This window comes from Carcharodon carcharias, chromosome 4 (genome assembly GCF_017639515.1).
Source record: "Carcharodon carcharias isolate sCarCar2 chromosome 4, sCarCar2.pri, whole genome shotgun sequence".
In the NCBI taxonomy this organism is placed as follows: Eukaryota; Metazoa; Chordata; class Chondrichthyes; order Lamniformes; family Lamnidae; genus Carcharodon; species Carcharodon carcharias.
Window position 1 is genome coordinate 201,746,605 of NC_054470.1, and position 62,048 is coordinate 201,808,652.

Consider the following 62,048-nt stretch of genomic DNA (forward strand, 5'->3'; position numbering starts at 1 on the left):
TGTTTTATCTATTCCCTCTCTCACACTGTTTTCTCTGCTTCCTCCTCTCGCACCAATTTCTCTGCTTCCTCCTTTCGCACTGATTTATCTGCTTCCTCCTCTCGCACTGATTTATCTGCTTCCTCCTCTCACACTGTTTTATCAGCTTCCTCCTCTCGCACTGATTAATCTGCTTCCTCCCCTTGCACTGATTTATCTGCTCACTCCTCTCTCACTGATTAATCTGCTTCCTCCCCTTGCACTGATTTATCTGCTCCCTCCTCTCGCACTGATTTATCTAATTCCTCCTCTCACAATATTTTGTCTGCACCCTCCTCTCACACTGTTTTATCTGCTCCATCCGCTCACACTTTTTTATCTGCTTCCTCCTCTTGCACTGATTTATCTGCTCCCTCTTCCTGCGCTGTTTCATCTGCTCCCTCCTCTCGTGCTGTTTCATCTGCTTCCTCCTCTCACACTGTTTCATCTGTTCTCTCATCTCGCACTGTTTTATCTGCTCCCTCCTCTCGCACTGATTTATCTGCTCCCTCCTCCTGCGCTGTTTCTTCTGCTCACTCCTCTCGCACTCTTTCATCTGCTCTCTCCTCTCGCGCTGTTTCATCTGCTTTCTCCTCTTGCACTGTTTCCTCTGCTCCCTCCTCTCGCACTGTTTTATCTGCTCCCTCCTCTCGCGCTGATTTATCTGCTCCCTCCTCTTGCATTGTTTTATCCGGTCCTTCATCTCGGGCTGTTTTATCTGCTCCCTCCTCTCGCACTGATTTATCCGGTCCTTCATCTCAGGCTGTTTTATCTGCTTCCTCCCCTTGCGCTGATTTATCTGCTCCAACCACTCGCACTGATTTATCTAATTCCTCCTCTCACAATATTTTGTCTGCACCCTCCTCTCACACTGTTTTAGCTGCTCCATCCGCTCGCGCTGTTTCATCTGCTCCCTCCTCTCGTGCTGTTTCATCTGCTTCCTCCTCTCACACTGTTTCATCTGCTCCCTCCTCTCGCACTGATTAATCTGCTTCCTCCCCTTGCACTGATTTATCTGCTCCCTCCTCTCGCACTGTTTTATCTGCTCCCTCCTCTCGCACTGATTTATCTGCTCCCTCCTCTCGCGCTGATTTATCTGCTTCCTCCTCTCACACTGTTTTATCTGCTAACTCCTCTCACACTGTTTCATCTGCTTCCTCCTTCACACTGCTTTATCTGCTTTCTCCTCTCGCCCTGTTTTATCTGGTCCCTGCACGTGCGCTGTTTTTTCTGCTTTCTCCTCTCGCGCTGTTGAATCTGCTCCCTCTCTCGCACTGTTCTATCTATTCCCTCTCTAACACTGTTTTCTCTGCTTCCTCCTCTCGCACCAATTTCCCTGCTTCCTCCTCTTGCACTGTTTTATCTGCTCCCTCCTCCTGCATTGTTTTACCTTCACCTTCCTCTCGCGTTGTTTTATCTACACCCTCCTCTAACGCAGATTTTTCTGCTCCTTCCTCCTGCACTGTTTTATCTGCTCCCTCCTCTCATGCTGTTTTATCTACTTCATCCTCTCGCACTGATTTATCTGCTTCCACCTCTCACGCTGTTTTATCTGCTTCCACTTCTCACACTGTTTAATCTGCTTCCACCACTCACGCTGTTTTATCGGCTTCCTCCTCTTGCATTGCTAAATCTGCTGCAACGCTCTTGCACAGTTTCATCTGCTCCCTCCTCTTGTGCTGTTTTATCTGCTCCCTCCTCTCGCCCTGTTTTATCTGCTCCCTCCTCTCACGCTGTTTTATCTGCTTCTTCCTCTCACAATGTTTTATCTGCTTCCTCCTCTCACACTGTTCAATCTGCTCCCTCCTCCTGCACTGTTTTACCTTCTCCTTCCTCTCGCACTGTTTTATCTGCTCCCACCTCCCACGCTGTTTTATCTGCTTCCTCCTCTTGCATTGTTTAATCTGCTGCACTGCTCTTGCACTGTTTTATCTGCTCCCGCCTTTCACAATATTTTGTTTTATCTGCTTCCTCCTCTCAAACTGTTTTATCTGCATCCGCCTCTCACACTGTTTTATCTGCCCCGTCCTCTCGCGCTGTTTTATCTCCTTCCTCCTCTCGCACTGTTTTATCTGCTCCCTCCTCTCGCACTGATTCATCTGCTCCCTCCTCTCACGCTGATTTATCTGCTTCCTCCTCTCACAATGTTTTATCTGCTAACTCCTCTCACACTGTTTCATCTGCTTCCTCCTTCACACTGCTTTATCTGCTTTCTCCTCTCGCCCTGTTTTATCTGGTCCCTGCTCCTGCGCTGTTTTTTCTGCTTTCTCCTCTCGCGCTGTTTAATCTGCTCCCTCTCTCGCACTGTTTTATCTATTCCCTCTCTCACACTGTTTTCTCTGCTTCCTCCTCTCGCACCAATTTCTCTGCTTCCTCCTTTCGCACTGATTTATCTGCTTCCTCCTCTCGCACTGATTTATCTGCTTCCTCCTCTCACACTGTTTTATCAGCTTCCTCCTCTCGCACTGATTAATCTGCTTCCTCCCCTTGCACTGATTTATCTGCTCACTCCTCTCTCACTGATTAATCTGCTTCCTCCCCTTGCACTGATTTATCTGCTCCCTCCTCTCGCACTGATTTATCTAATTCCTCCTCTCACAATATTTTGTCTGCACCCTCCTCTCACACTGTTTTATCTGCTCCATCCGCTCACACTTTTTTATCTGCTTCCTCCTCTTGCACTGATTTATCTGCTCCCTCTTCCTGCGCTGTTTCATCTGCTCCCTCCTCTCGTGCTGTTTCATCTGCTTCCTCCTCTCACACTGTTTCATCTGTTCTCTCATCTCGCACTGTTTTATCTGCTCCCTCCTCTCGCGCTGATTTATCTGCTCCCTCCTCCTGCGCTGTTTCTTCTGCTCACTCCTCTCGCACTCTTTCATCTGCTCTCTCCTCTCGCGCTGTTTCATCTGCTTTCTCCTCTTGCACTGTTTCCTCTGCTCCCTCCTCTCGCACTGTTTTATCTGCTCCCTCCTCTCGCGCTGATTTATCTGCTCCCTCCTCTTGCATTGTTTTATCCGGTCCTTCATCTCGGGCTGTTTTATCTGCTCCCTCCTCTCGCACTGATTTATCCAGTCCTTCATCTCAGGCTGTTTTATCTGCTTCCTCCCCTTGCGCTGATTTATCTGCTCCAACCACTCGCACTGATTTATCTAATTCCTCCTCTCACAATATTTTGTCTGCACCCTCCTCTCACACTGTTTTAGCTGCTCCATCCGCTCGCGCTGTTTCATCTGCTCCCTCCTCTCGTGCTGTTTCATCTGCTTCCTCCTCTCACACTGTTTCATCTGCTCCCTCCTCTCGCACTGATTAATCTGCTTCCTCCCCTTGCACTGATTTATCTGCTCCCTCCTCTCGCACTGTTTTATCTGCTCCCTCCTCTCGCACTGATTTATCTGCTCCCTCCTCTCGCGCTGATTTATCTGCTTCCTCCTCTCACACTGTTTTATCTGCTAACTCCTCTCACACTGTTTCATCTGCTTCCTCCTTCACACTGCTTTATCTGCTTTCTCCTCTCGCCCTGTTTTATCTGGTCCCTGCTCCTGCGCTGTTTTTTCTGCTTTCTCCTCTCGCGCTGTTGAATCTGCTCCCTCTCTCGCACTGTTCTATCTATTCCCTCTCTAACACTGTTTTCTCTGCTTCCTCCTCTCGCACCAATTTCCCTGCTTCCTCCTTTTGCACTGATTTATCTGCTTCCTCCTCTCACACTGTTTTATCTGCTTCCTCCTCTCGTGCTGTTTTATCTGCTTCCTCCTCCTGCGCTGTTTTAACTGCTCCCTCCTCTCGCATTGTTTTATCTGCTTCCTCCTTTCACAATGTTTTATCTGGTTCCTCCTCTTGCGCTGTTTTATCTGCTTTCTGCTCTTGCACTGTTTTATCTGCTCCCTCTTCCTGCGCTGTTGCATCTGCTCCCTCCTCTCGCACTGTTTTATCTGCTCCCTCCTCTCACACTGTTTTATCTGCTCCCTCCTCCTGCATTGTTTTACCTTCACCTTCCTCTCGCGTTGTTTTATCTACTCCCTCCTCTAACGCAGATTTTTCTGCTCCTTCCTCCTGCACTGTTTTATCTGCTCCCTCCTCTCATGCTGTTTTATCTACTTCATCCTCTCGCACTGATTTATCTGCTTCCACCTCTCACGCTGTTTTATCTGCTTCCACTTCTCACACTGTTTAATCTGCTTCCACCACTCACGCTGTTTTATCGGCTTCCTCCTCTTGCATTGCTAAATCTGCTGCAACGCTCTTGCACAGTTTCATCTGCTCCCTCCTCTTGTGCTGTTTTATCTGCTCCCTCCTCTTGTGCTGTTTTATCTGCTCCCTCCTCTCACGCTGTTTTATCTGCTTCTTCCTCTCACAATGTTTTATCTGCTTCCTCCTCTCACACTGTTCAATCTGCTCCCTCCTCCTGCACTGTTTTACCTTCTCCTTCCTCTCGCACTGTTTTATCTGCTCCCACCTCCCACGCTGTTTTATCTGCTTCCTCCTCTTGCATTGTTTAATCTGCTGCACTGCTCTTGCACTGTTTTATCTGCTCCCACCTTTCACAATGTTTTGTTTTATCTGCTTCCTCCTCTCAAACTGTTTTATCTGCATCCGCCTCTCACACTGTTTTATCTGCCCCGTCCTCTCGCGCTGTTTTATCTCCTTCCTCCTCTCGCACTGTTTTATCTGCTCCCTCCTCTCGCACTGATTCATCTGCTCCCTCCTCTCACGCTGATTTATCTGCTTCCTCCTCTCACAATGTTTTATCTGCTAACTCCTCTCACACTGTTTCATCTGCTTCCTCCTTCACACTGCTTTATCTGCTTTCTCCTCTCGCCCTGTTTTATTTGGACCCTGCTCCTGCGCTGTTTTTTCTGCTTTCTCCTCTCGCGCTGTTTAATCTGCTCCCTCTCTCGCACTGTTTTATCTATTCCCTCTCTCACACTGTTTTCTCTGCTTCCTCCTCTCGCACCAATTTCTCTGCTTCCTCCTTTCGCACTGATTTATCTGCTTCCTCCTCTCGCACTGATTTATCTGCTTCCTCCTCTCACACTGTTTTATCAGCTTCCTCCTCTCGCACTGATTAATCTGCTTCCTCCCCTTGCACTGATTTATCTGCTCACTCCTCTCGCACTGATTAATCTGCTTCCTCCCCTTGCACTGATTTATCTGCTCCCTCCTCTCGCACTGATTTATCTAATTCCTCCTCTCACAATATTTTGTCTGCACCCTCCTCTCACACTGTTTTATCTGCTCCATCCGCTCACACTTTTTTATCTGCTTCCTCCTCTTGCACTGATTTATCTGCTCCCTCTTCCTGCGCTGTTTCATCTGCTCCCTCCTCTCGTGCTGTTTCATCTGCTTCCTCCTCTCACACTGTTTCATCTGTTCTCTCATCTCGCACTGTTTTATCTGCTCCCTCCTCTCGCGCTGATTTATCTGCTCCCTCCTCCTGCGCTGTTTCTTCTGCTCACTCCTCTCGCACTCTTTCATCTGCTCTCTCCTCTCGCGCTGTTTCATCTGCTTTCTCCTCTTGCACTGTTTCCTCTGCTCCCTCCTCTCGCACTGTTTTATCTGCTCCCTCCTCTCGCGCTGATTTATCTGCTCCCTCCTCTTGCATTGTTTTATCCGGTCCTTCATCTCGGGCTGTTTTATCTGCTCCCTCCTCTCGCACTGATTTATCCAGTCCTTCATCTCAGGCTGTTTTATCTGCTTCCTCCCCTTGCGCTGATTTATCTGCTCCAACCACTCGCACTGATTTATCTAATTCCTCCTCTCACAATATTTTGTCTGCACCCGCCTCTCACACTGTTTTAGCTGCTCCATCCGCTCGCGCTGTTTCATCTGCTCCCTCCTCTCGTGCTGTTTCATCTGCTTCCTCCTCTCACACTGTTTCATCTGCTCCCTCCTCTCGCACTGATTAATCTGCTTCCTCCCCTTGCACTGATTTATCTGCTCCCTCCTCTCGCACTGTTTTATCTGCTCCCTCCTCTCGCACTGATTTATCTGCTCCCTCCTCTCGCGCTGATTTATCTGCTTCCTCCTCTCACACTGTTTTATCTGCTAACTCCTCTCACACTGTTTCATCTGCTTCCTCCTTCACACTGCTTTATCTGCTTTCTCCTCTCGCCCTGTTTTATCTGGTCCCTGCTCCTGCGCTGTTTTTTCTGCTTTCTCCTCTCGCGCTGTTGAATCTGCTCCCTCTCTCGCACTGTTCTATCTATTCCCTCTCTAACACTGTTTTCTCTGCTTCCTCCTCTCGCACCAATTTCCCTGCTTCCTCCTTTTGCACTGATTTATCTGCTTCCTCCTCTCACACTGTTTTATCTGCTTCCTCCTCTCGTGCTGTTTTATCTGCTTCCTCCTCCTGCGCTGTTTTAACTGCTCCCTCCTCTCGCATTGTTTTATCTGCTTCCTCCTTTCACAATGTTTTATCTGCTTCCTCCTCTTGCGCTGTTTTATCTGCTTTCTGCTCTTGCACTGTTTTATCTGCTCCCTCTTCCTGCGCTGTTTTATCTGCTCCCTCCTCTCGCGCTGTTTTATCTGCTCCCTCCTCTTGCACTGTTTTATCTGCTCCCTCCTCCTGCATTGTTTTACCTTCACCTTCCTCTCGCGTTGTTTTATCTACTCCCTCCTCTAACGCAGATTTTTCTGCTCCTTCCTCCTGCACTGTTTTATCTGCTCCCTCCTCTCATGCTGTTTTATCTACTTCATCCTCTCGCACTGATTTATCTGCTTCCACCTCTCACGCTGTTTTATCTGCTTCCACTTCTCACACTGTTTAATCTGCTTCCACCACTCACGCTGTTTTATCGGCTTCCTCCTCTTGCATTGCCATATCTGCTGCAACGCTCTTGCACAGTTTCATCTGCTCCCTCCTCTTGTGCTGTTTTATCTGCTCCCTCCTCTTGTGCTGTTTTATCTGCTCCCTCCTCTCACGCAGTTTTATCTGCTTCTTCCTCTCACAATGTTTTATCTGCTTCCTCCTCTCACACTGTTCAATCTGCTCCCTCCTCCTGCACTGTTTTACCTTCTCCTTCCTCTCGCACTGTTTTATCTGCTCCCACCTCCCACGCTGTTTTATCTGCTTCCTCCTCTTGCATTGTTTAATCTGCTGCACTGCTCTTGCACTGTTTTATCTGCTCCCACCTTTCACAATGTTTTGTTTTATCTGCTTCCTCCTCTCAAACTGTTTTATCTGCATCCGCCTCTCACACTGTTTTATCTGCCCCGTCCTCTCGCGCTGTTTTATCTCCTTCCTCCTCTCGCACTGTTTTATCTGCTCCCTCCTCTCGCACTGATTCATCTGCTCCCTCCTCTCACGCTGATTTATCTGCTTCCTCCTCTCACAATGTTTTATCTGCTAACTCCTCTCACACTGTTTCATCTGCTTCCTCCTTCACACTGCTTTATCTGCTTTCTCCTCTCGCCCTGTTTTATTTGGACCCTGCTCCTGCGCTGTTTTTTCTGCTTTCTCCTCTCGCGCTGTTTAATCTGCTCCCTCTCTCGCACTGTTTTATCTATTCCCTCTCTCACACTGTTTTCTCTGCTTCCTCCTCTCGCACCAATTTCTCTGCTTCCTCCTTTCGCACTGATTTATCTGCTTCCTCCTCTCGCACTGATTTATCTGCTCCCTCCTCTCGCACTGTTTTATCAGCTTCCTCCCCTTGCACTGATTTATCTGCTCCCTCCTCTCACACTGATTTATCTAATTCCTCCTCTCACAATATTTTGTCTGCACCCTCCTCTCACACTGTTTTATCTGCTCCATCCGCTCACACTTTTTTATCTGCTTCCTTCTCTTGCACTGATTTATCTGCTCCCTCTTCCTGCGCTGTTTCATCTGCTCCCTCCTCTCGTGCTGTTTCATCTGCTTCCTCCTCTCACACTGTGTCATCTGTTCTCTCATCTCGCACTGTTTTATCTGCTCCCTCCTCTCGCGCTGATTTATCTGCTCCCTCCTCCTGCGCTGTTTCTTCTGCTCACTCCTCTCGCACTCTTTCATCTGCTCTCTCCTCTCGCGCTGTTTCATCTGCTTTCTCCTCTCGCACTGTTTCCTCTGCTCCCTCCTCTCGCACTGTTTTATCTGCTCCCTCCTCTCGCGCTGATTTATCTGCTCCCTCCTCTTGCATTGTTTTATCCGGTCCTTCATCTCGCGCTGTTTTATCTGCTCCCTCCTCTCGCGCTGATTTATCTGCTCCCTCCTCCTGCATTGTTTTATCCGGTCCTTCATCTCGGGCTGTTTTATCTGCTCCCTCCTCTCGCACTGATTTATCCGGTCCTTCATCTCAGGCTGTTTTATCTGCTTCCTCCCCTTGCTCTGATTTATCTGCTCCAACCACTCGCACTGATTTATCTAATTCCTCCTCTCACAATATTTTGTCTGCACCCTCCTCTCACACTGTTTTAGCTGCTCCATCCGCTCGCGCTGTTTCATCTGCTCCCTCCTCTCGTGCTGTTTCATCTGCTTCCTCCTCTCACACTGTTTCATCTGCTCCCTCCTCTCGCACTGATTAATCTGCTTCCTCCCCTTGCACTGATTTATCTGCTCCCTCCTCTCGCACTGTTTTATCTGCTCCCTCCTCTCGCACTGATTTATCTGCTCCCTCCTCTCGCGCTGATTTATCTGCTTCCTCCTCTCACACTGTTTTATCTGCTAACTCCTCTCACACTGTTTCATCTGCTTCCTCCTTCACACTGCTTTATCTGCTTTCTCCTCTCGCCCTGTTTTATCTGGTCCCTGCTCCTGCGCTGTTTTTTCTGCTTTCTCCTCTCGCGCTGTTTAATCTGCTCCCTCTCTCACACTGTTTTATCTATTCCCTCTCTCACACTGTTTTCTCTGCTTCCTCCTCTCGCACCAATTTCTCTGCTTCCTCCTTTTGCACTGATTTATCTGCTTCCTCCTCTCAAACTGTTTTATCAGCTTCCTCCTCTCGCACTGATTAATCTGCTTCCTCCTCCTGCGGTGTTTCATCTGCTCCCTCCTCTCGCACTGATTAATCTGCTTCCTCCCCTTGCACTGATTTATCTGCTCACTCCTCTCGCACCGATTAATCTGCTTCCTCCCCTTGCACTGATTTATCTGCTCCCTCCTCTCGCACTGATTTATCTAATTCCTCCTCTCAAAATATTTTGTCTGCACCCTCCTCTCACACTGTTTTATCTGCTCCATCCGCTCACACTGTTTTATCTGCTTCCTCCTCTTGCACTGATTTATTTGCTCCCTCTTCCTGAGCTGTTTCATCTGCTCCCTCCTCTCGTGCTGTTTCATCTGCTTCCTCCTCTCACACTGTTTCATCTGTTCTCTCATCTCGCACTGTTTTATCTGCTCCCTCCTCTCGCGCTGATTTATCTGCTTCCTCCTCCTGCGCTGTTTCTTCTGCTCACCCCTCTCGCACTCTTTTATCTGCTCTCTCCTCTCGCGCTGTTTCATCTGCTTTCTCCTCTCGCACTGTTTCATCTGCTCCCTCCTCTCGCACTAATTTATCTGCTCCCTCCTCTCGCGCTGATTTATCTGCTCCCTCCTCTTGCATTGTTTTATCCGGTCCTTCATCTCGGGCTGTTTTATCTGCTCCCTCCTCTCGCACTGATTTATCCGGTCCTTCATCTCGGGCTGTTTTATCTGCTTCCTCCCCTTGCACTGATTTATCTGCTCCAACCTCTCGCACTGATTTATCTAATTCCTCCTCTCACAATATTTTGTCTGCACCCTCCTCTCACACTGTTTTATCTGCTAGATCCGCTCGCGCTGTTTCATCTGCTCCCTCCTCTCGTGCTGTTTCATCTGCTTCCTCCTCTCGCACTGTTACATCTGTTCTCTCATCTCGCACTGATTTATCTGCTCCCTCCTCTTGCGCTGTTTTATCTGCTCCCTCCTCTCGCACTGTTTTATCTGCTTCCTCCTCTCACACTGTTTTATCTGCTCACTCCTCTCGCGCTGTTTTATCTGCTTCCTGCTCTCGCGCTGTTTTATCTGCTCCCTCCTCTCACACTGTTTTATCTGCTTCCTCCTCTCGCATTGTTTTATCTGCTTCCTCCTCTCGCATTGTTTTATCTGCTCCCTCCTCCTGCGTTGTTTTATCTGCTTTCTGCTCTTGCGCTGTTTTATCTGCTCCCTCCTCTCGTGCTGTTTCATCTGCTTCCTCCTCTCACACTGTTTCATCTGTTCCTCTATCTCGCACTGATCTATCTGCTCCCTCCTCTTGCGCTGTTTTATTTGCTCGCCCCTCTCGTGCTGTTTTATCTGCTCCCTCCTCTCGCGCTGATTTATCTGCTCCCTCCTCCTGTGCTGTTTCTTCTGCTTTCTCCTCTCGCACTGTTTCATGTGCTCCTTCCTCTCGCACTGTTTCATCTGCTCCCTCCTCTCGCATTGTTTTATCTGCTCCCTCCTCTCGTGCTGTTTTATCTGCACCCTCCTCTCGCGCTGTTTCATCTGCTCCCTCCACTCGCGCAGATTTATCTGCTCCTTCCTCTCGTGCTGATTTATCTGCTCCATCCTCTCGCACTGATTTATCTGCTCCCTCCTCCTGCGCTGTTTCATCTCCTCCCTCCTCTCGCCCTGTTTCATCTGCTTCCTTCATCTCACGCTGTTTTATCTGCGCCCTCCTCTCGTGCTGATTTATCTGCTTCCTCCTCTCACACTGTTTTATTAGCTTCCTCCTCTCACACTGTTTTATCTGCTCCCTCCTCTCACACTGTTTTATCTGCTTCTTCCTCTCGCACTGTTTTATCTGCTCCATCCTCTCGCGCCGATTATCTGCTCCCTGGTCTTGCGCTGTTTTATCTGCTTCCTCCTCTCGCGCTGATTTATCTTCTCCCTCCACCTGCGCTGTTTCATCTGCTCCCTCCTGTCGCACTCTTTCATCTGCTCGCTCCTCATGCGGTTTTATCTGCTCCCTCCTCTCGTGCTGTTTTATCTGCTCCCTCCTCTCGTGCTGTTTTATCAGCTCCCTCCTCTCGTGCTGTTTTATCTGCTTCCTCCTCCTGCGCTGTTTTATCTGCTCCCTCTCTCGCAATGTTTTTTCTGCTCCCTCCTCTCGCGCTGTTTTATCTGCTTCCTCCTCTTGCGCTGTTTTATCTGCTCCCTCCACTCACACTGTTTAATCTGCTTCCACCACTCACGCTGTTTCATCTGCTCCCTCCTCTCACGTTGTTTTATCTGCTTCCTCCTCCTGCGCTGTTTTATCTGCTCCCGCCTCCTGCGCTCTTTTATCTGTCCCCTCCTCTCGCGCAGTTTTATCTGCTCCCTCCTCTCGCACTGTCTTATCTGCTTCCACCTCTTGCACTGATTTATCTGCTCCCTCTTCCTGCACTGTTTTATCTGCTCCCTCCTCTCACACTGTTTTATCTGCTTCCTCCTCTCGTGCTGTTTTATCTGCTTCCTCCTCCTGCGCTGTTTTATCTGCTCCCTCTTTCGCACTGTTTCATCTGCTTCCTCCTCCTGCGCTGTTTTATCTGCTCCCTCCTCTTGCACTGTTTTATCTGCTTCCTCCTTTCACAATGTTTTATCTGCTTCCTCCTCTTGCGCTGTTTTATCTGCTTTCTGCTCTTGCACTGTTTTATCTGCTCCCTCTTCCTGCGCTGTTTTATCTGCTCCCTCCTCTCGCGCTGTTTTATCTGCTCCCTCCTACTGCGCTGTTATATCTGCTCCCTCCTCTTGCACTATTTTATCTGCTCCCTCCTCCTGCATTGTTTTACCTTCACCTTCCTCTCGCGTTGTTTTATCTGCTCCCTCCTCTAACGCAGATTTTTCTGCTCCCTCCTCCTGCACTGTTTTATCTGCTCCCTCCTCTCATGCTGTTTTATCTACTTCATCCTCTCGCACTGATTTATCTGCTTCCACCTCTCATGATGTTTTATCTACTTCATCCTCTCGCACTGATTTATCTGCTTCCACCTCTCACGCTGTTTTATCTGCTTCCACTTCTCACACTGTTTAATCTGCTTCCACCACTCACGCTGTTTTATCGGCTTCCTCCTCTTGCATTGCTAAATCTGCTGCACTGCTCTTGCACAGTTTCATCTGCTCCCTCCTCTTGTGCTGTTTTATCTGCTCCCTCCTCCTGCGCTGTTGTATCTGCTCCCTCCTCTTGCACTGATTTATCTGCTCCCTCCTCTCACGCTGTTTTATCTGCTTCCTCCTCTCACAATGTTTTATTTGCTTCCTCCTCTCACACTGTTCAGTCTGCTCCCTCCTCCTACACTGTTTTACCTTCTCCTTCCTCTCACGCTGTTTTATCTGCTCCCTCCTCTCACACTGTTTTATCTACTTCATCCTTTCGCACTGTTTTATCTGCTTCCACCTCTCACGCTGTTTTATCTGCTTCCTCCACTTGCACTGTTTTATCTGCTCCCACCTTTCACAATATTTTGTCTGCTCCCTCCTCTCACACTGTTTTATCTGCTCCCTCGTCTTGTGCTGATTTATCTGCTCCGTCCTCCTGCGCTGTTTCATCTGCTGCCTCCTCTCATGCTGTTTTATCTGCTCCCTCCTCTTGCACTGTTTCATCCGCTTCCTCCTCTTGCACTGATTTATCTGCTCCCTATTCCTGCGCTGTTGCATCTGCTCCCTCCTCTCGCCCTGTTTTATCTGGTCCCTCCTCTCACACTGTTTTATCTGCTCCCTCTCTCGCACTGTTTTATCTGCTCCCTCTCTCGCACTGTTTTCTCTGCTTCCTCCTCTCGCACTAATTTCTCTGCTTCCTCCTCTCACACTGATTTATCTGCTTCCTCCTCTCACACTGATATATCTGCTTACTTCTCTTGCACTGTTTTATCTGCTTCCTCTTCTCACACTGTTTCATCTGCTTCCTCCTCTCGCACTGATTTATCTGCTTCCTCCTCTCACACTGATTTATCTGCTTCCTCCTCTCACAATGATTTATCTGCTCCGTCCCTTAGCTGATTTGTCTGCTCCCTCCTCCTGCGCTGTTTCGTCTGCTCCCTCCTCTTGCGCTGTTTTATCTGCTTCCTCCTCTCACACAGTTTCATCTGCTCCCTCCTCTCGCCCTGTTTTATCTGGTCCCTCCTACTTCGCTGATTTATCTGCTTTCTCCTCTCGCACTGTTTTATCTGCTTCCTCCTCTCGCCCTGTTTTATCTGGTCCCTCCTCTCGCGCTGTTTTATCTGCTCCCTCTCTCGCACTGTTTTATCTGCTCCCTCTCTCGCACTGTTTTCTCTGCCTACTTCTCTCGCACTAATTTCTCTGCTTCCCCCTCTCACACTGATTTATCTGCTTCCTTCTCTTGAACTGTTTTATTTGCTTCCTCCTCTCCCACAGTTTTATCTGCTTCCTCCTCTTGTGCTGATTAATCAGCTTCCTCCTCTCGCACTGATTTATCTGCTTCCACGTCTCACACTGATTTATCTGCTTCTGCCTCTCACACTGATTTATCTGCTCCCGCCCCTCGCTGATTTGTCTGCTCCCTCCTCCTGCATTTTTTCATCTGCTCACTCCTCTCGCACTGTTTCATCTGCTCCCTGCTCTCGCGCTGTTTCATCTGCTCTCTCATCTTGCACTGTTTTATCTGCTCCCTCATCTTGCGCTGTTTTATCTGCTTCCACCTCTTGCACTGACTTATCAGCTTCCTCCTCTCACACTGTTTAATCTGCTTCCACCACTCACTCTGTTTTATCTGCTTCCTCCTCTCGCACTGTTTCATCTGCTTCCTCCTCTCGCACAGTTTCATCTGCTCCCTCCTCTCGCGCTGTTTTATCTGGTCCCTCCTCCTGCGCTGATTTATCTGCTTTCTCCTCTCGCACTGTTTTATCTGGTCCCTCCTCTCGCACTGTTTTATCTGCTTTCTCCTCTCGTCCTGTTTTATCTGGTCCCTCCTCTGGTGCTGTTTTATCTGCTCCCTCTCTTGCACTGTTTTATCTGCTTCCTCCTCTCACACTGTTTTATCTCCTCCTCTCGTGCTGATTAATCTGCTTGCTCCTCTCGCACTGATTTATCTGCTTCCTCCTCTCACACTGATTTATCTGCTCCCTCCTCCTGCGTTGTTTCAACTGCTCACTCCTCTCACACTGTTTCATCTGCTTCTTCCTCTCACGCTGACTTAACTGCTCCCTCCTCTCGCGCTGTTTTATCTGCACCATCCTCTCGCGCTGATTTATCTGCTCCCTCCTCTTGCGTTGTTTTATTTGCTCGGCTCTCTCGCACTGTTTTATCTGCTCCCTCCTCTCACGCTGTTTTATCTGCTCCCTCCTCTCAGACTGTTTTATCTGCTCCCTCCTCTCACACTGATTTATCTGGTCCTTCCTCTCGCGCTGATTTATCTGCTCCGTACTCCTGCGCTGTTTTATCTGCTCGCTCCTCTTGCGCTGTTTTATCTGCTTCCTCCTCTCGTGCTATTTTATCTGCTTTCTCCTCTTGCACTGATTTATCTGTTCCCTGTTCCTGCACTGTTTTATCTGCTCCCCCCTCTTACACTGTTTTATCTGCTTCCTCCTCTCGCACTGATTTTTCTGCTCCCTCTTCTTGCACTGTTTCATCTGCTTCCTCCTCTCGCACTATTTCATTTGCTCTCTCATCTTGCACTGTTTTATCTGCTCCCTCTTCTTGCACTGTTTTATCTGCTCCCTCCTCTCGTGCTGTTTCATCTGCTTCCTCCTCTCGCACTGTTTCATCTGCTCTCTCATCTCGCACTGTTTTATCTGCTCCCTCCTCTCGCGCTGATTTATCTGCTCCGTCCTCCTGTGCTGTTTTATCTGCTCCATCCTCTTGCGCTGTTTTATCTCCTTCCTCTTCTCGTGCTATTTTATCTGCTTTCTCCTCTTGCACTGATTTATCTGCTCCCTCTTCCTGCGCTGTTGCATCTGCTTCCTCCTCTCGCACTGTTTCATCTGCTCTCTCATCTTGCACTGTTTCATCTGCTCTCTCATCTCGCACTGTTTTATCTGCTCCCTCCTCTTGCGCTGTTTTATTTGCTCGCCCCTCTCACGCTGATTTATCTTCTCCATCCTCTCGCACTGTTTTATCTGCTTCCTCCTCTCGCACTGTTTTATCTGCTTCCTCCTCTCGCACTGATTTATCTGCTTCCTCCTCTCACACTGATTTATCTGCTTCCTCCTGTTGTGCTGTTTTATCTGCTTCCTCCTCTCGCACTGATTTATCTGCTTCCTCCTCTTGCGCTGTTTTGGCTGCATCCTTCTGTCGCACTGCTTTATCTGCTTCCTCCTCTCACACTGATTAACTGCTCCCTCCTCTCAGGCATTGTTTAATCTGCTGCACCGCTCTTGTACTGTTTTTTCTGCTCCCACCTTTAACAATATTTTGTCTGCTTCCTCCTCTCACACTGTTTTATCTGCTCCCACATCTCACACTGTTTTATCTGCTCCCACCTCTCACACTCTTTTATCTGCTCCCTCCTCTCACACTGTTTTATCTGCTCCCTCCTCTCGCACTGATTTATCTTCTCCGTCCTACTGCACTGTTTTACCTGCTCCCTCCTCTTGCGCTGTTTTATCTGCTTCCTCCTCTCGTGCTGTTTTATCTGCTTTCTCCTCTCACACTGTTTTATCTGCTTCCTCTCCCTGTGCAGTTTCATCTGCTCCCTCGTCTCCTGCTGTTTCATCTGCTTCCTCCTCTCACACTGTTTCATCTGCTCTCCCATCTCGCACTGTTTTATCTGCTCCCTCCTCTTGCACTGTGTGATCTGCTGCACCGCTCTTGCACTGTTTTATCTGCTCCCACCTTTCACAATATTTTGTCTGCTCCCTCCTCTCACACTGATTTATCTGCTCTGTCCTCCTGCGCTGATTTATCTGCTCCCTCGTCTTGCGCTGTTTTATCTGCTCCCTCATCTCGCGCTGTTTTATCTGCTCACTCCTCTCGCGCTGATTTATCTGCTCACTCCTCTCGCGCTGATTTATCTGCTCACTCCTCTCACGCTGATTTATCTGCTCACTCCTCTCGCGCTGATTTATCTGCTCACTCCTCTCGCGCTGATTTATCTGCTCCCTCCTCCTGCGCTGTTTCATCTGCTCCCTCCTCTCGCCCTGTTTCATCTGCTCCATCCTCTCGCATTGTTTAATCTGCTGCACCGCTCTTGCACTGTTTTATCTGCTCCCACCTTTCACAATATTTTGTCTGCTCCCTCCTCTCATACTGTTTTATCTGCTCCGTCCTCCTGCGCTGATTTATCTGCTTCCTCCTCTCGCACTGTTTTATCTGCTTCCTCCTCTCATACTGTTTTATCTGCTCCGTCCTCCTGCGCTGATTTATCTGCTTCCTCCTCTCGCACTGTTTTATCTGCTTCCTCCTCTCATACTGTTTTATCTGCTCCGTCCTCCTGCGCTGATTTATCTGCTTCCTCCTCTCACACTGTTTTATCTGCTTCCTCCTCTCATACTGTTTTATATGCTCTGCAGCCCTTGGCCACAACTCCTGCCTTTGTGTTCCTTCCTATGTTCCTGTGATCTGAGCAGGGTGGTCATTATTCTGCAGGGTGGCTTTGCTGAGACTTAATTCAGCATCAAACCTACACGTTGAGTACATGGCTCGGGCCCTATTTACCAGGTTGCCAATAGGGCCACTATTATAGCGCTTGCAATTGTAGGAATCCCAATGCAGATATTGAGCAATGGAGTTGGGCTTGCTATAGAAACTAGTAGAAACCCCATTGGCAGATTTCTCAACTAGTGTGTTGAGGAAAGGGAGCACATTTGACTGCTCCATTTCAAAGGTGAATTTGAGCGTAGGAAGGAGCTATTAAGGTGTGTAAGGATTCTCTTACATGCAGCTGTGGACCCAGATATGGTGGGGTGCTGTTGTAGGGGCAGGGCAGCTGTACGGGTTGATGCTCTGGGAAGCCTTGTTCCCAGACAGTGCCTTTATTGATCAGAGGTAATCTTCAACTTTTTGGAAGTTTGTACACTTTTCTTAGACTTCACTCACCTTGATCCATATTTCCATTTCTCTGCTGTCCACCTCCACTGGGACATGGGAGCAGCTTATGCAGCTCCAGCTTACCTCAGGTGTGGGACAAGAGGAGCAGCAACACCGACAACACCAAGAGTAGCAGAAGGGACACCAGCAATCATGCTGTTACGAGCTCAAAGACTAGTGTTTTTAGTCTGGTGTCTTTAATAAACTGAATGTATCATGGTTGCCTGCAGAGTCGCTCATGGTAGATGTCACATGACTATGGTAAGCCAGGTAGGACATGTATTAGTGATTGCATTTCAAAACCCAAACATCCCCCTTTTCATAATGAACAAAAGATAACTTTGCATGCACTAACATGTGTAATTGTGAGTTATCTGAGTTACCCACTGTTGCTGTGAATTAACAAACTGTTCGTTGTTCTCCGTAGCTGCTGCATACATACTTGTTAAATGGTGCAGATCTCTTCACAGTCCGTGTGTGCGTTGTCCTTCTCGTGATGCTCCTTCTCCAGGGGGTGTCATTCTCCTGGTACTTGTTATTGTTGTGGTAACTGTTTGTTGTTCCATTTCCGTTGTTGGGGACTTGTGGATCCCTGGGAATGATTATCATCCTAAACAAAAACAGGATTACCTGGAAAAACTCAACAGGTCTGGCAGCATCGGCGGAGAACAAAAGAGTTGACGTTTTGAGTCCTCATGACCCTTCGACAGAACTTGAGTGAATCCAAGAAAGGGGTGAAATATAAGTTGGTTTAAGGTGTGTGTGGGGGGGGGGCGTTTTGTGTGGGGGGAGAGAGAGAGAAGTGGAGAGGGTGGTGTGGTTGTGGGGACAAACAAGCAGTGATAGGAGCAGATCATCAAAAGATGTCACAGACAACAGAACAAAAGAACACAGAGGTGAAGTTGGTGATATTATCTAAACGAATGCTAATTAAGAATGGATGGTAGGGCACTCAAGGTATAGCTCTAGTGGGGGTGGGGGGAGCATAAAAGATTTAAAAATATTTTAAAATAATGGAAATAGGTGGGAAAAAGAAAAACCTATATAATTTATTGGAAAAAAACAAAAGGAAGGGGGAAACAGAAAGTGGGTGGGGATGGGGGAGGGAGCTCACGACCTAAAGTTGTTGAATTCAATATTCAGTCCGGAAGGTTGTAAAGTGCCTAGTCGGAAGATGAGGTGCTGTTCCTCCAGTTTGCGTTGGGCTTCACTGGAACAATGCAGCAAGCCAAGGACGGACATGTGGGCAAGAGAGCAGGGTGGAGTGTTAAAATGGCAAGCGACAGGGAGGTTTTGGTCATTCTTGCGGACAGACCGCAGGTGTTCTGCAAAGCGGTCGCCCAGTTTACGTTTGGTCTCTCCAATGTAGAGGAGACCGCATTGGGAGCAACGAATGCAGTAGACTAAGTTGGGGGAAATGCAAGTGAAATGCTGCTTCACTTGAGTGTTTGGGCCCTTGGACAGTGAGGAGAGAGGAAGTGAAGGGGCAGGTGGGCATGGGGAGGTGCCATAGGTGGGGGTTGAGGAGTAGGGGGTGATGGAGGAATGGACCAGGGTGTCCCAGAGGGAGCGATCCCTACGGAATGCCGATAGGGGGGGTGAAGGGAAGATGTGTTTGGTGGTGGCATCATGCTGCAGTTGGTGGAAATGGAGGAGGATGATCCTTTGAATGCGGAGGCTGATGGGGTGATAAGTGAGGACAAGGGGGACCCTATCATGTTTCTGGGAGGGAGGAGAAGGCGTGAGGGCGGATGCGCGGGAGATGGGCCGGACACGGTTGAGAGCCCTGTCAACGATTGATTATCATCCTATTCTCTGTGCTACTGCTGAGATCCCATCTTCCTCATTGGCCGCCTGCAGTGAAGGAACAGTTTCACTACTTGTTCTTATAAAGCCTGTGGTTGTGCTGCTATATTTAGTCATTCAGGCCCACCATGTACAATCGAGGTGGCCACTGCTCTGTGCATGTCCCCAGTTGCCACTGGGGCTGATTCCTACTGAGATAGTTGAAGGTTTGCATCCTGACTGGCTCTCCAATGCTCAACTCTGGCAAAGGTTTGGCAGTTTTGTCAAAATGAAGATTGACTTTCTGTTGTTTCATCTTCTGGTTTCAGTAGCTTTTTTGCTATTGAAAGAGTAGTTTGGATGCGATGTCACATTAATGTTTGGACTGCAGTACTTTCCATCCCTTCAGTCGGACCGTTTCTCCATTTGAGGATTGCCTTGTTTTCACCTGTGCTAGATTTGCTCGATTTCTGAAAGATTCCTTTGGCGATTTTCACAGCCCCCTCAGCTAGCCTTTCCATCTGCCTGGGGATTGTGCAGAGATGATGTGCAGTGCTAGATTTCCCAATCCTTTGTGAAGTGGCTGAATTCTTCACTCGTGAACTGAGGCCCATTGTCAGTCAGCATGATGTCTGGAATGCCGTACCGACTGAAGTGTCAGCTGGTCTCAATCCCAATAGTGGTCTACAGTGGCAAGATAATCAGATCCTGCCAAAGTGAAAGGGTCTACTCCCAGCTTCATCATGGTCTGTCTGGATGTCATGCGTCATCAACAGCTCTCTAGCTTGTTTAGCTTGGTGTGCATTACAAGCACCGCACTGGCCTATATGGCCTTTAATTCCATTGCTCTTGTTCGGTCAGTAAAGCACACTGCCTTTCTCAGAGTCAATTCAATTCCTCAATGGTTTGTGTGGATGCCCTCAGCATCTCTCCTCTCGACTGCTTAGGGATGACAACTCTATTTCCTTTATACAAGATGCCATCTTGGGCTGTCAATTTACCTGGGTATGCCCAGCAACCATCCCCCCCCCACCACCCCCCCGCCCCCACTTCTCTACCCCCATCCAACCCCCACGCACCCCCCCCCACCCACCTTAAACCAGCTTATATTTCACCCGTCTCCTTAGATTCACTCAGTTCTGTTAAAGGGTCATGAGGACTCGAAACGTCAACTCTTTTCTTCTCCGCCGATGCTGCCAGACCTGCTGAGTCTTTCCAGGTAATTCTGTTTTTGTTTTGGATTTCCAGCATCCGCAGTTTTTTGTTTTTATTACAGGTGTATCCCTGATGCTCTCAGGCCTTTTCATCACCACTTCTTGCAGCACTTGGAGAGTTGCATCTTGCTGGGTAGTTCACTCGAGCTGAGCAAGATGCTTGTCCGTCAGATTCAATGTCTCTGCTGGGTTGAAGACTTCCAGAGCCTGACTCGCTGCTGTTTCATGTTGAAGCATACTCTGTTGTAGTATACTCAATTTCCTTCAAAGGGAATTCTGTGCTCGACAGCACGTCTACAATGTACTTCAGTATTCCTCACTTGAATGTCACATCCAGATGATATCTTTGTAAGTAACATACTTTACAGACATGTTGGAGCAGATAGTAGTGCTTTGATAAAAATGCTTTGAAGTGGCTTGTGGTTTAACTCCACTGTTACTTTGTCTCTCTCAAGCAGGTATTGAAAAAATGCTCACAAACAAAAACAATAGCCAGGCACTCTTTCTCAATCTAAGCGTAGCATTGTTCAGTTTGCATTAATGCCCTGGATGTCCTTGCTGCATTAAGGTTGCTCCAAGGCCTATCTCGCTGGGGTCACACCGAAAGGTGACTTAATCATTGATATGATAATACTTCAGCACTGGCGTTGTCACCAATAGTTGTTTAATTCTCGTGATCACTGATTCTTGTTCTGTTCCCCAATACCACTGCACCTCCTTGGTAGTGAGGTTGCATCATGGTTCACACTCTGCTGACAAATTACGCAAATATTTTGCTAAATTGTTCTCAAATTTGGCCGAGTGTGGCATCAAGGAGTCCGAGCAAAACTGGAGTCAATGGGAATTGGGGAAAACTCTCCACTGGTTGGAGTCATACCTAGCACAAAGGAAGATGGTTGTGGTTGTTGGAGGTCAGTCATCTCAGCTCCAGTACATCACTGCAGGAGTTCCTCAGGGTAGTGTCCTAGGCCCAACCATCTTCAGCTGCTTCATCAATGACCTTCTTTCCACCATAAGGTCAGAAGGGGGGATGTTCGCTGATGATTGCACAATGTTCAGCACCATTCGCGACACCTCAGATACTGAAGCGGTCCATGTCCAACTGCAGCAAGACCTGGACAATATCCAGGCTTGGGCTGACAAGTGACAAGTAACATTCACACCACACAAGTGTCAGGAAATGACCATCTCCAACAAGCCAGAATCCAACCATCACCCCTTGATGTTCAATGGCATTTCATCACTGCATCCCCCACTGTCAACATCCTGGGGTTTACCATTAACCAGGAACTGATCTAGACTAGCCATATAAATACTGTGGTTACAAGAGCAGGTCAAAGGCCAGAAATCCTGTGATGAGTAACTCACCTCCTGATTCCCCAAACCCAGTCCACCATCTACAAGGCACAAGTCAGGAGTGTGATGGAATACTCCCCACTTGCCTGGATGAGTGCAGCTCCCACAACACTCAAGAAGCTTGACACCATCCAGGACAAGACAGCCCACTTGATTGGCACTTCATCTACAAACATTCACTCCCTCCACCACCGACCCACAGTAGCAGCAGTGTGTGTACCATCTACAAGATGCACTGCAGGAATTCACCAAGGCTCCTTAGACAGCACCTTCCAAACCCACAACTGCTACCATCTAGAAGGACAAGGACAGCAGATAGATGGGAACACCACCACCTGGAAGTTCCCCTCCAAGTCACTCACCATCCTGTGTGGCATTCCTTCACTGTCACTGGGTCAAAATCCTGGAACTCCCTCCCTAACAGCACAGTGGATGTACCTACACCTCATGGGCTGCAGCAGTTCAAGAAACATAGAAACATAGAAACTAGGAGCAGGAGTAGGCCATTCAGCCCTTCGAGCCTGCTCCGCCATTCATTATGATCATGGCTTATCATCCAACTCAATAGCCTGCTCCTGCTTTCTCCCCAAATCCTTTGATCCCTTTCGCCCCAAGAGCTATATCTAGCTCCTTCTTGAAAACATGCAATGCTTTGGCAGCTCACCACCACCTTCTCAAGGGCAACTAGGGATGGGCAATAAACGCTGGTCCAGCCAGTGGCGCCCACACCCCATGAATGATTAAAAAATTCAACAAATCGTTGCACTGCTCTCATATCTCTTGGTCGCTGCATCGCTGCTACAGCTCTCACCTTGTCAGAATCCGCATAAAGAATTTTTGCTGTTAGTACATGACCTATGTATTTGACTTCAGGTATCTCCAGTTGCAATTTTTTCTTGTTCATCTGACGAGCCCTCTCCAGTAGTTACATTAAATTCTGGACAGGTCAATCCTGACAAATGCAGCCTCCTGAACCTTCTTCCATATGGACCATGTGAGCACACATTGCTTGTTGGACATCAAGGTGGCAATCACTGGAGGCTACCATCCCCTGAGTTCTGAGGGAGGGAGGACAGGGAAGGGGATTGGGGAGAGAAGATGGGAAGAGGGGATGAGAGATGAGGAAAGGGGAGGAGCGGGAAGAGGGGGCATGAAGGAGTAGGAGGAGGTAGGAGGAGGAGGAAGGAAGGAGGAGGAAGGGAGGAAGAGAGGATGAGGTAGGCCGAGGAAAGGGAAGGAAGGAGCAGGAGAGGAGGAGGAGAGGAAGAGAGGCGGTAGGAGAGGAGGTTAGGAGGAGGAGGAGAAGGGGAGGGGTTTTGGAGGAGGAGGGGAAGGGGAGGAGAGGGAAGAGAGGGAGGCGAGGGGAAGGGGAGGAAGGGAGGGGACAGAGAGAGAGGCAGTGAGCAGAGAAAGAGAGGGAGGGGAGGGGGCAGAGGGGGGAAGGGAGGGGCAGAGAGGGGAAGGGAGGGGAGGAGGAAAAAGGGACAGAGGGGGCAGAGAAGGGGTGAGGTGAGGGCAGGGGGTGGGGGAATGGAGGGGGCAGAGAGAGAGAGTGAGAGGGGGAGGAGGGAGAGTGGGAGGGGGCGGAGGGAGAGATTGGGAGGGGGCGGAGGGAGAGTGGGAGGGGACGGAGGGAGAGTGAGAGGGGGCGGAGGGAGAGTGGGAGAGGGAGGAGGGAGAGTGGGAGGGGGCGGAGGGAGAGTGGGAGGGGGCGGAGGGAGAGTGGGAGAGGGAGGAGGGAGAGTGGGAGGGGGCAGAGGGAGAGTGAGAGGGGGAGGAGGGAGAGTGGGAGGGGGCGGAGGGAGAGTGGGAGGGGGCGGAGGGAGAGTGAGAGGGGGCGGAGGGAGAGTGAGAGGGGGCGGAGGGAGAGAGTGGGAGGGGGAGGTGGGAGAGTGGGAGGGGGCGGAGGGAGAGTGGGAGGGGGAGGAGGGAGAGTGAGAGGGGGCGGAGGGAGAGTGGGAGAGGGAGGAGGGAGAGTGGGAGGGGGCGGAGGGAGAGTGGGAGGGGGGGGCGGAGGGAGAGTGGGAGGGGGTGGAGGGAGAGTGGGAGGGGGAGGAGGGAGAGTGGGAGGGGGAGGAGGGAGAGTGGGAGGGGGCGGAGGGAGAGTGAGAGGGGGTGGAGGGAGAGTGGGAGGGGGAGGAGGGAGAGAGTGGGAGGGGGCGGAAGGAGAGTGGGAGGGGGCGGAGGGAGAGTGGGAGGGGGAGGAGGGAGAGTGGGAGAGGGAGGAGGGAGAGTGGGAGGGGGCGGAGGGAGAGTGGGAGGGGGCGGAGGGAGAGTGAGAGGGGGCGGAGGGAGAGTGAGAGGGGGCGGAGGGAGAGAGTGGGAGGGGGAGGTGGGAGAGTGGGAGGGGGCGGAGGGAGAGTGGGAGGGGGAGGAGGGAGAGTGGGAGGGGGCGGAGGGAGAGTGAGAGGGGGTGGAGGGAGAGTGGGAGGGGGAGGAGGGAGAGAGGGGGAGGGGGCGGAAGGAGAGTGGGAGGGGGCGGAGGGAGAGTGGGAGGGGGAGGAGGGAGAGTGGGAGGGGGCGGAGGGAGAGTGAGAGGGGGTGGAGGGAGAGTGGGAGGGGGAGGAGGGAGAGAGTGGGAGGGGGCGGAAGGAGAGTGGGAGGGGGCGGAGGGAGAGTGGGAGGGGGAGGAGGGAGAGTGGGAGAGGGAGGAGGGAGAGAGTGGGAGGGGGCGGAAGGAGAGTGGGAGGGGGCGGAGGGAGAGTGGGAGGGGGAGGAGGGAGAGTGGGAGAGGGAGGAGGGAGAGAGTGGGAGGGGGCGGAAGGAGAGTGGGAGGGGGCGGAGGGAGAGTGAGAGGGGGCGGAGGGAGAGTGGGAGGGGGAGGAGGGAGAGAGTGGGAGGGGGCGGAGGGAGAGTGGGAGGGGGCGGAGGGAGAGTGGGAGGGGGAGGAGGGAGAGTGGGAGAGGGAGGAGGGAGAGTGGGAGGGGGCGGAGGGAGAGTGGGAGGGGGAGCAGAGGGAGGGAGGGGAGGTGAAGAGTTTGACGGGAGGTGGAGCAGAGCTGATTGTGAATTTAAAGCCATTAACTCACTAATTGAGCAGTTTGAAGCCGCGATGGATGAAACCGGGACACGGGGGATTCGAACTCTCCACAACCAAATCAGCAGCTGGTGCCCGGCCCCGCCCCCGGTCCCTTAGGACTCGCCCCTGGTCCCTGAGGTCCCGCCCCCTGCCCCGCCCCCTGCCCCGCCCCCTGCCCCGCGCCGCCCCGCACCTCCCCCGGGTCCCTCAGGCCCCGCCCCGTCCCGTTACCAGGGGAACCCTCAGCGTCAGTCCGACAAGGGGGCGTGAGAAGGCGGGAAGGGAGGGGCGGGCGTGCTCTGACCGACACCCGATAGTCCAATGAGCAGCGGGACCACACTGACGGACGTTGGGCCCTGACCAATCGGCGTGAAGAGAGGGGGGCGGGACTATAACCCGGAGGGAGAGACTGAGGAGGAAGAGGTGAGTGTGGAAAAGGAGAAAGGGAAAAGAGAACAAAGGAGAGAGGGAGAGGGGAACGGAAACGGGAAGAGGGAGGGAAAAGGAGGGAGAGTGAGAGGGAGAGGGAGGGGAGAGAGGAGGAGGGATGAGGGGGGAGTGAAAGAGGGAGGGAGGGAGGGAGGGAGGGAGGGAGAGAGAAGGAGGGATGAGGGGGGAGTGAAAGAGGGAGGGAGGGAGGGAGGGAGGGAGAGAGAAGGAGGGGGGAGGGGGACAGACAGTGGGGGAGGGAAAGAGGGAGGAAACCAGGTGGGAGGGAAAGAGGGGGAGGGAGGGAGGGAAAGAGGGGGAGGGAGGGAGGGAAAGAGGGGGAGGGAGGGAAAGAGGGAAAGAGGGGGAGGGAGGGAAAGAGGGGGAGGGAGGGAGGGAAAGAAAGAGGGGGAGGGAGGGAGGGAAAGAGGGGGAGGGAGGGAAAGAGGGGGAGGGAGGGAGGGAAAGAGGGGGAGGGATGGAAAGAGGGAAAGAGGGGGAGGGAGGGAGGGAAAGAGGGGGAGGGAGGGAAAGAGGGAGGAAACCAGTTGGGAGGGAAAGAGGGAGAGGGAGGGAGGGAGGGAGGGAGGGAAAGAGGGAGAGGGAGGGAGGGAGGGAAAGAGGGAGAGGGAGGGAAAGAGGGGGAGGGAGGGAGGGAAAGAGGGGGGGAGGGAGGGAAAGAGGGGGAGGGAGGGAAAGAGGGGGAGGGAGGGAGGGAAAGAGGGGGAGGGAGGGAGGGAAAGGGGGAGGCAAAGAGGAAGGGAGGCGGAAGGAAAAGTGGAGGAGAAGGAGGGCAGGGAAAGAGGAGGGAGGGAGGAAGAGGGAAAGAGGGAGGGGGACGGACAATGGAAGGGGAGGTAGAGAGAGAGGGGAGGGAAAGAGGAAGGGAATGAAAGGCAGGAGCGAGGGGGATGGAAGGAGGGGGCAGGGAAAGAGGGAGATGGGGAGAGAAAGCAAAAGGGAGGGAGGGAGGGAGCCGAAAGGGGGGAGGGGACAAGGGTGGGAGGGAAGGGCAGAGGGAAGAGGGGAGGGAAAGAGGGACATGGGGGGGAAAGAGGAAGGGACCAGGAGAAAGGGAAAGATGTAGGGAGAGTGAGGGAGGGAAAGAGGGAAGGACGGAGAAGGGGAGGGAAAGTGGGTGGGAGGGAAGGAGGGTCAGAGCAGAAAGAGAGAGGGAGGGAGGGAAGAGGAGGGAAAGAGGGGGCAAGCAGGAGAGAGGGAAAGAGGGAGGGAGGGAAAGAGGGGGCAAGCAGGAGAGAGGGAAAAAAGGAGGGAGTGAGGGAAAGGGGGCCCTGGAAAAGATGGAAGGGGTGGGAAAGGGGTAGGGCAGGAAAGAGGGAGGGGGAGGGAAAGTGGGATGGAGGGAAGGACGGAGAGGAAGGGAAAGAAGGGGAGTGAGGGAAAGAGGGAGTGTGGGAAAGAGGGTGTTCGAGCGAAAGGGGAGTGTGGGGGGAGGGAAAGAGGAAGAGTGAGGGAAAGGGGGAGTGAGGGAAAGAGTGAGAGAAGAGGAGGGAAAGCGGGAGGGAGAGGAGGAGGGGGCAGGCAGGAGGGAGTGCGAGGGAGGGATGGAAGGGAGAGAGATTGAAAGAGGGAGGGAGGGAGAGAAAGAGGGAGGGTGAAGGATGGAGGCAGAAAGGAAGGGTAGGAGAGGACGAGGAGGGAGACAAATAAAGAACAAACAGGGCTGAATATTTTGCTGGGAGCGCCCAACATGCTCGAGTGTGAAATAGGGCGCGATATTTTGGACAGTGGACGTGCACGAGAGGTGGCAGCGTGACCATTGACTATTAAGAGGCCTATTAATGCCATTAAAGTAATAATTAACTGAGATGTTATGTTGCCTGCCCAACAGTAATGTTGGCAGGCGGACAAATCGGCCAGGCAGCTTTTGCATTTTTCGAGAAACCTCATCCCCAAGCGGGACATCTACAGGCTGGATGAGGTTTCCGGAATTAATTTTACAAAGTAAAAATGTTTGGACAGAAGTTTGATCACCCATCTGTTCCGGTGACTGATCCTGATGCGTGGGCATTTTTTCCCAGTTTTTAAAATCTTTATTTTTTGCATTTTAATTCTTCAGCTCTCTGCCTTCAGGGAGATTTCATTCTGTACTCCCCTGCGCCCAGGCTGACTTCAGCACCTGCCCTCCTCCCACCCCCAACCTGGCAGCACTGAGTATTTCAGCGTCCCTTTCACGCTGGCTGGTCATTAATTGGCCAGCCACTATGAAATCGTGGTCGGGGGCCGATCGCAGTCGGGGGTCTGTCCCTGGCCGTTCGTGGGCCCGCCAAACTAAAAATCCTGCCCATGGAGTCTCCCTGGAGAGATGGGTTTTGGTGGATGAGTGTCATACAATAAAGGGTAAAGTCCACAGGCTCTCGATGCTATCGACCTGGAGTTTCTCACATGTTGGTGCAGACTTGATGGGCCGAAGGGCCTCTTCTGCACTGAGTGATTCTGTGATTCTCAATTCTCTCGTGTGCAGGTGGGCCCTTGGTCCCACTAGATACCTGGAAGTTTTCACCATTGGTCTCAGCTTTACAGGTCCAAATGCAGACTGGTTACACTCAGGTGAGGGTTGTCTGGCTACAGGTTAATAGTTACACACAATTTTAGGCAAGGTAGAGAGAGGGAGGGTAAGAGGGAGGGATCCAGTCAAGGCAGCCTTCCTTTCTTAGCTTGGTCTTCAACAAAACTGCCTTCAAAACAAGCAGGTTCACAACTCAAGTTTTCATTCTCTCCCATGTGCTTGCCTTTTTGTCTCCCTGCTTTTCATTAATTAAAGAGCTTTGTAGTTCAACACAAACGAACAAGCAACTCCTTCTCAAGTACCCTATAGGGCAGGTGATTTCTTGGAAGAAGCCTGCAGAATGGTTTTGTCCCGTGTGAGATTCTGATCTTTAAAAAGAAAGATCCCAGGTTAGCACCCAGATGTCTAGACCATGCCAGGTCCTTTCATTGTGTAACAGAAAAATTGAGCCTCGAGTGATATGATCCAACATGCCTCTGCCCTTAAGAGATGAAACCCAATTCCCAAATCTGTTTCATCGCATAGTGCACAGAAAAAGATAGATATAACATATAACAGAATCCAAACATGCACCGATCAGCCATTCGCTCCTTGTACAGAATCTGTTCAATTTTCTGACTTTCTTGCTTTCCAGATGGTTATAAAAAATTTACATTCTTGATAATGTATCATCGATTATATAATCTTTTCCAGCAATATGAAAAATCTTCAAGTTATAAAGTTATGTTAGCAAACTCCATCGGAACAGTCTCTCATTCTGAGCCTTAAATGTTTCTCCAAAGGCCAAAGGGTTATGGTCAGTATATACTAATGTTTCTTTACAGCCACGAAGGATATATACCTCAAAATGCTTAAGAGTCAGTAACAAACCCAGGGTCCTTTTCTATTGTGGAATATCTGTTTTGATGCTGATTTAATTTTTTAGGGAAGTACCCACTGGCTGCTCTATTCCCCATTCATCTTCTTGCAATAAGACCACACCCATCCCCAAGTCACCAACATCGATTGTCAGCTTGAAGAGTTTAGTGAAATTAGGGGCAGCTAATACTGGTTCATTATTTAGAATAACTTTCAGCTTCTCAAAGGCAGTCTGGCATGCTCTTGACCAGACCACTTTTGCTTTCTTTTGCAATAAATCCATTAGTGGAGCCGCTATTGTACTGAAGTTTGGCACAAATTTACAATAGAAAGCGCACATCCCTAAAAATCGTTTTTTTAAATTCATTCATGGGATGTGGGTGTCGCTGGCTGGGCCAGCATTTATTGCCCATCCCTAGTTGCCCTTGAGAAGGTGGTGGTGAGTTGCCTCCTTGAACCGCTGCAGTCCATGTGGTGTAGGTACACCCACAGTGCTGTTAGGGAGGGAGCTCCAGGATTTTGACCCAGCGACAGTGAAGAAACGGTGATATATTTCCAAGTCAGGATAGTGAGTGACATGGAGGGGAACTTCCAGGTGGTGGTGTTTCCATCTTCTTCTGCCCTTGTCCTTCTAGATGGTAGTGGTCGTGGGTTTGGAAGGTGCTTTCGAAGGAGCCTTGGTGAATTCCTGCAGTGCATCTTGTAGATGGTACACACACTGCTGCTACTGTGGGTCGGTGGTGGAGAGAGTGAATGTTTGTGTATGTGGTGCCAATCAAGCGGGCTGCTTTGTCCTGGATGGTGTCAAGCTTCTTGAGTGTTGTGGGAGCTGCACTCATCCAGGCAAGTGGGGAGTATTCCATCACACTCCTGACTTGTGCCTTGTAGAAGGTGGACAGGCTTTGGGGAGTCAGGAGGTGAATTACTCTCCCCATAATTCCTAGCCCCTGACCTGCTCTTGTAGCCACAGTATTTATATGGATAGTCCAGTTCAGTTTCTGGTCAATGGTAACCCCCAGGGGGATTTAGTGATGGTAATGCCATTGAACATTAAGGGACGATAGTTGGATTCTTTCTTATTGGAGACGGTCATTGCCTGACACTTGTGTGTCATGAATGTTACTTGCCACTTGTCAGTCCAAGCCTGGATATTGTCCAGATCTTGCTGCATTTGGATATGGGCTGCTTCAGTATCTGAGGAGTTGCAAATGGTGGTGAACATTGTGCAATCATCAGTGAACATAGAAACTAGGAGCAGGAGAAGGCCATTTGGCCCTTCGAGCCTGCTCTGCCATTCATCACAATCATGGCTGATCATCCAACTCAATAGCTCCCGCTTTCTCCCCATATCCTTTGATCCCTTTCGCCCCAAGAGCTATATCTAATTCCTTCTTGAAAACATACAATGTTTTGGTCTCAACTACTTTCTGTGGTAGTGAATTCCACAGGCTCACCATTCTCTGGGTGAAGAAATTTCTCCTCATCTCAGTCCTAAATGGTCTACCCCATATCCTCAGACTGTGACCCCTGGTTCTGGACTCCCTCACCATCGGGAACATCCTTCCTGCATCTACCCTGTCTAGTCCTGTTAGAATTTTATAGGTTTCTATGAGATCCCCCCTCATTCTTCTGAACTCCAGCAAACATAATCCTAACTGACTCAATCTCTCCTCATATGTCAGTCCCGCCATCCCAGGAATCAGTCAGGTAAACCTTCGCTGCACTCCCTCTATAGCAAGTACATCCTTCCTCAGATAAGGAGATCAAAACTGCACACAATATTCCAGGTATCGTCTCACCAAGGCCCTGTATAATTGCAGCAAGACATCCCTGCTCCTGTACTCGAATCCACTCGCTATGAAGGCCAACATACCATTTGTCTTCTTTACCGCCTGCTGCACCTACATGCTTACCTTCAGCGACTGGTGTACAAGGACACCCAGGTCTCGTTGCACATTTCCCACTCTCAATTTATAGCCATTCAGATAATAATCTGCCTTCCTGTTTTTGCTACCAAAGTGGATAACCTCACATTGATCCACATTATATTGCATCTGCCATGCATTTGCCCACTCACTCAGCTTGTCCAAATCACACTGAAGCATCTCTGCATCCTCCTCACAGCTCACCCTCCCACCCAGCTTTGTGTCATCTGCAAATTTGGAGATATTACATTTAGTTCCCTCATCTAAATCATTAATATATATTGTGATTAGCTGGGGTCCCAGCACCGATCCCTGCGGTTCCCCACGAGTCACTGTATGCCATTCGAAAAAACACCCGTTTATTCCTACTCTTTGTTTCCTGTCTGCCAACCAGTTTTCTATCCATCTCAATACACTAGCCCCAATCCCATGTGCTTTAATTTTATATGGGACTTTGTCGAAAGCCTTCTGAAAGTCCAAATAAACCACATTCACTGGCTGCCCTTCATCAACTCCGCTACTTACATCCTCAAAAAATTCCAGTAGATTTGTCAAGCATGATTTCCCTTTCATAAATCCATGCTGACTCTGTCCGATTCTGCCACTGTTTCCCAAATGTTCAGCTATTAAATCTTTTATAATGGACTCTAGAATTTTCCCCACTATTGACATCAGGCTGACTTGTCTATAATTCCCTGTTTTTTCTCTGCCTCTCTTTTTTAATAGTGGGGTTACATTAGCTACCCTCCAATCTGTAGGAACTGTTCCAGAGTCAAGAGAATCTCGGAAGATGACCACCAATGCATCCACTATTTCTAGGGCCACTTCCTTAAATACTCTGGGATGTATATTATCTGGCCCCGGGGATTTATCAGCCTTCAATCCCATCAATTTTCCCAACACTATTTCCCTATTAATACTGATTTCTTTCAGTTCCTCCCTCTCACTAAACCCTGTGTTCCCCAACATTTCTGGTATGTTATTTGTGTCCTCCTTTGTGAAGACAGAACCAAAGTATGTATTTAGTTGTTCAGCCATTTCTTTGTTCCCCATTATAAATTCCCCTGTTTCTGACTGTAAGGGACCTACATTTGTCTTCACCAATCTTTTTCTCTTCACATACAAGGACTGTGCGGTGGTCACTCCTACTGTCATGGACAGAGGCATCTGCAGCAGGCAGGTTGGTGAGGATGTGGTCAAGAATGTTTTTCCCTCTTGTTGGTTCCCTCACCACCTGCCACAGACTCAGTTTAGCAGTAATGTCCTTTTGGACTTGGCCAGCTCGGTCAGCAGTGGTGCTACTGAATCACTTGGTGATGGACATTGAAGTCCTCCACCCAGAGTACATTCTGTGCCCTCAGTGTTTCCTCCATGTGGTGTTCAACATGAATGAGCACTGACTCATCAGTAGAGGGAGAGAGGAACATGACAATCTGCAGGAGGTTCCCTTGCCCATATTTGACCTGATGCCATGAGACGTCATGGGGTCCGGAGTTGATGTTGAGGACTCCCAGGGTAACTCCCTCCCGACTGTATACCACTGTGTCACCACCTCTGCTGGGTCTGTCCTGCTGATGGGACAGGACATACCCAGGGATGGTGCTGGTGGTGTCTGGGACATTATCTGTAAGGTATGATTCCATGAGGATGACTATGTCAGGCTGTTGCTTGACTAGTCTGTGAAACAGCTCTCCCAATTTTGGCACTAGCCCCCAGATGTTAGTAAGGAGGATTTTGCAGGGCTGACAGGGCTGAGATTGTCGTTACCCAGGTCGATGTCAGGTGGTCTGTCCAGCTTCATTCATTTTTTGTGTCTTTGTCACAACTTAGCAATTATCTTGCTAAGCCATTTCAGAGGGAATTTCAGAGTCAAACACTTTGCTGTGGATCCGGGGTCACATGTAGGCCAGACAACCAGGTAAGGACAATAAATTTCCTTTCCTGAAGGACATTAGTGAACCAGATGGGTTTTTACAACAATCGACAATGGTTTCATGGTCATCATTAGACTTTTAATTCCAGATTTTTATTGAATTCAAATTCCACCACCTCCCCTGGCTGGATTCGAACCAGGGTCCCCAGAGCATTACCCTGGGTCTCTGCATCACTAATCTAGTGACAGTACTACTACACCATCGCCTCCCCTAGAATCACTACCACTCTTATGATTTCCCAGTTAGTTTTAGGGACAGGGAATTCCATCAAAGCCTGTACCTTCGCTGTTCTTGGCAAGACTTGTCCCTACCCCACGATAAACCCTAAATAAGTTACTCCGAGTTTTTGCAAACTCACTCTTTGTAAGGTTTATTACTAGATCTAACTGTAAATGTCTGAATAAGGCTTCCAGTTGTTTGAAATGGTTTTTCGTGTGTTTCTGTAAACAAGTATATCAGCCAAGTAAAACCACACAGTTAGCAACGTTAGTGATCACCTGATTGATTTGTCTTTGGAAAGTGACTGGAGCAGTTTTTAGTCCAAACAGCATCACTCGGCGTTGGTATAACCCATTTGGTTGTGAGAAAGGTTGATATCTCCTTAAGTCACAATGTTAGTATCCTTTCAACAAATCTATCTTAGTAAGGAACAAGGCACTGCCAACTCTGTCAATATAATCCTCTAGACGAGGGATTGTGTAGGAATCCGTTTTTGTTCCCGCATTAACCTTTCTATAATCTGTGCAGAATCTGGTTGATGCATCAGGGTTTTGGCACTAACACGAATGAGGAACACCAGCTGCTTCGACTGGGCTCAGTTAGGTGATTTTCCAACATAAACTGAATTTCTGCTGTCACTTCTGCTTGTTTCTCTGGACTTAACCAATAAGGATGTTGATTTATAGGAGAAAATTCCTCTACATCCACATCATGTGTGGCTAAAGTTGTGACCCTCGTTTATCCCTACAAATCCCTTTAAATTCTCTAAGTAGCCTCATTAGATCCTTTTGTCCCATCTCTAAGTATGAAAATATGGTATCTCACTGTCCTAATATTTCAGTGTTAGCTAACCAGATAGGAGGAGGTTCAGTCTGAATTGTCTAAGTCTCCTTCTACCTCACTGGCACTCTCTCTTTCGTGCTCCTCTATGTTTACAACCTGCTCTTTCCTAGCTCCCTCCCTACGATGGGATCATTTTAACTGATTGATACGACACAGCCGATTCTTTTTCCTATGATCTGATGTATTTATCAGATAATATACTTCACTAACCCTCTTAATTACCTTGTATGGACCACTGAAGTGTGCTTTCAGAGGGTCCCCTATAAAGGGAATAATACCAACACTTCATCCCCTGGTTGTAATGTTTGGGTCACAGCTTGCTTATCTGCCCAGTCTTTCATCTTTGTTTGAGAATCTTTAAGATGTTCCTGAGCCACTTTGCAGGTTCCACTGAGAAGTTCCTGGAACACGGACACATAGCCTAACATAGAGGATTCATCCTTCTCTCCGAAAAATGTTTCTTGCATTACTTTCAGAGGATCTCTTACCTCATGTCCGTAAATTAATTTAAAAAGGCTAAAACCAATAGATTCATTTGGTGAATCTCGGGTAGTAAATAAGAGAAAATCCAGTCCTTTGTCCCAATCATGGAGAGTTCATGACAATATGCTTAAGTCATTGTTTTGAGAGTTTGATGGTGCCTCTCTCAAGCTCTCTGTGTTTTTGGATGATATACTGTGGACTTTAACTGTTTTATACCCAAACTACTCATTATGTTCTGAAAATTTTAAAGATAAAATTGGAACCTTGATCCCGTTGGATCTCTACCCGTAATCCATATCGAGCAAAAAAATTGGGTTAATTTCTCTACCACTACTCTAGCCGTAATGGTCCTTAAAGGGATGGTCTCTGGAAATCGAGTTATCTTATCCATAGTAGTAAGGATATGCTGGTGTCCTGCACAGTCCACTAACACCCTACTGAATGGTTCCTCAAAACCTGGTATAGGAACTAAGGATGCGGTTTGACTGCATGTTGTGGTTTTCCTATCATCTGGCATGTTTTACAAAAACGCACCATGTCCTTATGAAGACCTGGCCAGTAAAACTGCTGGTTTCTCCGCATAGGAGTTTTCCATATCCCTATATTTCCTGCCATAGGAATTTCATGTGCTACCCGTAATATCTCTTTACGATATTTGGATGATTTTAATGAACAAGCGTCCACTCCTCACTGCGTGTCTGTGAGGAGGTCTCCACTTCCTCATTAGTATCCCATTTTTAATATAATAACATTCTGGAACTGCCTTGGCCTCAGCTTCAGTTTGGGCTGATTCTGCTGTCTTACTTAACTCTGGATCAGCTTGTTGAGCATCAACTAGAGAAGGCTTGTTAAACATCTCTTTCGGATTATCTAAGTCTGTAAAGAAAGTTCCAGCTAGCCAGATATCTGTCTGTGGTATCGCTTTGACCCTTGATGATGGAATTTGCTGATCCATTGCTTGGGTCATCCTAATAACGAAAAAATCCCTGGATCCTTTTCCTGTAACTGCTCTGTCTCTTCAGCCTCTCTGTAATCATGAGAGAAGCTACTACCTTCGCTCCAGCAAAATCATTTCCTAGGAGTAAGTCAACTCCATCCATGGGTAACTGCTGAACAACCCGTATCGTCACTGCCCCAGACAATAGGTCACACTCCAGGTGCACCCGGTACAAAGATAAGGGGATATACTCCCCACTAATACCATTGACTAAAAGTTTGGTTTTTAACGCGCTGTCTGATGGAAAAGTTATGCCTTTGCTCAGCAAAAGTGTTTTGGTGGTTCCTGTATCCGTTAATATAATTATAGGTTCAGTTGTCTCATTTGATGCTAAGAGATTACTTTTCCCCTTGACAAAAATTCTTTATAACTCTCATGTATCTTATTCACCTCCCCTGAACTCACAGCAGTGTTCACACTCGGTTTCACAGCTGTAGTTAATGCTACAACTTGATCTGTTGTTCTTTCAGTCAGGGCTCCTTTTCTTGAATCACCTTACGCACCCCAATAAGCCCCATGGCTTTCCCACATAACTTCCAGCAATCAGCACAAACATGTCCCACCTTGTTACAATGGGAACACTTAAGCCTTCAAATATCACTTTCACCTTCAGCACCTTCCTTTCTGGCCTGAGGAAGAGTTTCCAGGGCATTCTCAGCTGCCCTTCTCTTCCCTGGCTACTTGCCTTCCTTTCACCTTCCCACCTTCTATCCTTCTTAGGTTTGTGGGGATGATGGAAAAAGGGTTTAGATTTATGGACTAGTTCATAATTGTCAGCCACCTCTGCTGCCTGTTTAGCTGTTTTAACCCTCTGGTCTTCAACATGGGTTCTACCTACTGAAGGAAGTAAATCTTTAAATTTGTCCAAGAGAATTATTTCTCTAAGAGCTTCACGCATTGTCTCTACCTTTAATGCCCATATCCAACAGCCAAAATTGCTTTGCTTTACCCTCTCAAACTCAATAAAGGACTGTCCAGGCTGTTTCCTTATGTTATGAAATTTCTGCCTGTATTCCTCAGGGACCAACTCACATCCACTAAGAATAGCCTTTTTTACTGCATCATAATCCACAGAAATCTCTTCTGACAGCAATGCATATACCTCAAGAACTCTATCTACCAACCTACGCTGTAAGAGCAACGTTCAGATTTCTTTTGGCCACTTCATTTGCTTAGCCACCTTTTCGGTTGAAGTAAAGAATGTCTACATCCCTTTCCTCAAACCTTGGCAGAGCTTTCACAAACTTAAACATCTCCCCACTAGATTTTGGGTTGAAGGTTTTTCCAACATCAGAACATTCCTCAGCCTCTCTTTTAAGGTCCAGCCTTTTAAGCTGGTATTCCATTTCTCGTCCCTTCTCTCTCCTCCCTTGCCTGAAATTCCAGCCCCAGCTCCTGAAATGCTCTTCCTCTTTCCTTTATCTTTTTGCCTCCAGCCTTTTCAATTCCAATTCTCTTTTTCTTTTTCTGCCCTTTCTCTTTTCTTTTCTTCCGATTCAAGTTTTTCTCAGTTCCTTTTCACGTTCAAGTTGTTTCATTCGCAACTGGATCTTAGCCAACTCAGTTGACTCAGTCAGTTACGGCCAACTAGTGTGAAGTGTGCTCAGCGCTGCTGGGGTGGAGGCGGGAGGAGTGAGCGGGGGAGCGCACACTGACAGCTCCCTGAAGGCAGGGAACTGCCTCGGGGAGCTGAAGATCTTTAAAACCCAGAATAAAGTGTTTGAAAATCGGGAGAAAATGCCCCCACTTAGGACTCGCTCACATAAACGTAAAAATTTTGTCAAAACATTTTTTTCAATTAATGTCAGAAACCTCATCCTGCCCGTGGATGAGGTTTCCTAAAAAATCCAAAGGCCGCCTGGCTGATTCGCCCATTAGGTTGGATGGGCTGTGAAAAATGACAGCTAATTGAAACTTCAATGAGCTTAATAGCCCCATTAATTGTTGGCGGGTGATTCTTGCGTGTACCCACTGACTGAAATATCGAGCGAGTGCGTGATGACAACGGGACACTCGGGTCAGGCACACACACACCCGTGGGACATAAAATCCTGCCCCTGGTTTCTGTCCTTTTATCCCTTACCAATTATTATTCCACATCCAATCACCCACTGTCTGTGTTTCAAAATCCCGCAAGAGCCTCCAATTCATGTTACAACCGGATGGGAAGAATGTCTGAATTATCAGCCCCACTGCTCCACAGACCGTACTGTTAATTTAAATGTTTAATTTTCTCACCGAAATGGCCAGTTGTTTACCTATATCTCTAGTACCCAGAAGAAAAGAGACTCTGACCAGCCTTCTTTCAAAAACTCAAAATGATTCATTTCTTTTAAAACAAAACTTCTTTTTAACAAGTTGCAAGAACTGGTTATCACACAATTGTAATCAGTAAGTATAACTATGTCTGTCTTCCTGAAGAAATCCCCCAGCGCACACACACAGACAAACAGAGGACAAACAAATAGAGTCTCTCTGTAAAGATGGGCTTTGGAGGATGGGTGTTATACAATAAAGGATAAAGTCCACAGGGCCCTGACTCTGTCAACCTGGAGTTCTCTCGTGTACAGACAGGCTCCTGGTCCCGTTAGATACCTGAAACTTGTCACCAACTGGTCCCGCTTTACAGATCCAAATGCAGACTAGTTACACTCGATGAGGTTTCTCTGGCTACAGGTTGATAGCCACACACAATTTCAGGCAAAGCAGAGAGAGGGAGAGAAAGAGAGGGAGCCAGTCAAGGCAGCCTTCTTTCCTCAGCTTATTCTTCAACAAGGCTGCTTTCAAAACAAGCAGGTTCACAGCTTAAGCTTTCATTCTCTCCCATGTGCTTGCCTTTTTGTCTCCTAGATTTTCATTAATTAAAGGATTTGTAGTTCAACACAAACAAACAAACAACTCCTTCTCAAGTACCCTATAGGGCAGGGCATCTCTTGGAAGAAGCCTGCTCGTTAACAGTTCCAAGGTGAACTTAAAACCTTTTTAAGAATATCCCAGGTTGGCATCCAGATGTCCAGATCATGCCAGGTCCTTCCATTTTGTAAAAGAAAACCTCAGTCTTGAGAGATATGATTCTATTACATGATCTTATTGAATGGTGGAGCAGGCGGCCTACTCCTGCTCCTAGTTCATATGTTCGTATATTCTATCTTTGTGACTTCAGCCAATTTAGCAATGATACATTCCAACTGTCATCCAAGTCATTAATATAAATTGTATATCCCTGGTTCTTAATCCTTCCACCAATGGGAACAGTTTCTCCTTATCTACTCTGTCCAGATCCCTCATGATTTTGAGCACCTCTATCAAATCTCCTCTCAACCTTCTCTTCTCCAAGGAAAACAGTCCCAACTTCTCCAATCTAACTTCATAACTGAAGTTCCTCATCCCTGGAACCATCCTCATGAATCTTTTCTGCCCTCTCTCTAATGCCTTCATATCCTTCCTAAAGTGCTAAAGTGTGGTGCCCAGAACTGGATACAATACTCCAGCTGAGGCTGAACCAGTGACTTATACAGGTTTAATATAACCTCCTTACATTTATACTCTGTACCCCTACTAATAAAGCCCAAGATCCCTGTATACCTTTTCAATAATTTTCTCAATTTGTCCTGCCACCTTCAATGATTTATGCACACATACACCCAGCTTCCTCTGCTCCTGCCCCCACTGTAGAGTTGTACCTTTATTGTATATTGTATCACCTTGTTCTTCATGCCAAAATTAATCATTTCACACTTCTCTGTTTTGTTATCTCATAGGCCTTCAGTAATTTATCTCTGCTTGCTCTCCGACTTGACTCTGTATTCCTTTCGTTGGATTTATCTGCTTGGTCGTTGGGGTAATTTATGAATCTTTGATTGTTATTTGCACTAATAAGAGTCTTTTCAGCACTGTGGCAGAGGCTGAAACCTGACCGCTCGGATTAAACCAGAGGTTCCGGGAAAGATGGGCACGGATTTGGGAAGCGATAATAATTTTAAGGGCTTTGGAGAGAAATGGGAGGTTGGAGATGCAAAAGTTGTTTGAAAGGGTCAAAGGGTCAGAGGCTTTTTTGAGGGTGAGGGGTGATTGCTGCAGATTTAGTAAAGTAACTGAGGAAAGCGAGCAGTTTGAGGTACTCGCTGTGTATTGGTGAAGGGTAATGTGGATGTTTTTTCACCCTCTATTGCCCTGTTTGGAGTGAGCCAGCCCTACAGCTTCAGTCTCTGATGCTCCTGCTTTGATTCAGAGCAGCTGCCGGTCTGTAGTGGATGTTTCATGACCCCACTGGGGAAAGAACGGATCGAACTCACTAACTTTTGGTTTCAGGTTACTCGAGGAGATGGCAGGGACAGCGAGACACGATCGAGAAATGGCAATGAAAGCCAAGAAGCAGCTTCAACAGTGCTCGGACCCGGTTGAGAAGCTGCGACTTCAGTGTCTGTCCCGGGGCTCTGCAGGAATCAAGGGCCTCAGCAGGTAGAGAGAGCCAGGTTTCCTCAGCTACCATCCATCACCAGGTGGTGGCTGTACCCCTCTCATTGTCTCTCACTGTGGTACAAGTTACAGGGACCAGAAACCTTGGCAACTCACCCTGATCAGCCTGTTCAGTTAGTCCTGGCTGGCTATTTGACTGCATAGGTTCTCAGAGCTGATACCATTTGCCACCCCTCAAATTCGAGGGTGTTTAGCCCTTCAGTGTGGGTTGGGGGCTCCTCTTTTGACCCTGGGTGCTGTAGCTCGCCCCTCAGCTCTGGGAGCTAAAACAGCCTGCTGTGCAGTGATCCCTGACACCATTGAATTGGTTTCAACCTCCAGGTTGCCAGGGCCAATAACACACTAGGTAAAGCTCATAACAAGTGCTTATAGACTGTCAGCACGGCATCCCTGATAGCTGTGTGGTTTAACCTGCCTTCTGTTCTTACGACATGGCCTTCAGGGTCACACTGTGTAAATTGGTGATGCATGGGTCCTGTGGATCTGCAAATAACGTGGTCATAATGACTAACAGAAGCAGTAATGTTTGATTTTTTCCAACACTCAGTTACTATGGAATTGCTTCAAGCATCAGACTGCAGGTATCTCCCTGTGCTGCTCAGCGTCTCTCACACAGCCTAGATATCAGAATTCACTTTGTAGCCGCTCTTGATTGATTCCCAGTATAAAGGCAGTAGCCACAATCCATGGGAGTGTTGTTTAACAGCCATCCTCCTCCCTCACACACTCACATCATAGCACAGCCTCAAGAAGCTGAACTTTAACACTGTCACCTCGAGCCTCCCCTCTCCTGGTGAGTCCTGCACTACATGGAATCAAAGACAGTCGAGAATAAAGAAATTGAAGCTGTGACACCATCCATCAGCTTCAATAGAGTGACGATGAAGAACCATCGCAGAGTCATAGAAGAGAGGAGTCCATTCAGCCCATCATGCCTGTGCTGGCCCTTTGGGAGAACTATTCACTTAACCTGACTCCCCTGCTTTTTTTTCCCAATAAGCCCCTAACTTTTTCCCTTTTAATAATTTGTCCAATTCCCTTTTGAAAGTTACTATTGAATATGTTTCTACTAAGCCTTTCACGCAGAACATTCCCAATCACAATTCTCAGCTTCAAAAAAGTTGCCTCATGTCACCTCTCGTTCTTTTCCCAACCTTAAAACTTGTTATCAACCCTCCTGCCAGTGGAAACAGTTCATCTTTATTTACTCATCAAAAACCTTTTTTTTAATTCTTTCATGAGATGTGGGCGGCACTCGCTAGGCCAGCATTTATTGTCCATTCCTAGTTGCCCTTGAGAAGGTGGTGGTGAGCTGCCTTCTTGATCCACTGCAGTCCATGTGGTGTAGGTACATCCACAGTGCTGTTAGGGAGGGAGTTCCAGGATTTTGACCCAGTGACAGTGAAGGAACAGCGATATATTTCCAAGTCAGGATGGTGAGTGACTTGGAGGGGAACTTCCAGGTGGTGGTGTTCCCATCTATCTGCTGCCCTTGTCCTTCTAGATGGTAGTGCTTGTGGGTTTGGAGGGTGCTGTCTAAGGAGCCTTGGTGAATTCCTGCAGTGCATCTTGTAGATGGTACACACTGCTGCTACTGTGTGTCGGTGGTGGAGGGAGTGAATGTTTGTGGATGTGGTGCCAATCAAGCAGCTGCTTTGTCCTGGATGGTGTCAAGCTTCTTCAGTGTTGAAGGAGCTGCACTCATCCAGGCAAGTGGGGAGTATTCCATCACACTCCTGACTTGTGCCTTGTAGATGGTGGACAGGCTTTGCGGAGTCAGGAGGTGAGTTACTCACCACAGGATTCCCAGCCTCTAACCTGCTCTTGTAGCCACAGTATTTATATGGCTAGTCCAGTTTAGTTTCTGGTCATTGGTAACCCCCAGGATGTTGATAGTGGGGGATTCAGTGATGGTAATGCCATTGAACATCAAGGGGCGATGGTTAGATTCTCTCTTGTTGGAGATGGTCAGTGCCTGGCACTTGTATGGTGCGAATGTAATTTTTGAACACCTCTGTGAAAACCTGCCAACCTTTTTGCTCTGAGAACAGCCCTGCTTCTCCAGTCTATCCAAATGGCTGAATTCCCACAGCCTTGGTACCATTCTAATACTTCTTAGAAATTTTCTAAGGCCTTGACACAACAGATGCAAAATGCTGTGTTGTTCAAATCCCAGAGGGAAACTTGAAACAACTGTCACAACTAATTTTCAGTTTGTATGTTTTGAGATGCGGGCTTTGAATTCAGTAATAAGAAGAGCACCTAGTCTTAAGAGTTTTTCATAAAACTAAATTAAACATTTATTAATAAACAATAAGATTGCAAGCAAATACATATGCCTACAAATTACTGCTACAATAACTTTTAAATCCCCTGGTTAATCTGATTCCCAGTTACACCTTCGCAAAGGCAACATAAAACACATTGGCTCCGTGCAGCCATTTTACGCGGGCGGGTCAATTAAGGCCCACCCAGCGTAAGACACGAGCTGTAGTGCTCAGCACTACCTGGGCGGAGGGAGGAGAGAGAGTCGGAGCCAGTGCTGTTTCACACATGTGCACGAAAGAGTGCAGAAATCTCTAAATAGCGAATAAAAGGTTTAAAATTTTATTTAAACATGTTCCCTCATGTGACTGTATCACATGAGATGGGACATGTTTTTATATTTATGAAAATGTTAAAATTTAATTAATAAAAGCTTTAGGAAACCTCATCCCTCATCCCGCTCGTGGGTGAGTTTTCCTAAAAGATGCGAAGGTCGCTTGGCCTTTTCGCCTGTCCGCTAACCTTAAGGTTGGACGGGCAGTGTTAACAATTATCTTAATCAGTTCTTTAACAGGCCGTTTACATATCGGCGGACGCACAGCTGGCTCTGGCACGTGCCCGATGAACGAAACATTGCGATGAGGTCGGGACGCACGCCCAGCGCCATCGTGCGTGATTTTACACGTCGGCGTGTGGGGCCCACCCCCGCAGGCTGACTGAAAAATCCTGCCCTATATTTTAAAAGACTCGGGCAAAGTAAACAATGCCCTGAACAGTCAAATTCAAAGTGAGTTCTCTTAACTTCAGTCCCTGGAGGCAGCAGTTTGGTCCATACAGGCTGAAGGCATTTCTCACTTGTTGAATCTTAGACTGCTTTCCCTTACAAATAGCCTTCCTCCTTTATACATATTTGGTCCTTTGACTGCAAATTCCCATTTGTTTCACCATGTCTTTGGACTTTACCCTTCTATTAATAAAAATCTCTCATAGTACCAAGTTTACCAGTAAGCTTTGGGAAAAATAAACATACTGTTTCTTAACTTCACCTGGCTAGGTGATACATTTCTCTCCTTCTTTTAAAACATTTAAAAATGCAAATGTCCTTTTACCCCTGTGTCTATCTACTTACCCTTTCAAACCTAGTTCAGCTCCTGAAACATCAAAGCCTTTAGACCAGCTGCCTTTAATCCAATTAACTCACACATGCAAATACACTTACACACCACTGTTTCACAATAAATTGCAATAACATTATGAGGATTATTATATCTTCCTGTCACATCCTTCCTAAAGTGCGTCACCTGGAACTGAATACAATATTCCAGCTGAGGTCTAATTAGTATTTCATAAAGGTTCAGTGTAGCCTGCTTACTCTTTTTATTTCCAATTCAGAATACCAAGTTTCCCATATGCTGTTTTAAGAGCTTTAACTGCCCAGCCAGTTTTCTCTGTTATGCAGGGTGTTCCGTATCATGGATGATGACAACAATCGAACACTTGACTTCAAAGAGTTTGTGAAAGGCCTGAATGATTACGGTGTGCTGATGGAGAAGGAGGATGTGGAAGCATGTTTCAAACATTTTGACAAGGATTCCAGTGGAACCATTGACTTTGATGAGTTTCTTGTGACACTGCGGGTAAGAGGCGAGCCTCCGCTGCTGCTCTCCCGGAGCAGCCTTGTAATTTTTGAGACTTGCAGGAACCTGAACGCCGTCAGACTTTTCAAAATACCGAGTCACTTTTACCCGTTGTAAAGAAGCAGTGTCAGCACTTGCACTTCTGTAACACATTTAATACGGTAAAACAGGACGGCTTTAAGGAGGCAATTGGAAGAGATTTTCCGTGTCCCGTCCACTTTTACAGTTGTGGACAGGCCAATCGGCCAGGCAGCCTTTACATTTTTGCTCAAACTTCTGTCTAGGGCCGGATGAAATCTCAGGGAAATAAAACAAAAAGAGATATGTGGGGATTGTTTTTGTTTATGAAGTGTGCTTCCTGGTGCTTGATTGTGCTGAATGGACATATTTTGCAGCATTTTTATTGTTTTGTTCATTCTGTGGAAGCCTGCAACTCCTTGAGGCAGCTGTCAGCCTTCACCAGCACCCAAGGTGACGTTGGCACCTGCCCTCTTCCTGCTCCCACCGGCAGTGCTGAGCCTTTCTCAGCACATGTTTCACGCTGGCTGGCGGTCAATTGGCCAACCAGCGTGAAAGTGTGGCCAGGGGCCCACTTCCCGTCCACCCACTCCCGGGCCCACTGATCGCGTGCACACGGACGAGCGAGAAGCTCAGGCCCTTGTGTTTACATAACCACCTGCAGGGTAATGAATTGTTCCACAGGTGTGTTAGCAATTAAATTTGGTACTGAGCCTCATAAGGAGATATTAGGGCAGGATATTGACCAGAGGCTTGGTCAAAGAGGTCAGTCTTAAAGGGCGTCTTAAAGGAGAAGAGGGAGGTTCAGAGGTTTAAGGAGAGAATTCTTGAGCTTAAGTCTCGGGCACCAAAGGTGGAGCGATTAATATTGGGGATGCTCGAGAGGAGAGAATTAAAACAATACGGGTATAGAACCATGGAATGGTTACCTAGGAGCAGGAGTAAGCCACTACAATGAATTATTGATTATTATTAATTATATTATAGCACTGAAGGAGATTATTCGACCAAGTGTGTCTATGCCAGCTCTGTAAGAGAAGCTCACTAAGACCATAGCCCTGCAAGAACTTTTCTCTTCAGATAATTATCCAGTTTCCTCTTGACTATCTCGTTAGGATCTGTCTCCACCACACTCTCAGGCACTGCATTCCAGACTCTAACAAATTACTGCGATAAAACGTTTTCCCTCTTGTCGCTATTGCTTCTTTTGCCAATCACTTTAAATAGGAGTCCTTTAGTTCTCAGCCCTCCTGCCAGTGGGAACTGATTCTCTTTAACTGCTGTCTTCATGACTTTGAACACCTCTATCAAACTTCTTCTCAACTTGCTATCTAAGGAGAACAACCCCAGCTTCTCCAATTTATCCTCATTAATTACTTGAAGTTGCTCATTCCTGGAACTATTTTTGTGAATCTTTTCTGCACCCTCTCTAACGCTTTCCTTCCTAAAGCAGGGTGCCTAGAATTGGATAGAATACCTCAGTTGAGGCCAGACCAGTGTTTTAGAAAGGTCTATTGTAACCTCCTTGCAATTGCACTTATAAAGCCCAAAATCCCATATACCTTATTAACCATTTTCTCAACCTGCCTTGCCACCTTCAATGATTTGTGTACATATACCCCACTATCCTACCCCCATCTCCCTGTTCCTGCACGCCCATTAGAGTTACTAAGCTCGGTGAAAAGGTAAGCTCTGGGCAGGACACAAAGAGGCTGCAAAGAGATATAGACAGGTAAAGTGAGTGGGCAACAGGATGTTAGATGGAGTATACTGTAGGAAAATGGGAAATTATTCACTTTGGTTGTAAGAATTGAGAAGCAGAATATCCTTTAAAGGTGTGAAACTTGTAAGCGTTGATCTTCTAGGAGACTCAGGTGTGCTGCTACAAGGAACATAACGTTAGATGCAGGTACAGCAAGCAATTAGGAAGGCAAATGGCATGTTGGCCTTTATTTCAAAGGGATTGGAGTACAGGAAGGAAGAAATCTTGCTACAATTGTACAGTAGACCATTTAACATCTCAAATCTGTTCCGCCATTGAATACGATCATGGTTGATTTACAACCTACTCCACATACCCGCTTTGTTCCGTATCTCTTACTATCTCGAATAACAAAAATCTATCCATCTCAGATTTCAAATTTATGTTATGAACAGGAGAGGGTTTAATTTAAACAGCCCTGATTTCTCCTCTCACCACCTGTCCGTAAACAGAAAGGTGTTTTTTTTTTGATTTTCCTCCTTTATAAATGGTGACATATTTTCCCCAACCCCTCAGTTTTGGGTACTTAATGACTTCATAAGTACTCTAATCCTCTATTAATAACCCCACAGCAAACTCGAGATAAAGTAAAATCAGATTGTTAGTTTATTTTGCACACACTCAAACGCAGAGAGGGAGTGTTGCTATGTAACCTGTTTTACATTCATTCAATAAAAGAGAGGTAAGGGAAAGTGAGAGATACAGGGCAAGGACCACAGAGAAGATAAGAATTATTGTTTCACGTGAGTCCAGAGACCAGAATCAGAGTCCAATGATGTTTTCTTTCACAGAGTCAGCAGGTTGAAGACTGATGCTGGATAATTCACTTTTTCAGTAGAAATGACTTCCATGATTAGTTGGGCCAAAAGGGAGGAATTAGCCTTGTGGGCAGTGGTACAGAAGTTCTCATAGAAACAGTGTAGATGAAGGCCAGGCAATTTAAACCTGGACAGAGCTCTGGTTCTGCTGCTACTTGGTTGATGGATGATGGCAAACTGCCTTTGTTCAGCTCCACAAGGCAATATTACAGGTTCTAGCTGCTTGGAGAGGGGTGGAGGAGGGGCGGGGTCTTATGACATAAGTCCCACTTCTTCCTCTTGGTTTGGACCAAGGATGTATATTCCTGGTCTGGATCTTGAGGTGGTTAATGTTTTATCTGTTAATAAGTTTAACAGAGGTTTCAGGGCCCTTTGTCCTCACAGACCGATCATCTCCATTGGCCAGAGTCTGGACCCTGAAATGTAAATGGTCTTTGTACAACTCATTGGGATTTGATCTTGCAGTCACAAGGGGCGTTAGAGCCTCTTACAGTATGCCTCTGGGACCAACTAGTAGGCACTTAGGATGGCAGCCCTGGTCTGCTCATAATTCACGGACACCTCAGAAGGCAGTGTGGAGTAGACCTCTTGGGCTCCCCCTGACAGCTGCCTTTGAATTAAAAATGTCCGAATCTCTGAGGGTCATTTTAGCTGCCCTGTTCCTTTCTCAAAGATGGTGAAAAAAAATAACTCCACATCACTCTCTTCAAATTTGGGAAGGAATCTCATTCTTGAGGGCCTCCGAGAGTGGGTCTGGGTTAGGGGGATAGAGAGAGGTTTTCCCTTGCTGCAGCTAGCTGTCTGCTCTCGCTCTCTCCCTTTGAGCTGCTCACTCCGTTACCAGTTTTCGGAGCTGGAATCCTCTTTCCCTTTCCTGAAATTCTAGCTGTAACCTGAGCTGCTTCAGCTTGAAATTGGCTAGGGGAGGGGATTCAGAGGCATGATTGAGGCCTACATCTAACTGCTCTACTGGTAACATGAGATCTAAATCTTCCACCAATGACTGGGTCAGTTCACTTTTTTTGATTTTGCTGGGTAATATTAACTGTATTTCCTTAGCTACAGCTTCCAATTGTTCTGTGCTAAGGGCTGCCAAAATTTCGCCATGTAAATCCCTTGCTGAACAACTATCTGGGCATCAAATATTGGCATTTCCTTAGTGTTAGGGAAAAGGAATTTGCTGTGGTAGTTAATTAGTTGTGTTTTAAAATTTGTTCCAGCCACCGGGTTTTCCTCTTGAGTTCCAGTTGGTCCTTTTATATCAGACTTGGCTCACCTTTTAACTTGGACTCTGGTCCAATTCAAATTGAGTTTTCCCAATTTGGGTTATCCTGTAACGGACAGGAGGGGGATTCATTTAAACAGCCCTGATTTCCCTTCTCACCATCCGTCCGTAAACAAAGAGGTGTTTTTTTTTATTTTCCTCCTTTATAAATGGTGGCATATTTTCCCCAACCCCTCAGTTTTGGAGTGATCTAATCCTCTATTAATAAGCCCACAGCAAACTCTGAGATAGAGTAAATCAGAGTGTTGGTTTATTTCGCACAGAATCAGAGTCCAATGGTGTATTTTTTCACAGAGTCAGCAGGCTGAAGACTGATGCTGGATAACTCACTTTTCCAGTCGAGATGGCTTCAACAATGACCTGGGCCAAAAGGGAGGAATTAGCCTCGTGGGCAGTGGTACAGAAGTTCTCGTAGAAACAGTGTAGATGAAGGCCAGGCAATTTAAACCTGGACCGAGTTCTGGTTTATGATGCTATTTTGTTGATGGATGATGGTAAACTGTCTCTTTCAGCTTCACAAGGCTAATTACAGATCCTAGCAGCTTGTGGTGGGGGGGTGTCATGTGACTTAACTCTCATTTTTCCATCTTAGTTTGGAGAAAGGATGTATATTCCTGGTCTGGATCTTGAGGTGTTTTATCTGTTAATAAGTTTAACAGAGGTTTCAGGACCCTTTGTCCTCACAGGCGGATCATCTCCATTGGCCAGAGCCTGGACCCTGAAATGTAAATGGTCTTTGTACAACTCATTGGGATATGATCACGGCATTATCACCTCTTTAGAGATATTGAGGTTACTGCTATTTCTGAAGGCCAGAAATTCCTTTTGCGAGAGTCATAGCCAGTCCTGGCTTCAGTCGTTTTAAAGCCTTTGTCCAATTTTTAAAACATTTTTAAAAAATCATTTTATAGAATAGTCAGGACATTTTTATAACAATATAGAGTGAGAGCTTGGCCCTCTGACATTTACAATTGATCAGTTACCATTTGCAGAAGGGAGTTTAAACTTCAACCATCCATTTAGAATTGTTTCCTTAGGATCCCCCCTCTCCGCCAGGTTAGGACCCCCCTCTCCGCCGGGTTAGGACCCCCCTCTCCGCCGGGTTAGACCCCCCCTCTCCGCCAGGTTAGGACCCCCCTCTCCGCCGGGTGGGGCCACCCCCACTCCGCCAGGTTAGGACCCCCCCCCCTCCGCCAGGTGGGGACACCCTCTCCTCCCGCTGCCTTGGACCCACCCTCTCCTCGGCCACCTTGCCCCCAGCCTTGGACCTGCCCTCTCCTGCTCCCCCCTACCTCCTACCCACCCCCCCGAGGTGGAGTACGTCATCAAGGTGGTGCTGATATGTGGGCAGACACAATGGGAAGGTGCAAAAACAAAAAACGTTGGAAATACTCAGCAGGCCTGACAACATCTGTGGAGAGAAAGACAGAGTTAACGTTTCGAGTCCGTATGACTCTTCTTCAGAATTAAAGGGAAGTAGAAATGTGGTGAAATATAAACTGCTTAAGGGGGGGTGGGACAGGTGAAGCTGGATAGAAGGTCAGAGATAGGTGGAGGCAAAGGAGAGATTGCAAAAGGTGTCATAAACAGAAGGTCAAAGGGGTGTTGATGGTGGTGATACTGGCTAAAGGAGGTGCTAATGGTGACATTAAGATTAGAAGAGTAGAAAGCAGAATGAACATTCTCTCAGTTCCTTCGCCTCCATCGCATCTGTTCCATTGATGCCACTTTCCAAAACAGTTCCTCTGACATGTCCTCCTTTCTTCCTTAACCGAGGTTTTCCACCCACGGTCGTTGACAGGGCCCTCAACTGTGTCCGGCCCATCTCCCGCGCATCCTTTCTCACGCCTTTTCCTCCCTCCCAGAAACATGATAGGGTCCCCCTTGTCCTCATTTATCACCCCACCAGCCTCCGCATTCAAAGGATCATCCTCCGCCATTTCCGCCAACTCCAGCATGATGCCACCACCAAACACATCTTCCCTTCATCTGCCCGGTGGCATTCCGCAGGGATCGTTCCCTCCGGGACACCCTGGTCCACTCCTCCATCACCCCCTACACCTCAACCCCCTCCCATGGCACCTTCCCATGTAACCACAGAAGATGCAACACCTGCCCCTTTGCTGCCCCTCTCCTCACCGTCCAAGGGCCCAAACATTCCTTTCAAGTGAAGCAGCATTTCACTTGCACTTCCCTCAATTTAGTCTACTGTATTCGTTGCTCCCAATACAGTTTCCTGTACATTGGAGAGACCAAACACAGACTGGGTGACCGCTTTGTGGAACACCTTCGGTCTGTCCGCAAGCATTACCCAGTCCTCCCTGTCACTTGCCATTTTAACACTCCACCCTGCTCTCTTGCCCACATGTCTGTCCTTGACCTGCTGCAATGTTCCAGTGAAGCTCAACGCAAACTGGAGGAACAGCACCTCATCTTCCGACTAGGCACTTTACAACCTTCCGGACTGAATATTGAATTCAACAACTTCAGATCATGAACTCTCTCCTCCATCCCCACCCCTTTTTGATCCCCTTTTTTCAATATTTATTTTTTTAATTTTTATGTATATATATTTTCCCCTCACCTATTTCTATTATTATTATTTTATTGTTTTATCCCCACCTTTTAGTCTATTTCGATCTTTCTCCCCACACCGTCCCCTCCCTCCACCCCACCCCCACTAGGGCCATCAGTCACTGGCTCATCCTGCTTTCTACTCTGAATGTCACCATTAGTCCTCCTATAGCCAGTATCACCACCATCAACACCCCTTCCACCTTTTGTTTATGACATCTTTCATAACCTCTCCTTTGCCTCCACCTATCTCTGGCCTTCTATCCAGCTTCCCCTGTCCCACCGCCACCCCCCCCTTAAACAGTTTATATTTCACCACATTTCTACTTCCCTTTAATTCTGAAGAAGAGTCATACGGACTCGAAACGTTAACTCTGTCTTTCTCGCCACAGATGCTGTCAGACCTGCTGAGTATTTCCAGCAATTTTTGTTTTTGTTTCAGATTTCCAGCATCCTTTTTTATTACATGAGAAGGTACTTGAATGTGCTGGTCTAGGGATTTGGAGATCACTTGCATGTGTATCCTGCTCGGTTTCTTGGTATCAGAGCAGATGCAGGATTCACTCTGTGCCTGAATAAGTAATACAGATTCACATGTCTTCCCTCTCTCCCTCTTTATCTCTCTGCCTGCTCAGCCTCCCATGTCCAATGCAAGGAAAGAGATCATACAACAGGCCTTTCGTAAACTGGACAAGACAGGAGATGGTGTGATAACCATTGAGGATTTGCAAGGAGTTTACAATGCCCGACATCACCCAAAGTATCAGAATGGGGAGTGGACAGAGGAGCAGGTCTTCAGGATTTTCTTGGATAGCTTTGACTCACCCTACAATAAGGATGGAATTGTGAGTGAGAGAGGGGCTAGCCCCTCAATAGCTGGAGCCCTCTGTTTGGGGATTACAGGCTGTGACATCTTACTGTGATTTGTTTGTAGTTACTGTGCATGGTCTAAGAACATGGTTCTGTTTCCCTGCTTGTGACAGCTGCATTCTGACCCTTGACTGGAAGGCAGCACTACAAGCCTAATAATGGTGGTGGACTTGCCCCCTCACCACCCCCACCTCCTTATTAACCACAGGGTGGGGGGTCAGACACGTAGCCCTGTCTAATTGAGCCAGTGGTGGCAGTGGTCATTCCAACAGCCTGCCATTAATATTTACATTGAGAGTCACTTGGCAATACAGAACCTGAGTATGGCTGAAAAAAGAGACATGCTGCCAAAGTTTTTCATCTTGGACAGATATGCAAGAATACCAAATCTCAAAGGAAACAACAATTTATACTGCAACCAGTCTTCTCATGCAGTATAAATTGTTGTTCCCCTTTGAGCTTTGGCATTCTTGCGTATCTGAGGAACAAAGGGACCTTGGCGTGTGTGTCCATAGATCTCTGAAGGTGGAGGGGCATGTTAGTGGGGTGGTGAAAAAGGCATATGGGATACTTGCCTTTATCAATCGAGGCATAGATTACAAAAGTAGGGAGGTCATGTTGGAGTTGTATAGAACCTTGGTGAGGCCACAGCTGGAGTACTGTGCGCAGTTCTGGTCGCCACATTATAGGAAGGATGTGATTGCACTGGAGAGGGTGCAGAGGAGATTCACCAGGATGTTGCCTGGGATGAAACATTTAAGTTATGAAGAGAGGTTGGTTAGACTTGGGTTGTTTTGGTTGGAGCAGAGAAGACTGAGGGGCGACCTGATCGAGGTGTACAAGATTATGAGGGGCATGGACAGGGTGGATAGGGAGCAGCTGTTCCCCTTAGTTGAAGGGTCAGTCACAAGGGGACATAAGTTCAAGGTGAGGGGCAGGAGGTTTAGGGGGATGTGAGGAAAAACTTTTTTACCCAGAGGGCGATGACAGTCTGGAATGCGCTGCCTGGGAGGGTGGTGGAGACGGATTGACTCACATCCTTTAAAAAGTACCTGGATGAGCACTTGGCACCTCATAACATTCAAGGCTATGGGCCAAGTGCTGGTAATTGGGATTAAGTAGGTAGGTCAGGTGTTTCTCACGTGTCGGTGCAGACTCGATGGGCTGAAGGGCCTCTTCTGCACTGTGTGATTCTGTGTGATCTGTCCTGATGAGTGCAAGACGAAAAGCTTTGACAACATGGGTTTTTTTTTAACAGTACTTTAAAATGGGTGTGACCTAACAAATCCTGCTTTAACAGTGACATTAACCTGTTTAACTGTTAAATTTTATTTAGAAATTCAGCTGTACGATATTAGCAAAGCTTCAGCTAACATTGCAAAATTACAAAGCGGCTGCTTCCAATGGAGGAGAGTGTGTATGTGTAGATTTGTCACAGCATTGCTCAGAATGAACTGTGAAACCCGAGGAGTGACAAAGTACAGGCTATACACAAGACTGCAAGTATCTTACTGTTAGCGTTGGGCACGGGAGTCAGACAAGCGAGTGTCATCATTATCAGCTGAAGTGGGGGATAATTGGCAATCACGATATACAGTGCCCCTACTGATGGAAAAGTGCAATTACAATGCGAAACGTTTACATAGGAAGTTTCCATTATAAACTAACACAGGGATTTCTAATGGAAGCATTAAAAATGATTATAACACAGGGGTCTGAATGGGGAGTAACAGTGGCTCTGGATACCATGCTGGATTGGTCGTTTCTGGGCTCTGACCACGGGGATTGTTCTGAGAGGGGTTGTTTCCATCAGATTGAGGATTATTAGATGCAATCTGACTGGCTATTTTAAACCCATTGTAGTAGCAGAGTGCCCCAGAATGCCTGGTAGGTAGGCATTCATTCCAATGACAGTCATCATGTTAGGGGTTTAGGGTTATATACCATCCACTCTAGTTTGAGTCTTGATCCACGGGGATTATAATCCTGAGGTTGCTGTTGTACAAGGGCATGGATGGTACCTCAAGCCCTGCAGCAGTTACATTGTGTGGAGGAGACACATTTCCGTAATTGTGGGAGCTGTGTGCAATTTCTACTGCTACTGGGTAGGTTGGGATTGAGGGTTATGGGGAGAAGATGGGTAGGTGGGGATTGAGGGTTATGGGGAGAAGATGGGTAGTTTGGATAGAGGGTTATGGGGAGAAGATGGGTAGGTTGGGATTGAGGGTTATGGGGAGAAGATGGGTAGGTGGGGATTGAGGGTTATGGGGAGAAGATGGGTAGGTGGGGATTGAGGGTTATGGGGAGAAGATGGGTAGGTGGGGATTGAGGGTTATGGGGAGAAGATGGGTAGTTTGGATAGAGGGATATGGAGAGAAGGTGGGTAGGTTGGGATTGAGGGATATGGAGAGAAGGTGGATAGGTGGGGATTGAGGGTTATGGGGAGAAGGTGGGTAGGTGGGGATTGAGGGTTATGGGGAGAAGATGGGTAGGTGGGGATTGAGGGATATGGGGAGAAGGTGGGTAGTTTGGATAGAGGGATATGGGGAGAAGATGGGTAGGTGGGGATTGAGGGATATGGAGAGAAGGTGGGTAGGTGGGATTGAGGGATATGGGGAGAAGGTGGGTAGGTGGGATTGAGGGATATGGTGAGAAGGTGGGTGGGTGGGATTGAGGAATAGGGAGTGAAGGTGGGTAGGTTGGGAGTAATGGATATGGAGTGCAGGTGGGATTAAATAGCTTGTTAAGGGTTTGATTGAAGTTTTAGTGTGAGGCACCCCCAGCTCGGTATCTGGGAGTGTGTGTGATATCGATCAGTCTTATTCAGTATGAGGTTCCACACTGCTCATCTGATTAAACCAGCACGAAGCCATAGCAGAGCTGAAGGTTTGGTTCACTCTGTGATAAGACACCTGCTATGGGCTGGGTGATGGCAGGGACTACTTCAGTGGTGTTGCTCCTGCTGGCTGCACAGTGTGTAGCTTCTCACTGTTTGGTCAGTACATGATGAATAGTCCCTTGGCTGAGATACTGGAGGAACCTGGTATCCATGTAAGACTTTCCCAGCAAAAGTGAGCCCCTTCAGGAAAGGGAGCAATCTTGGCAGAAAGCATGTTAGAGTGGGCTCTGACCCATCTCTCTCACTGCAGCAACAGTGGAGCCCCTGCTGCTCAGAAACTGGGTCAATGTATGTTTCTCCAGAGCAGAGAGGGAGCTTCAGGGCTGATTGAGACTCCAGCCTCTGGGCTTGGAAGTGCACTGTGCTAGTTATTGTGATGTAGGCAGATGTGATAAACCATGTTTGGTGTGACTATAGGTGACGATGGAGGAGTTTATAAATTACTATGCGGGTGTCAGTGCCTCCATAGACACCGATGTCTACTTCATTATCATGATGAAAAACGCTTGGAAACTGTGATGAGCGTTCGTCTGCCTGGTGGTAAACTGCGGCTCTCTCTCTCACACACACGCAAGATGTGCTCACTCTGATCATAATACATTCTGAGAAGAATAACTGGCTCCAAATATAACAACACCCTTCAGACAGACAGCGAGATGGAGGATCAGAGTCGCAGACAGACAGCGAGACAGAGAATCAGTCGCAGACAGACAGCGAGACAGAGAATCAGTCGCAGACAGACAGCGAGACAGAGAATCAGTCACAGACAGACAGTGAGATGGAGGATCAGAGTCGCAGACAGACAGCGAGACAGAGAATCAGTCACAGACAGACAGTGAGATGGAGGATCAGAGTCGCGGACAGACAGCGAGACAGAGAATCAGAGTCACAGACAGGCAGCGAGACAGAGAATCAGTCACAGACAGACAGTGAGACAGAGGATCAGAGTCACAGACAGACAGTGAGACAGAGAATCATAGTCGCAAACAGACAGTGAGACGGAGAATCATAGTCGCAGACAGATAGTGAGACGGAGAATCAGAGTCGCAGACAGACAATGAGACAGAGAATCATAGTCACAGACAGACAGTGAGATGGAGAATCATAGTCACAGACAGACAGTGAGATGGAGAATCAGAGTCGCAGACAGACAGTTAGACGGAGAATCAGTCACAGACAGACAGTGAGACGGAGAATCAGAGTCGCGGACAGACAGTGAGACGGAGAATCAGAGTTTGCAGACAGACAGTGAGACAGAGAATCAGAGTCGCAGACAGACAGTGAGACGGAGGAGGGTGAATCATCCCAGACAGATGGTGTATTAACTCTTTGCTCATCTGTTGATGTCCCTCAGGTCCCCGCAAACAGCTCCTCTGAATCGACTCACTGTCAGGTTATTTTTTCCAGAATGCAGCTTACATTACATCTCCTGTAACTGCTCCTGAATCTGCTGTTCTCTGCTCTGTATATTTATCTGTATTTAGGTTGTCTGTGTATTTGTATGAAACAGGTAAGTCTCTGAGAAATGGTGTCATTGGTTGAATCCTATTCTCCCATCAGTGTCCCTGTCATAAATTGTTCACTACATGAAACAGCCAGAGGAGGAGGGACAATTACCGAGTCTTAATGTGCCACAGGCAACCCAGAGAACACTGCATCACGGCTCCCCACCCCCTTAACCCTCAGCCCCCCTCACACCACAACAGCCGCCTCATGCATCAACACCCCCCCCTTGCCCCTCCACCCCCTCAGCAATCGACCCACCCCTCACCCTCAACTTGCCCTGCACCTTCCACACCCACCTTTGCCTCTCCACGCCCCTTCACCCCTCAACACCTTCCCTCACACCTCAGCACTCTCCCTCGCACCACCTCTCCTCCCTCGCCGCCGAGCACCCCCTCAACCCTTCCTCGCCCTCAACTATCCCTCACCGCTCAACCCTCCCTCACCCCCCATTGCCTCTCAACAACCCTCGCTCCCCAGCCCCACCCCTCAAGCCCCTGCCCTCAGCCCCTCATTCCACCTCCCCTTGTCCTTCACCCCTCACCCCTCACAGGCTCCTCCTTACACCCTTGGCCCCCATAACCTCTTTCTTTCATCCTCACAGCCCCTCCAGTGAGTCCTATCCCTCCGTCTCCCCTCCCCTTTCTTCCACCCCCCCCAACCACCCCACATTTGTCCCCACCCTGGTGTTCTGTAGTTGTCGCTGTGTTCCTGAATGAGAGCTCCCTGTCTTTCTCTGCCTCTCCCCTTCTGCTCTGTCATTTCCACTAACTGATGGTTTAACAGAATCCCACAGCAAATAATTCCTTGCACAGTGTGTGATATGTTAAAGGGGGTTTGCCAGCACTCTGACTCCACTGAGGTTTGGATCTAAAGCTGATCTCTCTGGCCCTGTCACAGTAATTAGCTGTGTATTTAATTAAAATGGTTATTAACGGCAGGCTGCCATCCTACATCTGGATTAGGCACTCGAACCCTACATCGGGATTAGGCACTCGAACCCTACATCGGGATTAGGCACTCGAACCCTACAACTGGATTAGGCACTCGAACCCTACATCTGGATTAGGCACTCGAACCCTACATCTGGATTAGGCACTCGAACCCTACAACTGGATTAGGCACTCGAACCCTACATCGGGATTAGGCACTCGAACCCTACATCTGGATTAGGCACTCGAACCCTACAACCGGATTAGGCACTCGAACCCTACATCTGGATTAGGCACTCGAACCCTACAACTGGATTAGGCACTCGAACCCTACATCTGGATTAGGCACTCGAACCCTACATCTGGATTAGGCACTCGAACCCTAAATCTGGATTAGGCACTCGAACCCTACATCTGGATTAGGCACTCGAACCCTACATCTGGATTAGGCACTCGAACCCTACATCTGGATTAGGTACTCAAACCCTACATCTGGATTAGGCATTCGAACCCTACATCTGGATTAGGCACTCGAAGGGCCACACCCTGTGGATTTCTGATTGCTTCTTATCCGTTTTCCTGATTTTCTATCTGTTATCCACACAGTGACCTCACCATGGGCCACCGTCTGTGGTTTAAGGGGCATTAAACGCCCATGATTCTGACCTAACCTCAGGAGTGTTCACCAAGTGATGGTAGATCACCTTTAACAGTGTAATAGAATAGCGAATGTTGCCAATGATGGATTGCAGGGGCCTCACACTGACTTCATGAGGCACTGTGACAAACCTGACTGAATCCATCATTGTGATTCAATGATACCTCAGGATCTCTCCTTTTAACCCTCAGCCAATCAGGGTCCATCTCCTCATACAGGTATCATTGAATATCCAGTTTCAACACCAATGTTTGGAGTTTGAAATTATTACTAACCAGAATTAACTGCTATAGTTCAATCTAACTGCATTGTTATACAGTACCTATCAATACCATACAGACACACACTCAGTACCAGGATCAAGAGAGAGAAAGAGACAGGCTAGCAGCAATACAATTTCACTACTCGAGACTATTGTATATCAACATAAGGCACTCAGCATCAGCACTGAGATAATAATTCACACTTTCTCAACGAACCACTCTATCAGCATTGAGACACACGCACACTCTCACACACACACACACACTCTCTCTCACATACACACACACCAAACACACTCTCGCACACACACACTCTCACACACACTCAATGCACACACTCTCTCACACTCACTCAATGCACACACTCTCTCACACTCACACACATACAAACACACACACCTCACACCCACACTCACACACACACACGCACACACACATACACTCTCATACACACAAACACATACACACCTCACACACTTATACAAACACACCCACACCTCACACAGACACTCTCACACACACACACATACTCAATGCACACACTCTCACACACACACACACTCTCTCTCACACACACACACCCTCACACACACACCTCTGTCACACATGCACACACACGTGTACACACACACGCTCACTCAGGCATTCATTCGCAATAGAATACATGCTCACAAACACCCATTAGCTCTCACACCACACACGCTCTTTCTCTGATGCAGTCTCACTCCCCGCTGAAGCACTCATTTAACTCATTAGTGAGATTCTCAATAGATATGTAGCTTATTGAATGGCTGGACTAATGTGTGGAAGAGGCTGCCTGTAACAAGTGAGTTTGTGATCATGTATCTGTGGTGAGTGTGTGTACCTGTTACAGCAGGGTGTGTGCGCATGTAAAACGGTGGAGAGTGTGTGTACTCTCTCCAGCATTTGTGTTTGTAATGGTGGTGAGTGAGTTTGTGCATGTTTCTGTAACAGCATGTCGAATGTGTGTGTGTTTTCTAATAAGAACATAAGAAATAGGAGCAGGAGTAGGCCATTCAGCCCCTCAAGCCTGCCCCACCATTCAATAAGATCATGGCTGATCTGCCCCAGGCTTCAACTCCTCTTTCATGCCAGCTCCTCACAGGCCTCAACTCCCCGATATTTCAAAAATCTATCTACCTCCTCTGTAAATACTTTCAGTGATCTAGCCTCCACAACTCTCTGGGGTAGAGAATTCCAGACATTCACTATCCTCTGAAAGAAGAATTTCCTTCACATCTCAGTTTTAAATGAGTGTCCCCTTATTCTGTAACTATGTCCCCTAGTTCAAGATTCCCCACTAGTGGAAACATCTCAACATCTACCCTGTCAAGCCCCCTCAGAATCTTGTACGTTTCAGTAAGAACCTGTTTAGCCGTTCTTGATAAGTCAATCCCTTCATCCCAGGAATCAGCCTCGTGAAAGTCTTTTGAACTTATGGTTGTGTGTGTGTTTGTAACGGCGTTGTGTATTTGTGTTTGTAACGGTGTTGAGTATGTGTATTTGTAACGGTGTTGAGCATGTGTGTTTGTACCGGTGTTGAGTATGTGTGTTTGTAATGGTGTTGAGTATGTGTGTTTGTAACGGTGTTAAGTATGTGTGTTTGTAATGGTGTTGAATATGTGTGTTTGTAACATTGTTGAACATGTGTGTTTGTAACGGTGTTGAGCACGTGTGTTTGTAATGGTGTTGAGTATGTGTGTTTGTAATGGTGTTGAATATGTGTGTTTGTAACAGTGTTGAATATGTGTGTTTGTAACGGTGTTGAGCATGTGTGTTTGTAACGGTGTTGAGCATGTGTGTTTGTAACGGTGTTGAGCATGTGTGTTTGTAACGGTGTTGAGTATGTGTGTTTGTAACGGTGTTGATTATGTGTGTTTGTAACGGTGTTGAGTATGAGTGTTTGTAATGGTGTTAAGTATGTGTGTTTGTAACAGTGTTGAGTATGTGTGTTTGTAACAGTGTTGAGTATGTGTGTTTGTAACAGTGTTGAGTATGTGTGTTTGTAACGGTGTTGAGTATGTGTATTTGTAACGCTGTTGAGTATGTGTGTTTGTAACGGTGTTGAGTATGTGTGTTTGTAACGGTGTTGAGTATGTGTGTTTGTAACGGTGTTGAGTATGAGTGTTTGTAACGGTGTTGAGTATGAGTGTTTGTAACGGTGTTAAGTATGTGTGTTTGTAACAGTGTTAAGTATGTGTGTTTGTAACAGTGTTGAGTATGTGTGTTTGTAACGGTGTTGAGTATGAGTGTTTGTAACGGTGTTGAGTATGTGTGTTTGTAATGGTGTTGAGTATGTGTATTTGTAACAGTGTTAATTATGTGTGTTTGTAACGGTGTTGAGTATGTGTGTTTGTAACGGTGTTGAGTATGTGTGTTTGTAACGGTGTTGAGTATGAGTGTTTGTAACGGTGTTAATTATGTGTGTTTGTAACGGTGTTAATTATGTGTGTTTGTAACAGTGTTGAGTATGTGTGTTTGTAATGGTGTTGAGTATGTGTGTTTGTAACGGCGTTGAGTATGTGTGTTTGTAACGGTGTTGAGTATGTGTGTTTGTAACAGCGTTGAGTATGTGTGTTTGTAACGGCATTGAGTATGTGTGTTTGTAACGGCATTGAGTATGTGTGTTTATAACGGCGTTGAGTATGTGTGTTTGTAACGGCGTTGAGTATGTGTGTTTGTAACGGCGTTGAGTATGTGTGTTTGTAACGGTGTTGAATATGTGTGTTTGTAACGGCATTGAGTATGTGTGTTTGTAACGGCATTGAGTATGTGTGTTTATAACGGCGTTGAGTATGTGTGTTTGTAACGGCGTTGAGTATGTGTGTTTGTAACGGCGTTGAGTATGTGTGTTTGTAACGGTGTTGAATATGTGTGTTTGTAACGGTGTTGAGTATGTGTGTTTGTACAAATGGTGATGAGTGTGTTCTCTAATGGTTGTGTGTGTAATGGTGGTGACTGAGTGTGAGAGTGTGTGTGTGAGAGAGGCAACGTTTGTGTGATAGTGAGCAAGCGTGTGTGAGAGAGTGTGTGTGTTTGTGTTTGTGTGTGTGTCTGTGTTTGTGTGTGGGTGTTTCTGTGTGTTTGTTTGTGTGTGTGTTTGTGTGTGTATTTGTGTTTGTGTGTGGTTGTTTGTGTGTGTGTGTTTGTGTTTTTGTGTGTGTGTTTCTGTGTGTGTGTTTGTGTGTGTGGTTGTTTGTGTGTGTTTTCCAACTGATACCAGCTTTTTTTTATCTCTCTTGACTGCAGGTCACCAAACTTGAATTTTTAAATTACTACTCAGGAGTAAGTGCCTCTATTGACAATGACGCCTATTTCATCCTAATGATGAGGAGCTCCTGGCGATTATGATGAATCCTGATGGTTAGATTTTCCTATTTGGAGAAGCACTGACAGTGAACAGAGCTGATACAGATTGGATAACCTCATCTGGGTTCTGAGATTCTGACTGGGAATGATTTACAATTACTGTCACTCATCCAGCTGATTTTATTTTCCTGTTTATGTAATCAATGGCACGTGATGTTTGTGAGTTCCTGCCTTCACTGACTGTGTTGCTTGTGTGACGACTAACACTGGAACCGTTCTGGTGCTGGGGGTGGTCTGTAGAGCTCATGTTGGCCAAATTGTTAATGAATCTGTTGTGTCTAAGTCCTCCTGTCCTCACACTTTCACCACTGCAAGGTAAAGTGAGCAGGTTGTATGATCAATTTCAGTAGCAGATTGTGAGGCAACCTCAGCTCCCTCCCTCTGATAAGTTGCTTCCATAGCTGGAGGGTCCCAGATTGGCCAAGGGACTGTGTCCTCTCACCCTGATAGTGCCAACTCCTGACCAACCTGTACTAGACTGTCTGATCCGGCTTTTTGTGTTGGGGGCAGGGAGCAACATCTCCTTGTTTTTTCCCACTCAAGGCGTGAATGAGCAGATTTCAGTCAGACAAATGAATTTAAAAAAATAGTCGAGTATGAAGAAAAGAAACAATTTGCTGAGCAAAAGTAAAGCAATGTCAAAGCAATAAATTGATATTAAAAAGAGTAACAAATAAAAATGAGTATTAGTGTGTAAAAGGGTCAGAGTGTGTGTGTCGGGCTCCGGGAGCTCACTCACTCACCCTCACCCACTGGAAGAGTGGGTGAGAGTATGTGTTGGTGTGTGGGGGTGACGGTGACTGAGAATCCTGAAGCTGGGAGTGAGCCAGACACACACAGTCTCACTCTCTCCCTCCGTCTCACTCACTCATGCACACATACACTCACTCTCCCTCTTTCACACACACTCTCACTCTCCCTCACACACTCTCACTCTCTCCCTCCTCTCGTGTGCATACAAGCACTCTCCCTCTCTCTCACACACACTCTCACTCTCTCCCTCTCCCTCTCTCACACACATTGTCTCCCTCTCTCACATACACACAAACTCTCTCCCTTTCACAAATGCAAACATGCACTCCCTCTCTCTTTTGCACACACTCTCTCCCTGCCTCTCTCTCAGTCGCAAGCACACATACACTCTCTATCTCTCTCTCACACACACACGCAAACACACACTATCTCTGTATCTAACCCCGTGCTGTACCTGTCCTGGGAGTGTTTGATGGGGACAGTGTAGAGGGAGCTTTACTCTGTATCTAACCCTGTGCTGTACCTGTCCTGGGAGTGTTTGATGGGGACAGTGTAGAGTGAGCTTTACTCTGTATCTAACCCCGTGCTGTACCTGTCCTGGGAGTGTTTGATGGGGACAGTGTAGAGGGAGATTTCCTCTGTATCTAACCCCGTGCTGTACCTGTCCTGGGAGTGTTAGATGGGGACAGTGTAGAGGGAGGTTTACTCTGTATCTAACCCCGTGCTGTACCTGTCCTGGGAGTGTTTGATGGGGACGGTGTAGAGGGAGATTTACTCTGTATCAAACCCCATGCTGTACCTGTCCTGGGAGTGTTTGATGGGGACGGTGTAGAGGGAGATTTACTCTGTATCTAACACCGTGCTGTACCTGTCCTGGGAGTATTTGATGGGGACGGTGTAGAGTGAGCTTTACTCTGTATCTAACCCCGTGCTGTACCTGTCCTGGGAGTGTTTGATGGGGACGGTGTAGAGGGAGATTTACTCTGTATCAAACCCCATGCTGTACCTGTCCTGGGAGTGTTTGATGGGGACGGTGTAGAGGGAGATTTACTCTGTATCAAACCCCATGCAGTACCTGTCCTGAGAGTGATTGCTGGGGATGGTGTAGAGGGAGCTTTACTCTGTATCTAACCTCGTGCTGTACCTGTCCTGGGAGTGTTTGATGGGGACAGTGTAGAGGGACCTTTACTCTGTATCTAACCCCGTGCTGTCCCTGTCCTGGGAGTGTTTGATGCGGACAGTGTAGAGGGAGATTTACTCTGTATCTAACCTCGTGCTGTACCTGTCCTGGGAGTGTTTGATGGGGACAGTGTAGAGGGAACTTTACTCTGTATCTAACCCCATGCTGTACCTGTCCTGGAGTGTTTGATGGGGACAGTGTAGAGGGAGCTTTACTCTGTATCTAACCCCGTGCTGTACCTGTCCTGGGAGTGTTTGATGGGGACAGTGTCGAGGGAGCTTTACT

General features: G+C 47.7%; 1 protein-coding gene across 3 annotated transcripts; it reads left to right on the top strand.

Annotated features, from left to right (window-relative positions):
• Positions 1-24,658: 24,658 nt before the first annotated feature.
• Positions 24,659-60,652, top strand: capslb (calcyphosine-like b). 3 transcript variants are annotated; one of them, XM_041186411.1, is made up of 8 exons: positions 27,970-28,014; positions 32,683-32,757; positions 38,239-38,318; positions 38,789-38,938; positions 42,681-42,858; positions 49,951-50,160; positions 53,502-53,624; positions 59,711-59,814. In XM_041186411.1, the coding sequence occupies exons 4-7, from the start codon at positions 38,802-38,804 to the stop codon at positions 53,601-53,603; spliced, it is 627 nt and encodes a 208-aa protein (XP_041042345.1). In that variant the 5' UTR covers positions 27,970-28,014; positions 32,683-32,757; positions 38,239-38,318; positions 38,789-38,801; the 3' UTR covers positions 53,604-53,624; positions 59,711-59,814. The 3 variants fall into 3 exon arrangements, with proteins under 3 accessions (XP_041042346.1, XP_041042345.1, XP_041042347.1); XM_041186412.1 differs by lacking the exons at positions 27,970-28,014; positions 32,683-32,757 and adding an exon at positions 24,659-24,682; XM_041186413.1 differs by lacking the exon at positions 53,502-53,624 and having other exon boundaries at positions 59,711-60,652.
• The last annotated feature ends 1,396 nt before the right edge of the window (positions 60,653-62,048 follow it).

Coding starts and splice junctions, on each gene's coding strand:
- capslb (XM_041186412.1), top strand. CDS start 38,802: ATGGCAGGGACAGCGAGACACGATCGAGAAATGGCAATGAAAGCCAAG. Junction 42,859..49,950: donor AGTTTCTTGTGACACTGCGG/GTAAGAGGCGAG, acceptor CTGCCTGCTCAG/CCTCCCATGTCCAATGCAAG. Junction 50,161..53,501: donor CCTACAATAAGGATGGAATT/GTGAGTGAGAGA, acceptor GTGTGACTATAG/GTGACGATGGAGGAGTTTAT.